The sequence below is a fragment of the Calonectris borealis genome, chromosome Z (assembly GCF_964195595.1).
Source record: "Calonectris borealis chromosome Z, bCalBor7.hap1.2, whole genome shotgun sequence".
In the NCBI taxonomy this organism is placed as follows: domain Eukaryota; kingdom Metazoa; phylum Chordata; class Aves; order Procellariiformes; family Procellariidae; genus Calonectris; species Calonectris borealis.
Window position 1 is genome coordinate 20,428,887 of NC_134352.1, and position 53,223 is coordinate 20,482,109.

Below are 53,223 nucleotides of genomic sequence, written 5' to 3' on the forward strand. Positions count from 1 at the left end.
TTGCTTCTTTTTGCAATAGCAGTTTTGAAAGTGTGTTAGTATTAGAAGTGTTGGATAACTGCTAAAATATTATAGGAACAGTTGTTACAGCTTCACCCCAAAAAACAATATACTGGAAAGATCAATAATGTACCTATCCATTTAAATAATCCCGATACAAAGCACAACAGTGCTGTCTTACTTTTAAAATAATCTGTCATTTTTTTTCATAATGCATTCCACTGCTTAAGTAAATAAGCACTTAGAGACAATTTTTCTGATAAAGAGTCTAACAATTAATAGGGGAAAAAAGGTCCATTTCTTTGGAACAGTTCTCAAAATCTTAGCAATGCTCCATATCAAGGTGTATAAACATATTACATCCAGATTTGCTGCCTTACTTTTAAACCGATACTAAATAATTTGAGGCAACTCTTTGGTAGTAAAGATCAGTAATAGCAAGTCCTCACCACTGTAAGAATAATTAGCACATACAGAGACAGCAGGGGATCCCCTGGCTGAAGATTATCACAAAAAAGAATAGTGTTTCTAAATGCTTTCATTTTTAGATGGGTTGATGCTTTTCCTTTAAAAGACTGGATTGGACAAATACAGGATATAATTGAGGTTTCCTTATCCAAAGCCAGCTGCAAGTTCTGGGCCTGAATCATAAGGCAGATGAAAGCTGGAATTGATCTGGCCACAGAACAGTCCCCACCACCACTCCCTGCCCCCATTTACTAATTTTTATGGGCATTTGAGTTCACAGAAACATATTGGTAAGAATACTTGTTTTGAAATAATTCCATCAACTTCCCTAGTGAAATCTGGGTGCACTAAAAATAATAGCAGGAGTTTGCCAGAATGCCAGGAGGGCCTAGCTGTTGCTTCTTTTCCCATCCTCTTTTCTAAGGTATACAGAACCAGGACTGAACCCGTAAACACGGGTTTCATTTCCAGCAGTCTTTTTATGCTGAGTAAATTAAAATAAGCTCGTTATCTCATGCATCTGTTTAAAATGGCATTTCTTTTGCTATGAAGAGAGATTAAGATAAAAAATTTAAAAGATTCTTGATTAAAAAAATGGTATTTGGTCTTTCCACTGAATAGCTATGAGCTTTAAAATGGTTTTGAGGCAATAAAAAGGCAAATGGAACCCAACAAAATTTTAAAAATAGTCATATTGAGCTCAGCTCATCTCTGCTATAGATATCTACTACAAATATAGATTTTTTTCCTAGAGTACTTCAGACTGAAGCACATAGACAAATTGTGCTGGAAAAAAAAGAAATTGAAACATTAAGCTTAAAGTATCATTCATTTTCTCATTCTAATACTATGAACACGAAGGGTAATGACTATATAACAAAACAAAAATGCTAAATAACCTTTTCAATAATCACAAAATTCATGCTTCTCACCTTCTAAGCAGTGATCTTTCAAATGACAAAATGGATCCAAATAGCTTTAATTACCAGGCTTATAAATGTTTTTTAAAAAGTGTTCTACCTTTTACTTTACTCAATACTTTGATTTACTAGAAAGAAAACTCACCCAAGTAGTGTCTTTTTAAACCCCACAGCAACATGACTGCCGTTTTCTTTACACACCATGGAAGAGACTCAATTAGAAATTAAAGTGAAATTAACGTTGAAAGTGAACTTGTCAATTTTATGGATTCAAGCACTAAAGACTGTCATATTACCAGAAACAGTAAACAAAAAATTTTTGTTCAAATACATAGTCAAAAAGTAAACACAAAATCCTTAATACTTAAAGTTTGAATTTTATTTAATACAGTAACACACCTGAAAAGTCACAGAATACCAGTTACGAAGATTTAGTCAACACAATCTTTGTGATCTTTAAGCCTAAGGCACCCTCCAGCGTTTGAAGAAGAGACTACACTTCTAGCAAGTGAGCAAGAAAAACGGCGTGAGTACGTCTTCGTGTCAAGATAGAAGCTCCCCGATTCATTTACAATAATAGCATATGATCATGCATCAGTGATATGACAAAGCCATGTAAAAAAATTGTAAAATTACATTTCATGGATTTGTATTGGATTTATGAAGGTGTTATTTGCTTTGCTGGTAGAGAGGGATCTCTTTAAGCACTCTAACTTGAAAAATACAGTAGAGCGTGTAAAGTGTTACAAAAGAATTTCTTACAAAGTCTGGTATTGCTAAGTGATAATTCCTCACAGAATATGATCTCTATGTTTATACAGCTTGTTTAAAACTTTTACAAGGAGCTTAAACTAAGAGTTTATTTAACAGGAGATAGGCCCATGGTAGGGAGAAGGAAAAACAATGCACCTAGAGGCAAAGCCAGATACAATATAAAAAATCCCCCACATTTTAAAATTGATACCACACAAAACCAGGAAGGCCACATGCATACAGCCATGTCCATGGAAGTTCACTGATTCTATGTAAAAAAAAAAAGGAATTTTTGCACTGGTATCTTTGTTCATTCTAAAAGTAACAAATCCTAAGACGTTTTCAGTACTTGCCATTCAAATAGAGAAACATTTGTGCCTACAGGACAGACAAAAATGTCTATTGAAAGGACAGTGTTGTAAATTAATGTTATTAGCTAGATCCACACAAATGATTTTAAAATTACTGAAATAGAATGAAGGCTGGAAAGCAAAACTTTTTCAACTATGATTATACACAAACTAACATTTCTTGTGGATTTCTGTTCTGGTGTTTAACACCTTGAGACTGCACCCTGTTCATACTTCCACAATCAAACAAAACCTTACATACAATTTAAGTGGTAATGAGATAATGCCTTGAAACAGATGTTAAGTAACTGCAAAGTGGTTAGGTCTTGATTAAGGAAAACATCTTAGAAAAGCTCTTGTTTTATGTATGTGTTCAGAATTTAAAGTGTATAAACTCACTGAATTAGTGCTTCAAGTATCCTTCCTCATTAGGGATGGATGTAAGAACACAGGTATATTTCTGAACCAGGTCTCTACTCTCCTGGGTTCACCCTTATAGGCCTACAGGCGAAACTGCTAGGGCAACAAAGGGATTTTCATCCTTTAAATCAGGCTAGTTACATGCTAATTGATTCAGTTTCAGTTTTGTAAGGTTTGAGTTTCCCCTCCCCCACACTCAAAACCTTGTCTCTTATTTACTACAGAGCTTAGTTATCTTAACTACAGTTGGAGAAGCAAAAATTGATTGCCTTGTGATTTAGTAAAAAAGTGACGTTTGATTTGTGCTGCACTTCAGTTGACAATTAAGAGTTCCGTCAGGAAAAACAGCTGATGTCACTTTTCCCTAGAATAGCTGAAGACGTCATCTTAAAAATTGAAAGAAATTATGACAATATGGACCAAAAATCTTAGAATGAATATTAAAAAATATTCCAAATAAACCTAGCCAGGGTGATGCGAAAAGAGGTAGAAAACATTTCAGAAGAAAGTACACAATATAAATATATTTACATATATATACCTATGAATATAAAAACATTAAAAAACAGCTATTGCCCCCATAAAACTTAAAACGGTGTTTAACTTCACATGTTCCAAATATTTACATTGACTTCAAAAAAGCTAACAGTAGGATGCAAAATTAAGCATAACCTTACATATTTTGCAGAGCAAGTAGTACAGGTTTATAAAAATCACTCACTGTTCAAATTTTGGCTCTTTTTAATAACTTTTTGTATGCTTTTATTTAGTGATGTTCCTTTTTGCAATAGCTTCTCTGATTTGACGATCAAGCTCACTTACAATATGATCCTCATGATTATATACTCCTGTTCTCAACAGGGTATCCCTCTCTTCTATCAGACGAGAGACACAATCATCCATGTTCTCATTTAATTTTCTAGAATGAAGACTATCCACTCTACCAGCAGAATTATCTCTAACATCTTGCAATTGTTTTCTCTCTTCTTCTTGTTGCTTTAGCCTGACGTTGATAAAATGGAAAGAATCAGAGGATGAGCCATATTAAAACCGGCTCTGATTATTTTCATATTAAGTCTTTAAGTTATTTATCTACTGAAGTAGTTAGTAAAGTAAAGAAAACTATAAAAGGTAACAAATTATCCTCTCTCCAGGGAAAAACAATTATAAGTAAAAGAAATGTTAATATAATACTTAAAATTCTAACAATACCTTTTCTATATGCATATGTAACTATAATATGTGCTACCAAGGCTCCTGTTTTGATAATGCAAACAGCACTCAAATTAAAACTGTTCAACATACAGAACTACTGCAGACAGTTTTTCGAGGACAACATTAGATAGATTTAAAATTTTAATGTATTCCAAATATTAATAGTACATGCCTCTTTCTTTTCTTAATGCAGCAGTTATCCTTAGAAGTGAAGGTTTAAAACAGAAAAAAAGCCTGGTGCTGTACAACTATGACCATAACATAAAAAAACAGGGTATGGTGGCCTTAAACATAGATTTTTCTATGCTGCAGTACTGTTGCATTTTATAAATATGCAATCTCTACCTAAGGGACACTAAATTGTGTTCTTTCACTGGACTGACAGCCAATTATAATCTTGATTTAACTGAACCTTCTCCTATTTTGAGGCAGACAGCAAGGAAAGAAAGGAGAGGGGAAAAAAGAAAAAAAAAGGAACCTTACAAATGCTGTTATACCTGTTAAGTTCATTTCTGATATCCTCCAGCTCTTGCCGGTCTGTTTTCCCCAGCTCTTTTTCTTCTGCTGCCAAATAGCGCAACCTCATGTGCTCCAGCTCTTGTTGCTGCTTTTTAAGGTGAGCCATTGCATTTTCTTGTTCACGCTAATGTGGGAAGGGGTGAAGACATAACTCAGTTGACTATATGATTACATGTAAAACTGCTAATTATAGTGACATGAGCAAAACTTCAGGAATGAAGTCATGACAATTAAGTCTCCAGCAGTATTAGAAATGCAGGGGTTATATAGAATATCTTAGCTCTTGATATCTATAATGCAGTAAGACCAGTTCACAATTGCAGTAAACTTGTCGAGGCTGGACCAGCTGAAGCCCAATCACAGATATCTTCGCACTAACAAAATAGTAAAATTGTTACAAACCCTTTTACAAACTCTGGCTTCAGCTGGTAAACGTAAAACTTACACTTGTGGAACTGCTCAAGAAACAGATTTATTCCTTTGCTACATGGTATTTTAACTTTTTTTGAGAAATAAAAACCAGAAAAATACTAAATAGCTGCAGGAAACTTCCATCATCAGCCCCTTAGTGCCTAGTGTCAAAGCTTCAAGAACTACTTTTTGAAATTGGGATTTGTGGTTAAAAAAAATAAGCCTTGAAAACAAAACTCTGGTGAGGTTGCCTTTCACATTTGTCTAGCTCTACGCGAAACCTTAGATAACTTATCTTGTGGATTAATCTATCCATTTTAAAAGTTGAGTTGGTTCTTTTTTTTTTTTAAGCTCTACAGACATTGTAACAAAACCAGGGTTTGATTCCACTACCACTTTGTGACATTAAACTGTCTTAATGAGAAGTGGGGTCCTTTCTCCACTTGTTTTCCTCCCAGTCATTTTCCATTTGACCTTGTATACTGACTCAATACAGTCAGTCTTACACTCTGAATGAGACAGAAGACCTGAGGTAAAATGACATTTCTTCCTGTAGTTAAAAATAAGGCAGGAGGTTACACAAACATCCTGGATCTAGACGTATTGTGAAGTGCAAGTTTACCTTTGTAATTTTGACATTGCTTTCATCTGAAATATTTGATTGTTAATACAATTTGTTTTATATTTATTATAGGGGTAAAAGATAATTTTATTTGATGTTTGAATGTATTCATTACACAGTCAACCTAACAATATTTCGAAGAGTCTAGTCAGGCAGTTTCCTCAATCTCAGTTCCCAGCATCTTAAGCACTCCCTGTTGATGATCAGTAAGTTAAAAGAAAATCTGAATTTCACAAGGAATTGGCATAAACAAAGACTCTAACTGTTAATGTGAACAGGCAATGCAATAGAGAAATACTTGACAAGAAATCATAGCATGTATGTAACCTCAAAATACTTCATTTTTATACTAAATCCAATACACCAGCCAGGCAAATTAAATGCTAGAACTGCAGAGAGACAGGCCAAAAAGCCTGAAGAACAACTTGTTAAAGGGATAATATTAATAAAACCAGAAGCAGGAATCCTGCCAAAGAGTCTACCGCTGATAGATGATTGAAGTATAAAAAAAGCACTCCGAAAAGGTAAGGCCATAGTCCTTCCTTCCCCAATAAGAGTTCATTGCAGAAGAACATTCTCATGTGAGAGGCACCCTTTTTTATGCGAGACAGGTTGGAAGAATGGTCTCAGACTGAAGTAGAATAGGTTTTAAAACAGTAATCTACAAACACATACAGCAAATATTAGCAAGTCACTACACCCAGTTGATATTTATTCAAGAGTTTAAGAGCTCTAGGGAAACTCAAACACAAAGTCGCAAGACTAACCAGAGGTGTAATCTGTCACTAAAATCGGTGTTGACAACACAGGAATAATTATTTCCCAATTTTTATTTATTCTTTCTTTAAACAGAGGCCTTAGGAATATCCAGGAACTACCAGCAGGACTTATTCCACAGTGGCCACATTGGTTGAAACCATAACAAAACTCAAAACTAACAGCATGTATGGGTACACCAGGAAGAATGAATACAGCTTTTGTGGAAAAGCTTAACCCACCCCCACCCCCCCCACCGAAACAACAAAACACTACACCAAAGAAACCACCTACAACCAAGCACAAAACTAAGCTGTCAGGGAGAAAGTCGTCTCAGATTACTCAGGGTTTAGAAGACCAGAGAAAGGATAGCAACTGATCATTTCCACCATAGCAAGAAAGTAACTGGACTCCACAAAAATCTACTCTGACTTCCTCATTCATGAATATATAATTCTGGAATAAACAGTTTGCTGCCGATACAAAATTATTCAGTGGGAAAAAAGTGGATGTGAAAGAGTAGTATATTATGGGGAGAAAAATATGAATTAGTTTGAAAAGGAAACAGATAAATAAAGAATACATTCACTGATGTTTGTTAAACACAACAGCCTGAGTGCAACCAGTGGCTCATGATGTACTTAACTAATTGACTGAGGGCAGCTGGAGGATATTCAAAGATGTTCAAGCTGGGTTTCTAGATCTTGTGCATCTACTGCTGGCCGCTGTATGGGCTAGATTGATATTTCCGATGGCCAGTTTGGTTTTTTCCACCCAATGAAAAGCACCAGCTGAAAGTCAAATTCCAACTAGAGATATGATTGAAGTTATTAAAACAGTGGAAATTAATCACTTACACAATATACCAAACATGTTAGGAACTGCTTAATCACAGAATGTTTTGAATTAAGATAGACATTTGTAGTTTAAAAATACTACAGATCAAGCACTATTGTTGAAGTATTTAACAAAGAAAAGACAGAGGGTGGCTTTTTTTATTTTAATAAAATCCCAGTGAATATTCTGTGGTTTCCAAGTATCTGTATAGGCAACAGCATCCAGACAGTAAAGCCAAATTTCAAGTATACAATGGGCTACAAGGAGGAATGGAATTATCTTAACTATTTTGATAGTTGGACTTAATCTTGAGTTGTTTACTTTGCTAAACAGAGGTTGTAAGATAAAATGCCGAGCGTGATCTAGTCACAAATAGATTGGTATAAAACCAGTACAACTTGAAGTACAAGTAAATAAATGGACAGCAAATCTGATTATCTCAATTACCCAAAATCTAGAAGTATGACGACAGGCTAATATTTACTTCTTTTCAAGACCATCACTATTATTGGTGCTCTCATTAAATCTCCTAAGTTAAATCCTTTTCAAAATGAAGCAAGTTAAAATATTGCTGTGTTTCAGGAAAAAGAAGTTGAGATGAATACCTTAAGGCAAATATGAGACCTAAAATTTCAAGTATGTTAAATTTCCTTTGTAAAGTTCTATTTAGCCTCAGGAGAGGAGTTGTTGCCTTGCACATGTAGAACAAGTCTAGAAATTTCTACTTGTCTGTCCCTACAGGTAAAGAATCCAGTAATTCAGTCTGGTGATCACCTACTTTTCCTGATTTTCCTGTCTACAGAAACTTGCTATAAATATCCATTAGTAGATACAGTACAGCCTGCATATCCCAGTTCTGTTTTTGGAATTGATTTGTCTAGTACAACCTGGTTTTCCTGTTGACATTATCTAACAGATAAGAGTCTGGGAGGTCACACAACAAATGATATAAGAACAAACTGCCTCATCTGTAGGAAAAACCCCCTAATTACTGTGGAGGATGAGGCTGACACCTTCCTCTTAGATGATGTCAAAAATCTAAGTCCTTTACAGAAGAGACGACTTCTAACTGCCATTATCATCTTTTCTAGCCTTTCTACCTATGCTGATTTGTAGATATGATTAGCTTCAGTCCAATGCATTGTTGCAGATGGTGAGGAAAGGATTAACTTGAGAAAAAAATCTCCTTGCTCTGCAGTTCAGTTTATTCATGCTCTAATTGTCCCATTTTAAAGTAGGACTACTGTCATGGGAAGCTGGAGTATTAATGTAAGTGTGTCAAATTTGTGTATCTCGGTAATTACATGAGGGAATTTTTTTTGAAAGTATGTTGGGCAAACATCACCTGAAAACTAAATACTGGAAAACTAATGCAAAACAGAGTAGCACTTATTACCAGGACAGCAAGACTTTAACATGCCAGCAGAAAACAACATCCCTGCCTACCAATGAAACAAGATTATAATCAGACACATAATACACACAAATCAAATAGCTGTGACTACACTGAATAGAAGCCATCTAATCCAGTCCTTCAGTTTGTGGAGTGTATTATCAGACCTATAAGTAAAGATTTTGAAAGTGTTCTTATAGTTGCAGCTTGAGAGGCAACACATAACTGTGTGCTGGCCGTAAGAAGCACGTGGGAGTGTAAGTTTCATGACAAGTTGATACATTACTATTTGAGGCAGGAAAGTTCAATGATCCACAGGTTTCTGCTGTTCAGCACATGCTCACAATGGCAAACTGATAGCAAAAAAGGCATTTTAAACAAACTCAGAGAAAAAGTATATATATAGAAGTACCACCAATACCAAAGGTTAATAGAACAAAGTCCAAAGCTCAGTCAGGCCAGGAAGAAGACAGAATATTCCTAATACTTTCCTATTGATCAGGAGGGATCTCATTTAATACCTTGGTCCCTTATGCCCTCACTGAACTAGTTAGTTTCAGAACCATAAGTTTTTTTGATTAAGAAACATCTTTACTGATATTTAATAACACCAATATATGGACAAAAGAGAGAATGATGCAAAAGCCAAGGAGACATGTAGGACAAGCAAGGCTTTCCTGAGGAATCCTTTGTTCAGTTCTTGTTCATGTTTTTCTCTGGGAAAAATGTCTATGAAAAAAAATTTTAAAAAATCTGTGTCATTAGTGAGCATGCTCTTTGCTCAAGATAATATTCCTAGATTTATAGGGAAGCAAGTTTGAATATAGAGAGTGCTAAATTCTCCTTTTCTCCATAGAGGAGAAAAACTCACCAGTACATTTTGTCTCTGAGTTAATGTTGGGTACGACTTCCTTTCAGATAAGTGTAATTAGAAATTTAATTTGATTACTAATACAATTGTGATGTAAACATGACAAATATTGTGCATTTCCTTGTTTGGGAAGGGTGAGGGAAAAGACAAGATTAATTTTAGTCCTGTAACAGTGAAAGTCAAAAATTTCTGTAGTGTGCTATGCTATGACCCTGAATAATGACATTTGAACACAGTAATATTAAATCATAAATAAAAATAAAATAATCATAAACAAAAATCAACATTTTCTGCGGCAAGATTTCCCTAGCATTCAGTTTAAGACAGTCCAACTTGGAAAAAAGACATGAAAGCAAGTGAGAAGGGATTCTGCAGATTCATTTATGATGGATCCTGTATGTAATTTGAGTTACACACTTTGTACTCTGTGGTTTTCAAATGTCTTTCCAAACATTAGTCTTTGACTCCTTTAAAAGTCTGTCATAACAATTTGTAGGGTGCATAACAGCAAACTTGCTCTATGTATACCATTCACAGCAGAGCAACAGAAACCCATTTCCTAATAATCCATCAATACAAGAAGATGGCAAAGAATTTACAACAGTTGTTTGATAAGTGAGGCATGCTGATTTCGAATTATATACAACTTTTTATGGTCCCTCAACATATAACAAAGACTGTCTTTTGTTACAATGAGAGAGAAGGAAGGATTTCTTCATCACAGTGATAAAACTGGTGCCCCTTTATCGGAGATATTCAGGTATTAAATCCACTTTTTCCATCACAGTTTAACAAGAACTTTTTTTTTTAAACCACAGAGGGAACCAAACTCTACTGCATAGTAGTACTTGAAATATAGCAGAATTTACTGTGAGATCTTCTAAGATGAAAAAGACAATATTAATAAAACAGTTCTGCACATTTACAGTACTAATAAAGTCCAGCATTTCTAAACCCACTTGTAACATCTTCATTGTATGCTGTGAATACTTAAAAACTAAATTATAATTGAATACAAAGTATTTTTTAAGTGTACCTCAGTGCACACAAGTTTATACATACATACGCACACATTTAAAATTCTCAGTCAAGACTTCGACATACTTCACATTTCTAGAGAGAATATGCTCCTATAACACATCCTGAAATAAGGAACATCTCACATTTATTCCCAACTGCTTATTGTAACCAGTCAGGCTGTTTTCAAGCCTCAGAAAGAACTTTTCAGTAAGAAATTTTAAACTCTTATAATTCTGCATTTTTAAATTTCAGGTAAGGGAACACTCTGGAATGATCAGCTGCTGGACTAAAGGCAGCTTTGTGGATAAAGATAAGACCCACTAGAAACTCAGAACACTTAGTAACTTTACTCTTGCACCACCACCTAATTACCATCAGCCACTATCCCATAGTGAGGCAGCCACAGATGACCCAAGAGTATCATGTGCAAATGACTCTGAAAATTATTTTCACACTATACTCTTAGGTGGCCTAGGTACCTTCTCCTCCACTACTTTTTCAGCACTGCTAGTCACGCTATTCCTTTTGCTCATTTTCTTTCCTTTCTCCCCTTGGTAAAACTTATCACTGATATTCCTTTCTCTTACTAATTTGGTATTTTGCCATCCTCCTCTTACATCCCCATAAACAAAACAAATCCAACCCAAACAAACCCACATACTAGTTATCAGATTATTTACTTCAATGTTTTACTACTATTAGTTTGCATTAGTTTGCATCTCTAATGTAGTGCTTAAGACATGGAATACTGTTTTAGGAGCTCGCATGGTGGGAACTTGAATCATGTTTTGAAACCTATGGTAATACAGGAATATCAGCATTAAATAAAAATTAACCAGTAATAAAAAACCCTCAAAATTTCAGTTATAATCAGATCATAAAAGAATCCCTGTATGCCGCCAGGTGCTCTAGTTAAGAGGCTCTTCAATCAAGGAAGCACAATCTTTATTTTGCCATAGCTGCCTATAAATCCAAAAGGGAGATGTAAACATACATACACTAGACTAAACAATGGCTAAATAGCAGCCACTATTCACTCTCCCACTCACACATACCATGCAAGTCTGTGGGAAAAACTTACGATTGAAGCTAAGGAACTCAAGTAAAGTTTTCTGAAAATAACCCAGAGCTGACAAGTCAGTAGGAGGGCCTGGATGGTTTCAAGACACAGTTTTTAACCAAGACTTGGACCTCCAACTGGGTTTTTTTTGTACTTTTTTTTTAAAAAAACAAAGATTTACATCCCATCCTTGGCTAAATTACTTATAACTTAATCAAATTAATTACTGACTGGATAAGCAAGACACTGGACAAGACAGAGTGAACATCAGCCAGCCAATACCATCTATGTTGTTTTAAACAGACACATCATTGCTGGTTTTAACAGCTCTGTGGGGCACAAACACATTAAAAGACTTAAAAATATTTCTCCCAGAACACTGAATAATGTATGCATGTACATTTTGAGATTTTGGTTTTCTAGATTATATCAGCTGCTGAAAATGACATTTCTGCCAGCTTGGATTTTTTTTTGATACATTGTTTCTTGCACTCAGACAGGTACTGAATTTAGCATCTAAGATCTCTGTAAGCACATATGCAAATTTGTGTAAATATTTGATAGCTCTCAGAAATAATGCTCACATACATAAAATCTATGGAAGTCTAATTTGTGCAGCATTGAGATTTCCCAGTCAGCAAACTTTGAAAGTCGATTTTTGAAACCTCTGGAAGATAAAACCTACCTGGGTACATAGATACATAGCTAAGTTGTTGACATTTTTGTGTTCCTAAAGCTGAACAGGAGTGTAAGAAATTAAGTACTAATACAGACTTGCACTGAGTAACAAAGAGGGAAGAAAAGTAAGCTAGGTGAAGTCTGTTTTCATTCAGTTTTACAAACTGTGTTTAAATTGAACTAACTCTGTATTTTGTTAAGCACAGGTAAGCATGATGTATATGTGTCCTCATGTACTTCAGTTTTTTTTTTGTTACCACTGGCACTGTGTTTAGCATTCAAAATCCTAGACATGTAGAAGTTTAGAGCATTTTCTATTAACAGTCCCATACTTTTCTAAGTTATGTAGTGCATACCTCATATTCTGCAAAATATAAAACCTTCACAGATGTGTGCTAAGAACTAGTTCCAAAGTAAAAAGAAACTTTTTAATTAAGGAAACATTGACGTTTGTGGTTGCAAATCAGAAGAGCATTATACTAAATGCTTAGCCTGTAGATTATGCTTCTTTAATTCACAAATTGACTGTACTAGGTCACCTTTGAGTAATGGAAATCTCTGTTTAAACATTTTTTTGGCAATGGGCACAAAGCATTAGATCTCATTTCCAAGACTTACCAGCTGGGTTTTGTCATTAACATTTATTAACAATCTAAGATATGGCTTTCAGTGTCTAATCCTCACTACACAAATGTTTTGTATAGTTCTCTAGAGAGCTTTGGTGTGACAAATTACTGGCACAGATTACAGCCCTGTGGCTATTCACCAGCGGCAATGCAAAATTAACATGGTACTAATCCAATTTAAACAAGAAATTGGTCAAACTATGCACAATTGCACAAATCATCTGAACTAAAGCAAATCTAGAATTCCTGAAGCAACAGTTTCCAAATTTATATTTAAAACACAGTAAATGGTTTTTGATCAGCTCTGCTTCAACTTTTATTTGGCTCTTTAAAGTCACTTAAATCCTTTATCAATAGACTAAGTATAAGATGAAGCACAGGAGTATAAAAACCACACAAAACTACTTTGGAAAAGTTTGTTCTGTAGTAGAAAAGTTTTAGGTATTCACTGCATATGCCAACTTGCTTTATGATGCAGACTTTCAGCAACAGGGTCAGCGGAAGCCATCTACATGTTACTAAATTCAGATCGTCAGGTTTAAGGGGATGAAATTTGTAATAAAAACCTGATATTGATATACACTAGTGTTAATCTGGCAAGCAACAATCTTCTCTTTTATTCTACCGGAATTTTTAAATATGGCAGTAAGAAAAAATAGCCTGGACATTTCATAGCTGCTGAAGAAATCTTAATCAGAGAGATAAGATTTATGTTCTTCCTTCTATCATCTTGTCAAGCATAGATGTGTCAGAAATGGGAGATGAGAATTCATGACTCATTTTATCTCTAGGCAAAAAAGGACCAATTTGAAAACGGCAAATACAGATGAGTTTTTAATTATTAATAGTGATTATACAGCACATTCACTTTGTTCAAAGAGAAATACAGATTTTAAATAATTATCAATTAGGAGAGGGTGGGCCTAGCTTCTTCCTCTCCAAAAACTGAACACTCTAGCAGTAGGAATGAAGTAGGAACTATAATCCTTAAAAAAATACTTTTCTTCAAGCAGAAAGAAGGTGTGAATACAGGTAATAAAAACCTTTTACTAAACTTGAATTCTGAATTTTTATGTCTATGTCAACAGGGATTAATGATTTACTAATTTGTTTGTCAAGGCCAATGGAAATGCTTGCTATTCTTAAGTGTACTGTTTAGCTAATGTTTACTGTAATTCATAAAAGACAGGCAATGACAAAAAACACAGAGGCATACAGATTCAGTGAGGATGAAGCTGCTACTTCTGCAAGTTTGAACAGAGTATTTTCAAGTCATATGTGTATGACTATATACATATACACACACACATACAAGTTCTGTTAAAACACAGCAGTGAAAAAGCATGTCACATTACTATAAGATTAGGATTTCCAAAAGCAGGAGAAAAAGGTTTCACTTCCAGTTTAACTTCTCTACAAGTTTACTTCATTTTACAGCATTCAGCAAACCTTAAACCATTGTTTCTAAAAGCTAAGATTTGTTTCTCATATTTGCTCTTCAATCATTTTACAATTAAAATACACAACAGTTAAGACTGTAACTGACCAAGATGGTTGGGATAGGAACGAAATATTTTCTCTGGAAGTGCTGACTGAGCATTATCGGGAATGAGATTAATGAAACTTTTCTTTTTTGAATCATGCCTCCTTTTATGCCAACCTTCTTTGCAGACTTGAGTCTTGGTCTTTTCCGAGTTCAATGTCAAACTCAAATCAGTTTTGCTCTTATTTGGTAAAAAGCGTAGCTCAGAGCTTTAATTTTGCAAAGACAAACACTAATAAAATGAAAACTGCCAGTAGTTAACAGTAATTATAAGTAGCTTCCAACACTACATTAACCTGGTTGTCTCATATGACAAAAGAAAACCCGCATACCTGTTTTAACCTTGCAAGTTCTTTCAAAGCCCTTGTCCATTGCTGTTTGTAGTGGAGCTTTGACTTGGTAGCTGACTCCAACTTTCTTTCAAGTTCAACCTAAAGGCAATTAAAATCATATCAGCTGAAGCAATAATAGCAGTAACAATCATTGAAAGATGTATATATACAAAGGGTCTGGTTTAAGAAAAGTGTTTATGTAGTGTAACATACAACATCGTCTAAAGCTGTTATATAATATAACATAAATATTATGGCACATGAACATTTTCTTGTTTAAAATATAGCCTTATTTTTATTAGATAGCCGTCTATACAAAAAGGAAAAGATTAGCTTTTAGCACTAAATCTGCTGATGTAACCTTTAAATTTAAGATTCCCAAATTAGCAACCCCCCCCTTTTTTTTTCCAAAGTAAGGTTATAAACACTAATTTAACAGAAACACTGATGGATAAATCCTGCCTTTAGAAGGTGTGTAGTTTTTTTTTTCTTTCCTGTAGCTGATGGAAGATACGTGCTACATCCTCTTCTCTGAAATAGACATCTGTTCAAACCATTCTTTAAAATCTGTGTATCTAGTGTGACTCTTTGATCTTACTATCTAAATCTTTAAAAAAAAGTTACACTAAAAAGAATTCATTGCAATCTATAAAAAAAAAATCTAGTATTAAAAGGCAAATGAAAACAGTTATGAAGCACACAGAACACAATAACCTGGAAAATGAAGCATTTTTAATTAACAGTGATATTTGCTTTTAATCATTATCAAAATTATTTATCATTAGAGTTGTGAAGATCTTAAAGCACCAATTTTTTTTTTTTTACATCATCTAGCAAAAATAGGAAATCTAACAAAATATTTAAGCTAAGAGTTTTAAAAGTCTCCTGTAGAGACAGGAATATTTTGAATAATTTGTTTGCATTATTATAAGTTATTCCAGCATACAGTAACATGCAGATTGGCCATATAGTTGTGAGTGTATTTTGTGCCAAGAAGCCTAGTCCAATTTGTTTCAGCATATTTGGTCAACAATTTGACTCAAACCTCACAATATCTGCATCTGTGGTTTTAATTAAGCAAAATATCCTCTACTGAAGGCACGTATGGTTTCTAAGAAATCAACTTATGACAGTGATTCCATTCCACTGATAAGTAACACAATCTCTTTTCAGAAATACTTAATTAAAACAACAATGCACATGGTGGAATACCAGTCTAAATCAATCCTCAGAAGAAAATCTTTATCTTTATTTAGTTCTATAAACAGAATACTCAGAGTCCCCAGCATAAATCATGATGGCAGCAATTTAAATATATAGGTTAGTTTTTTTCCCTGCCTTAACCTCTAACACTACTGTTTCCTTTAGAGAAATAAGGCCACTGTTGGCCTTATTTGTGTCTGAATATTTGAAGTCTGAAAAAGCTGCTGGAAAAAGTAAAACAAAATGGACAAATTAACTAGTTTATCATGCAAGACTATTCTACATCTCCCTTATCAGTGAATAGACCATTGTGACAGGTCTTAAAAACTAGGAAAATCCAAGATACCTTCTCTAAAGTAAGAAGATTTATTTCCGATTGTAGCTGGATTTCTGGTTTGCTACTTTGCTGTTCTTTGTATTGCTGGAACTCCTTCTCCAAAATTTTATGCTTATTTTCTGCTTCATAAAGCTACATGAAAGATATCAAGATATAAAGCAAATTAGCAGAAAAACCCATTCACAGACAAAGAATTAGGTTACAGAACTTAAGTTACTCCTTAGTCCCTGGAACAAACATCAATTATCTGATATAAAACAGACACTAAAGCTACACATTCATGTTTAATGATTTCTTGATGATGGCATACAGCAATGTTTTAATAGTAAGAATTTTAAAGAGGATCTTTGCTCAGCACTGGAAAGAAAAAACAAGTCTGTCCTTATATACAGAAGATCAAGATTTATAAACATTGCTGTTCACATTTCTAAAACAACTTGCAGAAGAAACAAAAAAAACTATTTAGATTTACACACGTCTTTTAAAGAAAGCCAACAGTGTTATCTACTATATGAAGTTTTATTACTTACTCAATTTCACCAGCATAACTTGTTTAGGAATGTCTGGAAGAGGAAGCAACTAATACTTTGTTCAGCCAAATAATGATTTGGAAGAAAGGCTGAAGTAGAAAGACTTCAGTGACTAATGACTTAATACTATGTACCTCTGCCCTCACTGTGTACTTGCACAGTTTCATGAAGATATTCTAAAAAGAGAGCTTTCCTTTTCATCTTAAAACAGGTAATTTGAAAAATGATGCCAATACACAACTACTTTGCTACAAAGAAACTAAGTCAAATGTTTAACAGCTTTTTTTCATTATATCATATTAAAAATATTAAGAATTTTTATAAGATGTTTTCTAAGAGTAGCTTACGTTCTTCTGTTAAATATTATTCAACTATAAATACTTTAATACACCTGATGGAACTGATGCATTCCATGACAGAATATGATCCCAAATGCTGCACTTGTATTTATGTCCAACTAGTTAATATAAGTATTTCCATGAATTGTTTTCAACAGTTTACAATACTGCATGAAAATGCTTTAGAGAATTCATTTCTGTTTCAAAGCGTACAACTTCTTCTATTAGTACATCAATATTTTAATTCTTTGGAACTCCTAATTGGGTCACCTCTATTTTTCTTCCAAAATTTTGCTTTTTGCAACTATTTTTTTTTTTACAGAATTGACCTAAGAAAGCAAAGATGCTTCTTAAAGAGCCATACAAAAACGTAGTTCACTGCAGTTACTTTTCACATATAATTCCAATAGCCAACTTTAACAAAAGATACTGTTGTTCATCACGTTTCCATTTTTATCGATTTCTTTTTAAAGCAGACATACAGATATGATGCCGATGACAAAGACAGTAACTAATTTCTTTAGCTATGAAAAATGCCAGCTCTCCCTAGAACTTCTACTATACTGTTTAATTCTTGTTTGGTTCTGAAAACACTTTCAAAAATTGAATTTCTCCTGAGATCTCAGGTTGTGGGCTGTTAGGAACTGCACAAATCATACAAATAAAGCATAACTTCCTTATTCAGGAAGTAGGAATGATGTTCTTCCAGGTGTATGCTTCAAGGATCTTCTCTTATGCATAGCGGGGCTTACCTGCAAACAAGTTAGACATTTAGAGAACTCTACAATTCAAGTGCGAAAATTGTATATTGACACATCTTAAAAGGTAAGGAATAAGTCAAAGCATATGGTTTAGAACTATGATAATTTACTCCAGAACATTCCGTGTTAAAAAAAACGAGACACACAAACAAAAACCCACACCCAAAAAGATGAAAAAAAGAGGCCCATCAGAACTGGTAGCAGCAGGAACTTTCTGCTTGTGTACATCACAAAGGAAACCATCCTACAGTGAGACTCCAAAACAAACAAACAAAAACCCCACCCCACCACCAGCAAAGCAAAACAAAAACACTTGTCTTATGCAGAATATGCGGTAACAACCGCCTCATATTGAAGCATGAGAGAGATTCAAAATAGTAGGAACAGCGGAGAAAGACAGCCAGGATGATCAGCTGGAAGGAATGGCCTTTGTACAAAGACAGACAAAACGGGGCTTGTGTTTGGAAGAGAGACAGTATGAGAGACACTTAAGCAATCAGGAATGGTATGTAGCACAGGCACTAAAGGATTCTTCACAATTAATAAGCAACAAGCTTAAAATGAACAAAAAGAAGTTTTAAAATATACCACACATAATTAAATTTTAGAACTCACTGCCACAGGATGTTGCAATGCTAAAAATAGAAATACTTTTTAAAAGGGATCAGATGAGTTCATGAAGAATACTTTCACTGATGGATAGTAAACACGAAATGCTGCCTCTGGCTGAGGGGACATGTAACTCTTGATGGTATTGCTGGATATACCAAAATTGTATTTTCTCATTGTCCCATTTCTTATATTCTTGCCCTCCAAATCCAACTATTGCTGCACCAGAATGCCGAGCTAACTGGATCTTTGTTTTGAATAGGAAAAATAGAGTGATCATGATGGTACTGCAACCTCACTAAAAAAAGTCAGTGGGAGTCAAAAGAACGAATTTGGAAGATGACTTCTAGGTGGTGGCATTTGGCCACTTGAGCCTCAAGAACTATTGGCTATCTTGTCTGGACTGATACAGCATTGGTAGCTGCCAACAACACATCTACGATGCAGAAGTGATCCACTTATCACTTTGAAACAGATTGCATTCTGCAGTTTGAAACTGCTCATCTCTGTTCAATGATTGTTCAGTAGAATAGCCAAGATTAGCATCTTCTAGATTAGCAGCATTTTTTGTATTAGCTATATTAAAAAGTTCACTGTACTGTGGTTAACATATGCTAACATGAAAAGAAGTAGGTTAATATCAGTGTTTAATATTAAACTAAAAAACACACAAAAACCCAGCACAACTCTTCCTAATACAAAAATATGCCTTTGGCTAATACAGTTCTTCAATTAGTCAAAGCTATTGTAGGATTATCACTATCATATATCAGAAATGAAAAGCACCAAAGCAAGTAATTCATCTACATAAACTACTTTGAAAAACACTTACGCACTACTGAGATTTAATCTACTTAACAACAAATTAAGTGTCTAATATTGTAACTGCTCAAAAAAGCTAGTACTAACTTTTAAAATTTTACAGTATACTTTAACAGTCAAGAAAACTAGCTAGACTAGCCTTGTCATTAAGTGCAAAAGCTAGCTTACAGGACAAAAGAACACGGTCTAAGTTTTCTCAGTTTAATGAAACTACTCCTTTCAGAAGAGAAGATCACAATATCAAGATAAACCCCAGCCCACCCTCACCCCAATAAGGATAATAGAAATACTCTTTTGCAATGGAATAATAAAACAAATTGCATAGTCAAGCTACCTAGATATTTTGCTGGATGTTAATTGCTAACAATTTGTTAAGTTACTGAAATGTATACTGCTGTTCAGGTCCTACATGTAATGTATGCTTGTAATTGCAGTTTGATTTCCAGTGTTGGAAAAAAAAAAATTATAACCACTGCATTAGAAACTGTCCCTACTACTGAGCAAGACTGACAGAGATGGATCCCAGCATGTAACTCACTGAACAATGGAGACAAAATGTTTATTACAAAGTTGCCAGAATGTGCTTGCCTCAAAATCGTTGCTCAACTTATTTAAAATAAGTAAATGGTTTAAATAAGTACACAGAAAATTTAAGTGTACTTACCTGCTGCTGTACGCGAAGCTTGTCTTCTTCCAGTTGTTTGATTTTTGACCTTTCTAGTTCAACCTGGTGAGCACACTCTTCTCTGGCTCGCCGCACAGAATCCTGTAGCTCCTGCAGATTTCGTTCATGCTCTGCTTGCAACTCCTTCTTCACTCTTTGAAGCTTAAAAGTGAGACATATTTATATTAATCCACAAGTGCAAGATCTTTATTTTAAGAGTCTTTCTTACAACTATTATTCATGGCAGAAAAAATTGTTATCCATTTTAGAAATTAAACAATAGAAATTTCATTGTTATCTATATGTTTGCTATATACTCTTTTATTGGCTTTCAGTTTAACTAATGACCTGCAAATTACTATATTTGGGCTACAAATATACTCTTGCTTGACTATTGTAAAAATGGAGCTATCTGTATCTCTACTGTACTTTCTACATGGAATTGCTAAAGGCAAATTTCATATGCACCTTTCTACTACAAACTAAAAAGCTAAATATACCCCTTCACTACAGAAACGGTGAAGTCACAGCTACAGCCAAGATGCCTTTAGATCAGTAAGATTGCAAGTAAGATTGCTCTTCAAACTGAGCATGTTGAGAGAATTTCTCATTAAGCTAAACAAGGAAACATTCCTTGACATGTCTGAACTTTCTAGAAAGATGTTACTGGCTCAGATAACTGCTAGCTGAATAGAAGCCTCTGCAAACGGCCCATTTCTCAAACTGTGTAATTGCTAAATGAACCCTACATCATTTTGTCTAGACACTTTTGGAATCCGCTGATTTTTATTATCTCTAAACCCTCAGGTCAGAATCTCACTAAATTTAGAGCAAGTTTTGAGACAAGCATGTATGAGATTCAAAATAAATACTCTTACTCAGACTGAAATGCATTCAGCCAAACCTAATCACCAGATTTTTTGCATAGATGTTAAAGGTAAAGTCAGACACTATTTACAGCACAAGCTTCATCTTGAGGGGTATAGAAAGGACACACGCTCAATCAGCCAGTTCCTGTGTTGGGAGCTTTCTTAACTTTGTCCACATGCACAGGAGGTATTGATATGATAAAAAGATTAATCTGAGCTACAGGAGGAAAGAGAGTTTGCTGGACTGCTATATCACCACAGCAGTTTACCTATATAATTGTGAGTTTGTTCTGAATTACAAAAATAGGCTGTTTATTTTCTTTCTTTCTCTTTTCATACGACTAGCTTCCCTGAGGACTCGTACCCCATTTCCTCATCTTCGAGGTATTCAGTGAGATCTATAAACAGTGGTAGCTAATGGTTTCTCCTGCATCTTCTTTGGCCCTGTCACTATAAAAAAAAAAAAAAAGAAATAGGAACCCTATCAAATTGCTGGATAACAAAACCTGGACAATTGCAGTTTCTCCCAGCTCTCATTGTCACCTTCTCCTATTTCAATGTTTAATCTAGCAATTAGTGTTTGAAGCAAGGCACTCTTATATGCATGTACAATGTCCACCTGACAGTACTAAACTTAAAATTGAGATATGCTAATGCTATATAAATGTCTCCACTAACGCTCTAATTCTGTTAATAATAAATAAGAAAATTTACAGTTCTATAGTTCTAGCAAACCATTTAAAAGTTCATCCCTTTCAGTAAAAAAGCGTAGTTGTAACAAAACTTGGCTTAAATTACTAGTGCTTCTCTATGTATCAGTATGAATGCAGGTATTTCAGTTCTTACACACAGGTCACAATTGCCTCTATATGACAACTCAACAAACCTTATAGAAATAGCTCATGCAATTGCATTGTTTAAAATGACCAAACACTTTTTACCTCTGATTCAGCACTAAAAAGCTGTCGTTCTCGCTTATCTAGATCTCTCAGGGTTTTCTGAAGTTGTTCTTCCAAAACAGTATATTCTGCTATCTAAAAGAACAAAAAAAGCCATTTTTTTTCTTGCAATAAAAATAATGGTTTAGGCAGGCAAAGAATTTACTCTTGCTATGATATAAAATATTGACAATTTTTGTTTGGAAATTTACATATAAAACAAATCTCCATCTCTTAATGACAAAAATCACAATGGAGAGCTTTTCTTTCTAATACAATAAAGGCTAACAGGTTACCATGCACAGCTGGGCTGCAGAAGTGCTTTTTGACCATGCAAAGGTAATTAAAGTTAAAAAGCCCCCCAAAACTAACCTGAAGGATTTTTAACAAGTATTCTATGATTAAGGGCTACTTTTAATTTTTTGCACTGTTGTAGACTAGATGCATGCATACCAGTAGCTGTGAAAACTAATCATAGACCCTTTGTTCTATGTTATAGTTATGAAATATCTTGTCAAATTTTATAGTGATACGAGATTTATGAGACTTTCAGAAAGTATAAGTTTCCTTACCTTTTTCTTCACCAATGCTTCTCTCTCTCTATCTCTTTTCTTCCATTCTTCTGCAAGTGCTTGCATATGGGCCATTTCCTTCTTTTTAAGCTTTTAAAAGCCAAAAAAGAAACAAAAAACTAAACCAGAGAACCAAATCAAAGTTGTTGAAGTGCAACTTCAAAGGACAGAGTACTAGCAGAACTAAAACTTGAAGCAAAAGAATTAAAAACTAAGTTTAGTACACCGACTTATATAACTCAAGGTATGATTCTTAGAGTGAAAAATATTTCTTACCCTTAAGTACAAAATGTAAAGTAAGCCCAAGTTTGAGAGAAATATCTTTATTTAAAAAGAAGCATGCAACCGTAAGAACACCTACAATGACTTCAAGAGTAGAAACACAGCAATGGATTTTGACTGAGAATAAAGAAATTTAACACCAATAATTTGAATCTTGAACATCTGCTGCACTTCATAAACAGTAAAGGGAAATTGTGAAGGGGGTATTCTATATTTCACTACTTAGCACCTACTTCAGTCACTTAACAAAAAAGAATTAACCTTCTTCCTTAAGAGTATGTAAGGTATTTGTCTGAAGTTTTAATATTCTATATGAGCAAAATGTAGTTCTTATTTGAAACAGTGGCGAAGAAAAATGCAGTTAATATTCCTCTTGCCAATTCTGCTAAAGCTTCTCTGGCAGTCATGCAGTTTAGGAAATAAACAGAAAGAGTAAAAACCTGATTTTCAAAAATGTCCTCTTGCATTTCCTTCCACATCTCTAACTCCAGTGCTGCTTTGTATTCAAGAGTTTCTCGAGGTTCTGGATGGTTTTCTGGGGTACAACGAGGCTGAGTGTGAGGGACATGCCGCTGTTGACCAGCACCTACACACTGATATAACAGTGGATTTTTAACTGGAAATCCAACTTTTCAAAGAAGTGTTCAAGGAAAAAGGGTAAGATTTATGTAAAATTTACTTGAGAAGAATCTGACACCAGAACTTCTTGCATTTTCACAAGCCCGTAGTCTTCCAAAGTGATAGCATACGAAAGCTCTGCTATTCTGTTGCCTGACCTATAAACAGCATTAGAATGTTATTTTAATTAAAACTGTCTTAAAAATACAGAAAGTGAATTGTAAGACAACACACAAAACAACAAAGTTGAAGTGCTAAAAGGTTCCGTGTAAGCTCAAAGACTGTAAAGAGTTGCCTACGTGAGAGCCCAAACATGCTCTCCCACGTATATTGTTTTAACTTAGGGACTGATTTGTAAATCTACAGTAAGCTTTCTGACTTTAACAGCTAACTTGTCATTGGGAACCTATTTAACTAACAGCTTACTATAATCAACACATCCCTGTGACAAGAGAATGATCCAAAATTGTACCTGCTGTGAAGTCTTAAATCGTTCTAACAAATATACCTGTTGAATACAGGTATTGCTGCTGACTTCGTTCTAAGATACTCAATGAATTCGTTAGTCTTGCTTTTTAAAATATTAACAGTAACTTCCTAGTTATCCACAGTATAAGTCGTCACTTAGCATATCATGTGTGGTAAGCCATCCTTAGATTACTAAAAAACACATTTCTGGAAGCTTCACCACAGAGAACTGACAACTTTAAATCCACCCACAGGTTAAATATCTACCTGATTTTGTACAGTGAAAAAATGTCTAGATAACAGATATTTTAATAAACTAATTTGAAATCATTTACAGTTTCTACTGAAGTAGAACAGTGTCTCTGGCTGTCTTATCTCTAATTATAGACAAAATGGAGTAAACAAAAGTCGTTTTCTGCATAGAAAGATATTAAGAGAAAGAATACACACAAATCATGTAACTGGAAGTTATCACTCGTCTAACATGAAATTACATTGCAGTGTAGAACTGTACTTGGTCAGAAACAAAACTATAGTTTAAGTTATAACTACTCAATGATGCAAAGGCAATTTCACAATCACTTGAAACCTGAAAGCTGCAGAATTAGATATCAAGCAATTTGCAATAAAAGGCTGCAGGAATTAACCATGGCTGCAGTTTTCACAGAAATTCTCTTCCAACAAATATAAAAGACAACATTAAAATATTTTTACAAAGGTGCAATTTTCTACACAGTTATTTGCAAGGGAAAAAAACACCAAATATTTATACTTCACATAAGTTAACCTAAATTAGTGCATTAAGTTCTTACAACTTTCTATCAGTCACTGATTAAAAAACAAAACAAAACAGAAATGTGACTAATTAAGTCAGTTTAACATATCAGTGTAAAAAGAATGTCACACCAACAAGAGCAAGGAATCAGCACAGCAAAAATGCAGAGACCTGATTACATTTTGAGAATGCCATCTAGTGGTTAAGTTTTGTGTAAAACCAGGTTTCACTTTAACAAATATTATTGGTGAAAGTGTGAACCTTAATGTACAGTGAGGTGATAAAGTAACTCTCCACAGAACCAGGCCATGCTGGCTTTCACACAAAAAAGTTTAAACGAAGTCAGAGATCAATTTCCTATTAATTTGGGAAGAGGGAGGATATCAGTCTTTGTAACCTGAAGTGTCCTGTGTGTCAAATATAGTGTGTTTTAATTATCTGTAGGATTAGAGGTTTAAAACTGACCTCAGTCTTAATAGCAATCACATTTATTTCTAAAGACATAATAAGTTCCATTATCACACAGAAAAAGATGAGGGTGCAGACACTGATGCTAGCACAGTTCAGATCTTCAACAAGGACATAGGACAGAAGTAACTATAAATTAAGTTGCTTCATATACATAAAAAAGAATGTCACTCCCATATGTAAATGAACATTTTTCTTCAAACAGAATATTAAATAACAACACTGCTCCTTCTGATGTACACAAGCTCAAACCCCTGCTACTATCACAGGGTATAATCCTGAAACAGGAAACCTCTCCACTCTATGGATTTAGCTGTCCTCCTAACTTCCACTGAAGTCAGTTGCATCTAAAGGCATACTATGAACAAACCGTCTTAACTATTTGCTGGAATATCAGCAGCTTTTTGTCATTATTAAGAAAGTTACTCAGGAAAGTGCCTCAATAACATTTTTTCCAATTATTTATTTCTTTAATCTGTCTGGGAAGCTTACCCAAGATTATGATTATATAAATGTTTATTATGACGACTCTGTTAGTGGTGTGGGGTTGCACAATATGCCTCTGGCAATTTAACTTTTAATCTCTTGGATGCCTATTCCCACCCCCATATTGCAGTACTCTGCAGCTTGTTTACCTATTCAAAAAGGTAAACAGGAAGACCTTGCCCTTTTTCAGGGAAATACTAAATAAACAATTCTTCAAAACTTGCTACAAAGTAATTTTTTTTAGATAGTTTTACCCTTGTGCTGCTGTGACACTGACTGTTTCATTGCAAGTCTGACGCCAGCATTGTTCACCATTACCACCCAAGAACCGGGTTTTTTCTGAGGCCAGAACATTTGAAAGCTGAAGTCTTGCCACTCCTAGAAGTAAGTCTTTAGCTGTTTTATCTTTGTGCCACAATTCAACCAGCAAAGGTAATCTGAAACAAAGAATGATTTTAGTGTCAGGCATCAACACAGAAGAGGAAGCTTTCCAAGAAGACATTGACATTGTCCCCCACAGCATTCTCCTAGAGAAGCTGGCAGCTCACGGCTTAGACAGGTGCACTCTTCGCTGGGTGAAAAACTGGCTGGACGGCCGAGCCCAGAGAGTTGTGGTGAATGGAGTTAAATCCAGTTGGCGGCCGGTCACGAGTGGTGATCCCCAGGGCTCAGTTTTGGGGCCGGTCTTAATCTGGATGAGGGGATCGAGTAAGTAAGTTCCCTCAGTAAGTTTGCAGATGATACCAAGTTGGGCGGGAGTGTTGATCTGCTCGAGGGTAGGAAGGCTCTGCAGAGGGACCTGGACAGGCTGGATCGATGGGCTGAGGACAACTGTATGAGGTTCAACAAGGCCAACTGCCGGGTCCTGCACTTTGGCCACAACAACCCCATGCAACGCTACAGGCTTGGGGAAGAGTGGCTGGAAAGCTGCCCAGAGGAAAAGGACCTGGGGGTGCTGATTGACAGCCGGCTGAACATGAGCCAGCAGTGTGCTCAGGTGGCCAAGAAGGCCAACGGCATCCTGGCCTGTATCAGAAACAGTGTGGCCAGCAGGAGCAGGGAGGTGATCGTGCCCCTGTACTCGGCACTGGTGAGGCCGCACCTCGAATCCTGTGTTCAGTTTTGGGCCCCTCACTACAAGAAGCACATGGAGGTGTTGGAGCGTGCCCAAAGAAGGGCAACGAAGCTGGTGAAGGGTCTGGAGCACAAGTCTTATGAGGAGTGGCTGAGGGAACTGGGACTGTTTAGTCTGGAGAAGAGGAGGCTGAGGGGAGACCTCATCGCGCTCTACAACTACCTGAAAGGAGGTTGTAGCGAGGTGGGTGTTGGTCTCTTCTACCAAGTAACTAGCGATAGGACAAGAGGAAATGGCCTCAAGTTGCACCAAGGGAGGTTTAGATTGGCCGTCAGGAAAAATTTCTTTACTGAAAGAGTGGTCAGGCCTTGGAACAGGCTGCCCTGGGAGGTGGTTGAGTCACCATCCCTGGAAGTATTTAAAAGAGGTGTAGACAAGGCGCTTAGGGACATGGTTTAGTGGGCATGGTGGTGTTGAGTTGATGGTTGGACTTGATCTTAGAGGTCTTCTCCAACCTTAATGATTCTACGATTCCTATTCATTTGGGAAAAGGACCTCGTGTTCTAAAAGTAACTTCCCAAATCAGTGATGGTCACACAATCGTCAAACAATGAGATGGGTTTACTGCCTCTCACTCACAGAGGAATGAGACTAACCGATTTGGTATCTTCTCCATCACTTACTCAGTTTGCTCAGATTACCATTCCTTTCTCCAATTATTAGAAAGAACAATGCTGCAGTGAAAGTGATTGACTGAATAATCTTAACAGATCTAGATCATCTTAATTTATAAATAACTATAAATAAATTTTAGTCACTGCCACCCATAGAATACACCTCCTCCACCTCTTCTTTCAAAATAGCACTATTTTGATGATTCTTTATTCGACATCTTAATCAGTTATGGAAAGCTGGTGGGACTACTGGGAAAATTGTGCTACAGCCCTCAACGCTGTACTCAGCTTCCTAGGTACTTGCTGTATTTTCTAAGATATCAGACAGTCATCGTGTATTAAAAAGAAAAATAAAAACTTTACCTATTCCATTTGAAGTAATGCTTTGTTAAAACTATGCTATCAACCTTAAATTTAACAACTTATCGCAACAGCACTTGTTTCTGTAAGCAATGATCCCTGCATAAGTAGTCAAAAGATAAAAGCAAGAATTTTAGAGGCCCTGTCTTTAAATATAAGTAATAGAGAAACTGGAACAGCAGTGTATTAAATATTCGTTGGCATTAGCATTTGGATTCTTTACTAAATTCTCAAACTGATGATCTTAAGTAAAAACTTGAACTTGTGGACTGCATTTACAATGAAAAACAGAAAAAGCATAATTAAGATAAAAAGAATGCAAGTTATCACCTGAAGAATGTATCTTGAAGCTGATGAGGTATAGTTGCAAAGTCAAATGCACAGTAGGACTGTGGAAGAAAGACTTCCATGTTCTTTCTGACTTCTACAGGTGGGCTTGTCATAATAGGTGCTGCACTGCCAAAAAATGGATACGAGTACCTAATAAAAACAAAACCAAAATAATCAAATAATAATTTAATAAATAAATACTTTTTTCTTACACCTTCTGCAACAAGAAAACCAGTTTAGACATCTTTTACTGAAGCATGACTTATATTAAAGGTAGCAAAATTTGCACAAATACACCCAACAACAGAATTTAGTTCTCTAATATTCATACATTTGCATTTACTTAAGCACTGATGCAGCTTCATTTATATCTGCTGTTATTTTGACAAAAAGCCTTTAGTAACCTGTATGTTCACAACCATATGAATTAATCTTTTATTAAAATTCTGCAATCATTACATAAAGTGAGCAGAGAAATAAAAGAAAGGAATACTATATTCAGATGTAGATCGCTACTAAAGAACATATATATTTACAGCAAAGACTGGTCTAACACACAGTAATTGATAACTAATTATACATACACGCAGTACCAGAACCACTTGAAAATTTCAGTCACATTTGAAGAATTTAGTTTTTAATTCCCTAAAAGGGAATTCACCAGTTTAATTTACTAAAAGGAAAGTCCAATCATTTTACCAATGATTTACAATGCGGCCTGAAACTACTCTACTAGCACAATTCAGTTTATGATAAACTACAACAAAGGGAAGGCCAAAAACCTCTTGAACTTTGCTTTGCTCAAATTGATAATGCCAGCTGTCAGCTAAGTTACTAATAAAATAAATGCTGCATCAAATGCTGCCACTTATAAAATTCTGTAATTCAACTGCTCATGCAAAATTGTTTAAAGAACTTGTTTAGACCTGAGTGAAATAATGCTCCCAATATAGAGTGAAAATGCAATTTTTTACCCTGCAACTTTTCTTAGCATGTATGTGTTTGGATGTTTCTCCTCTTCAGTTTCTTGCCATATTCATCACTGACTGTAAAAACTGAAGTGCATGAAACAGCAAAATCTATTTGTTGTCACTGTTTGGCAGCAAAGTCATTTTTGCAAAGTTATGTGAAAAAGCTTTTATGTGACAAAATTCTATCCATTGTACATTGTTTTTCACATACTATTTAATAATATAGCCTATAGAGAAAACCATTAATGATGCAATCTGTATTAGTTGTGTTTTAAAATATTCCACCCCCCCAACCCCACCTTTTCACCCTAATTCAAACAAAGCTTAAACTTCAAGAATCATTAACACGAATAGACTTCCCAGTGACCAGTTAAAACTGTATTGAACCAGTCAGAACAACAAATGCAAAGCAAATGCAGATGCACTTCCACAGCCAGAAATATCCAACCCTTTCAAACTGAATCACCATTTCAAGATACGCTTTATCATGTGCGCCAGAAGGTACCTAACGCAAACTAGAAGGCAAACTGTAAAAAATGCTATGAACCACAGAATTCATATATGCCATCAATAACTAATATTCCACAAGTAGAAATTTTTTTGTTTAAACAAAAAATCATTCCTGTATCTACAAACTCTTGGTGTAAACTCTAAGGAAAACCTAAAATAAAACAAACAAGTTGTTAAAGGAAAGTTTCTCTCTTCACTGGCAACGTTAAAAAAACAACCAAACCCCAAACTGCATACAGATACTGGTTTCAGTAGCCTTACTTTTAATCAGTCCTTCACCTTTTTAGTTCTTATTCCTCCAATTTAGCATTCACGTCCCAGCTAACATCTGCTTTTTCTCCAAAAGTGCTCCCATACTGATATCAACACACAAGAAAAATAATAATCTCTAAGCAATTGTTTCAAACTGGCACTGGTAGTTTTCTACTTTTGCTTCAGGCACAAAACTCGTATCCAAAAAGCTTGTCTTTTTTGTAACTCCACAAATTAATGTAATAAAAGATGCTAATTCTCCCTACTAAAGTTTGCTACCTGCAAGCAAAGACTATCAAAACCCCCTGATACTACCTCTCAGAATGACAATGTATTTACTACAATGTTTTTTCACTTTAAGACTGGAATGCGCTTCCTTTAGATTCACTGTCATGCACAAACCAGGTGATCTGTCTCTTACTAAAACACTACCAGGAGTTTTTGATGGAGACATGGAAAGCTACAGAAATCACTCCTTTGATCAGCTGGAAAGGCAGCCAGAAAGTAAGGAGACAAGTAATCCTTTTTTTCCTCTAAAGACTGAATGATGATCTGTATTGTCTGAGCTCAGATATTCAAGTGAGATTTAATACAAATTACAGTGCAGGTGAAGCATTACATACTATCTTTAACACTGTAACGCTCAGAAGTTTAGTGATGAGCCAGATGAACATTCTGAAGTATTTCACTACTGAAAATCAGCTATGTAAAGGTAAAAGGCATCGGGCAGTGTACTGCCAGCAATCATTCAGATTATGAAGGCTTTGTATTGAAAAGAAAGATATTGTTATCACCAAGAGTAAGATCAACAAAAATAAATCATACCTTAAAATGCAATTTATTGGAAAACCAACCTCCAGACCACGTATACTTCGCAAGTCTATTGAAAAGCAATAATGGTGAGAGGCTGCTGGAATGACGATCTTCTGTGCTGACACAGGCTCAGACGAACTGGATGCACCCACAGGGTTGGGTTGAGAAGCAGCTACTGGACCATCATCAGCTGAAAACACAGATGAGAATTTGTGCGCATTTCTAATAATTTGTTCTGCCCAAGATAGGTCTCACAGTTTAAATCCAAGTACAGATAGCTTGCTTCCCCAACAGATTTCAATTCCTTGTAACATAAGCTAATACTATGAAAAATAGCCACTGTATTTGTAAGTTACTGCTTCCAAAGAAAAAGACACCAAAACCCCAGTACACTTTAAATCTTAAAAAGATTCTGTAACATTTTTCCTTTTTTTATTAATCTTCAAAGCTGTGTAGGTTTATCTCACTGAAGAAAAATTTAGACTAAGATCCAAGATACTAAATTCTTCAGAGGGATGCTATAAGACTTCAGTTTCAACAGTTTACATAATTGTTCCTAGCCAACTTGAGGGTATGCAGAAGAGGTGAGCTTATGAAAAAATTATTTGTAGTAACCTAGTTTGCTTTGTATAACTAACCTCTTTAGTTTGGGACTGAAAAAGACAAAGCACCAGGTCAATTGCAGTGCTTATGGAATGCTTGAGGAATCATCAACTATTGGTCCCAAGCTGAGGTTTTACTATTGAAATAAACTAAAATGCTCTAGATAGGTCTGTAAAGCACATCTGCTTACGCCCTTGGATCAGAACCCACCTACTGTGACATCCATTTTATAATTTAGGAAGCAGAAGCTACAGTGAGTGCCTGTCCAATTGCATCCAGGCTTCTCAAGTCCTTACACTGGGACCCAATACTGCCTTCAAAGAGTAACAGGTCAAACTACAAGTTTTACAGACAGGGTCTCCAAAAGGTATCCTCCAAAAGTGTTTAAGATAGAGATAGTAAAGCAAAGGAAGAGGCAAAGAAACTGTCAGAGAAGAACTCAACTGCCTTTTGTAGGTGCTAGTTGTTCTGATCCTCTTCTTTCATAATTATCTGAAATGTTTCCATTTTTGTCATTTTTAAATAAATGCATCATTGCTAGCATTGACTTTATTTTCTTCTTGCTTGTTTTTGAGTGTTTTATTTGCATTAATAGTAACAATACAAAAAAGAAAAATTCAGTAATACTTCTACATCAGCTAGTCAGCACAACATAGGAATGAAATAATTTTCAGTCATTCAGGTAAAAACATCACTAGATTGCTCGGTGCAATGAAAAGGCTGAATAGAAGTTTAAGGCTGTCACAGATGAGAACAACAATTGCATGCAGCCTACTGTTAAAATTCATTTAAGCTACTACTATATTCAAATTTCATTCAACGTACTAAATTCTATAATTTTTGCTTTACCAGAATTTTGCAGATCTGACAGAGGTGACTTTGCTCTGCTCTCCAATTTGAAAATTGGAAGCTGTTTGTTAATCTCTTGGCAAGACTCCGCCACCAGCCCTGAAAGATAAATGTGAAATTACATGTTTTACATCTTACCAAAACAGAGTTATAAAATTATTATTGTTAATAAAAAAAAAATCACAATCCTGGATTTCTTAACTGCAGATTCCAACTAGTTGCTGGGTTCACAATACTTTTTCTTGATACATTCCATATAAAGGACTTAATCCTTGCTTAGATAAGATCAGTTAGGATTAAAATAAATTTGGCTGAATTAACAGACAAATCCTGAGAGCATGTTCTAGGACATAGATTTTCCTCTACAGAACTAGGTGGCTTTAGGACCAATCTCAAAAACAGTAATACAAGTATCATTAGAAAAATAATCATTCAGCTTTATTCATAAATCATCTCTTCGGAAGATGCATGTTCAGTACTGTTTGGCAAACTAACACTCTTTCTTCTGAGCTTTACTATATCATTATAGTATTTCTTCTTCTCTCATCTCTGTTCCTTTTTGACTTCTCCCCAACCCAGTCCTCAAACCAAAAACAAAACAAGAGAATTCTTAGAAGGCTATGTGGGCTACCAAGTCCCTACAAAAAGATAATGTAAAAACAAACAAACAAAAACCCCAGTTGCTTTGTTTTGTCCAGCAATCTGTACAGTACAAATGTTTGTTTTCACAATTCATTATCCACATAGTAAATTCCTTAGAAATCTTAAAAATTCCACATTTCTCCTGCCTTTCTATTTAATAAATGTCAACATTAGACCATTTCATCTCCTCATTGAGCAAGTAAGTTTCTTCATGGGTATTGTACTGAACCCTCCTTTTCTCAAATTCAGGGAATTACAAACATTTCTGGTATTATTTTTCAACTGATGACCATCCCTGTCACTTGTAATCTACACACCACCAAATCCCAAATCTGGCTCTTCCAAGCATTTGCAGCAACCACCATGTTCAAATTACAACATTTAATCTCCTCCTGTTATTTGTTTTATGTAAATAATTCTTACTTGCCTGAAATTTATCACCACAAATGAGTAGTACATGATCCAAGACCACACTTCACAACCGGGGAAAAAATTATATACCACATACCTTTTTTCTTTAGTTTCGTGCCTTTTTCAAGTTTAAGGCTTTCCACGTCACTTTCTGTTGCTTCATCTTCTGTGGAAGAAGAGTGGTCAGCTTGAGATGGGACATTCTGGGATCTCTGCTGCAGGCTCTCTGTTTTTCCGCTAATAGGTGAAAGAACTTTCTCCTGTGGCTCTTTAGGTTCAGTTGGAGCATTTAAAGGAATCAAAGGCTGAATGAAGTGATACAGTTTTCTTATTGATCATGGCTTGCACTGTCTACAACATTTTTATAGTTTGAGAATATTTTTCTGACATAGAAAAATGAGGCAATGAAAGAATTATTCATATAAAGCAACTTATTCTTTCAGGTTTTCTTTTACATACTTAACCATCAAATATGACTTAGAAATACTAATTTATTTTTAACGTGAAACTGTGCAACAGTATCTAAACCAACAATAAATGACTAAGCTATACCTGGGCACTCAAGCTCTCCCTTTGCAGAATTACAGATACCCCAACAGTAGGAGCCATATCCAAAGGCAACTGTGGCAGTTTCTGTTTAGCTCTATTTGGTGGAACAAGGACAAATGCTCCTTCTATTGCCACAGGGTGTTGATCAATCTCCACGTTTCCTTTCTTCAGTAGTCCAGTCAGGGGTATTTCAGTGCTTCCAAGAGACTGGTCCCCACAGCAAAGATGGATCTGTATACATACGAAAGTGCTAGAAAGTAACTGGCATGTGCATTTCCACTTGAACTGTCTGTTCAGCTTCTATTAAAGGTAGCATAAATACAATAAATTAAAATGATCATCCATAGCCTAGTCCCTGTATGCTGTGAACAAGTGTTTTGAGGACTACAAGATCAGCTATGAAATTTCAGTATTGAGCAGGTAGGATTTGCCCAGTGCTAGCACAGTAGCAGATCACTGCACTGCCCTTCTAAGGACCTGTCATATCATCCCTTCTGGAGGACAAATTCAATAGTCTGTGGCTTCTAAACACAGCACAGACTCTTGCCCTTAATGTATATGCATATAAAATCCATGACTGCAAGGTAAAGAAAAAAGTTATTTGAAAGCTCAGCCTTTGTGCATATATTTAGACACTACTTAAATAGCAAGGTTTTTTGGAATTAAGTAACTGTGTTCTTAATCCCTAGTAAGAATCATTGTTCCTTTTTCAAAACTTGACTCAACTTTTTCTTCCTTCCACACCTTAATATTTATACATCTAAGTAAGAGATGGATCTTAAAAAAACAACATACTCTGAGGTAATTTATTTTCCTCAGTGAAAGTTACTCTTTAAAACTTACATGCCAGCTTACTCTTTCCCAAATAAGAATCACTTCAGTTCTGTTTTAGCAGGTCAGAACACTATTCTGATCCTTAATATTTATTACACTTAATGGAGACTTTAATGCCAAAAGGTATCAACTGCCAATATGCATACCTAGGTGTCTATATACATATACACACACACATATATATACACACAAATACAACCACACACAACATACATATACATTCCTTAGTCTGGCAGCTAGCATCTTTCACAATTAAAGTCTTCATTTTCAGAAAAAAATATTTTAAATATTAAGGATCAGAATACAGTGCTCTGATACTACATTTTAAATTTTAAGAAGCTGAGTGAGAAGTCAGAGAAAGAAAACTGTAAATCAAGATGTCGATCTGACCTCATGACAACTCTTGCTCAAAAAGTCATTCCTCAACATGATGAAAACACACATAATTCTCTGTATGTGTACACATATATAATATACACTGTATTAAATACTTAGCTTCAAGACCATAGATTAAGATTAAACTCCAACCTCATCAGTGCATATGTTTCTCCAAAAACTGTCATTAGAAAAATATTTAAAGTTGAGACAAAAAACATCTGAAACAATGTAAGATTTAAACAGAAACTTTCTTAAACTAACCTGGATAACAAAACTAGAATGGTCTGTACAAGTTTAAAGAAAAATAACTTTAAAAGGATCCAGATCCAAGACTTACTTTGTATAACTAACACTGTCTTATTTACCAGCTATGTTATTAGAAATCCTAAATAGTCTCATTTTGTAAAGAGTTAAGTGTCAGCTAGACAGACTGCCATAAACACTTTCAATACTACATATATTTAGAATCATAGAATCATTTAGGTTAGAAAAGAGCCTTAAGATCATTGAGTCCAACCGTAAACCTAAAGAGCCTTCAGATCATTGAGTCCACCACTAAACCATATCCCCCATTTAATGGCATAGCTAAAGATAAGCAATATCCCTTGACAGCCCAAATATGGCTGTAGTGTATTTAAAAATAGTATTTGGCTAAGGACTGGGGAAAAAAGCCAGACCTCCCTTACTATTCACAAAGAGTGCTGAGGACAGTGATTTTAGACCTTAGGCAAGAGTGACCTGAGCAGCTGGTGTGGGTGAGATTATCACAGGCAGCACAAAGCAGGACTGTGGGTTGCAGATGGTCTGACTGCAGAGAAAGTCCCAGAGCTCAGAGCTCTTGAGAATGCCAGATTTGCTCTTTGGGAGTATCGTGTTTCAGCAGTACTTTTTATAATGACATGTAACCCTGCTTACTAGTGCGACCGTATTAAGAGACTGCACTCCATCTGAGCTGGGAAACTTGCTGCTAGGGTTTCCCTCATATCAGCAAGAGAATCAACATATATTTGAGCCAAAATACTGTAATACAATCTAGTTTTGCAAAGAGAAATGCTTTCCAATTTCAGCATGAGCCATATGTTATTTTTTATTTCCATTATTTATTTTCATTCACATTTGAGAAGAAACAGCTTACCTGCAATTTTGACTGTGCACAAAGATAAACTTGAAGGACATCAGCTGTACTACGTATTCGAACTGAAGCTCTCTCTGGCTCAAAGTTTGGATTAATTAAATCAGTGAAAGGTTCATTTGTGACATCATTTCCCAGTAATGAGTAGTAGAAAAAAAACTCAGGCTGTCGTTCAGGAAGCTTCATAGTACTAGGAACTAACTAGAAAAAGATGCAGAAAAGAAGACTGTATCTCTCATCAATGCACAGTTACAGTAATTCCTAAGCATCAGCTTGGAAACTAAAGAGCTTAAAGTGATCTCAAACTACCGAGCAGCTGACTTAAATCCTAGCTTGCACTACACACAAAATAAAAATAAAACTTTTATATTAATACTCAAACTGAATAAAAAATATCTTCCTTTACAAGCATACTAATAACTTACAAAATGACCCACTTTGAATTACCTTTAAGATTTATCAGCACCAAGGGCTGTAACTGATATCATACATTCAATAATGTCAAGCACTGCACAAATATTCAGAAATAAGTAATGCCTCCACAAAATATTTATAGTCTAAATAAACAATGCAGATTAGATACTGAGTTATATAATAACTTATGTGACTGAACAAAAGACTGGAACAGCCAAAACCAGCTACTTCATCTTGTAGCCACTGCAACTGTAAGGCACAAGCTACCCCAGAGTGATCACAGTAAATTTACTTCGCAAGGCCCTGTAATTATGACATGGAAAATTATTTTCTCTGAAAAAAGATGACAAGACACTTATAGATCGATTAAAATCACACTGGCTTGGAGTCATGACTTTCACAGTAACTTAGGTATACCTACATTTTTAAATCAGACAATGTATATCAGTGTGGTGCAGTACAGCACAAACACAGCAGCTGAGACCTAAAGCTGAAATTATCACATTAGCATGGCACTTCCTGCAAGCTTGTAAGTCCTTCCCTTAGGCAACATATAAACTCTGCTGTTTCATATATCTTGTGGATCTGAGAGGTATTTCATCATTTGAACTTCAGCACATGGGCACCCCATTGAAGACTGATATTACCCATACACATATTTTTTATACTATATTACAATACAAATGTATGAATTTAATAAAAGTGCATAATTTAAATGCAATTTTTAGTGGTCCAGAAGAATTCTGATCTTTCATCTCTAATTTGACATGTAAGCACTACATAAAGTTTTAAAATTCAAATTGATGTATATTAATTAAACATGGGACAAGGCTATTTATTTATTGCAAGAAACTTACAAGGCAATAAAAAAATTCTAACTAGAAATAAGGCATGGGAGGGCAAAAATACAAACATAGGATAGTACTTCTTAAAAACTATTCATAGCAAGGAAACAAACCTGTTCCAACTGTGTGGCAAAAGCAACGGTTACAGACAAGACAAAGTAGTCTTTGCAATACTCTGCTGGTCCAATTTGATGATAGCCCTCTTCTTCATTCAAGACTGGTACAATACTTTTAGGGTCTAGTCCAGAAAGAAGGGCAGGTGCTAAGAGAGAAGAAAAAAATTAAGTAACTTGTGACCTTATTAACTGCTGCAGGATTCACATATAGTTGTAATTTTATTTTTAATTATTGCACATGTGGAAAGAAAAATTACAAATAAAGATCTTGATGCTTCGTCCAAAGCATTTCAACACAAAAAAGTCCCTAAGAATACTTAGGTCTAGATACAAAAAATGCTGAATTTAATTTCTATTCAGTGGGCACAGATGTTAGTTTGAACACTATGCTAGACAGAAAGCTAGTGCATATTTTTATTTAATATTACAGTGAGTAATATTACAGTTACTGGCACTTTATTTCATTAAGTTACGGTCTACCACGCTGTTTCTTTATTTTAGTCATTAAAGGAAATGCAAGACAGTAACTGCATATGACAGCCTGTTGAACTGTTGAAAGAAGTATGATGTCTCATTCCACAGACCTTTGGAATGTTTCATTTGAAGATTTTTCATCCGAAAGTCTTCAGCGCATAAAACACTGTTTGTATTCTGGTTTACTGGTTTCTACTCAATAGTGCCAGTAATTCAATACATTTCAAAGCACCTCGTGTTACGCAGATAGTAATAATCACACAGCATTTTTAGTTGTGAACCAAAAGGCTCTGTTTCAAACACTGGAAACTTTAGACCACTTAGGTCAGTGAATCAAAAAAAAAAAAAGGGTATGAATCCTGAAAGGAAAACATCTCCTTAGCTATCTGACTAGACTAGAATTGGGTAGTCTAGCTTTGTCATATCCAATGCTTGGAACATTAACTTTAAACCTGTGAAAATCTACACATTTGTTTTCCTCCATTGCCTAAATATGGTATTGACTGATCTTGAGATGACAGAAGAAAGGCAAAGCTGGCAAACTTGCTTGTATCCATTATTCCACAGACAGCATGAAGTGGAAGACAGTGCTGGCTGAAGGCAAAAGTGATTTCTTGTATTTTCTGCCAGTGTCATGAGGGGTAGGAGAGCTTGCAGGCAGAAAGATCACAAGGGAAGTGCAGATTAACAAATAATTTACAGTAGTTCCTTGCCTCCTTTACAAACTTTAGAGTATGTAAATTTCCCTGTGCTTTGTTGTGAACCTGAAAGGATGGAATAAGCTAAGTGATTACATTGGAACTTCAATACTGCCTTAACCACTCTTGCAATGCAGCCAAGTCATTGAAGTCTGGGCCAGAAACCTTGTAAAACACCTACTGTCACTGACCATTTTGTTTTTACAAAACCACAGCCACAGATCATGATAAGCAGATGATGAATTGAGAATTAGAAAAAAGTTAGCCTCAGGGCAAGAACACAAAGTACTGTAAGGTAAGTAGGAAAAAATCCATTACTTGTAACAGAGGCTCAGTTTTTAGAAATGAAGTAGATAGGCTTTTGGGTGGGGGATGAGGGGGGAGGTAAATCTGATTTTGTTTGGGGGTCTTTTTTTTTTAATCGAGTTTAAGGGTTTGGTTTTGTTTTTTTAAACTATTAACTTGCATTAAAAAATCCCAGATAAAAAAATGATTGAAAAGCACAGCACATAAATAAAGACATCTACTAGTGTTAATATTTGAGTTCTAATAGATTTTTGACACATTTCATTAATTACTTTTGAGATGAATGTACAAGGGAATCCAGAATTGGTGTAAGTCCCAACAGTTAATTTAAAGTAGATGTTACTACAAAAACTTATCAATAGAACATGATTTAAGTACTGAATGATTTAGATGAAAAACCCATCAGAAAAGAGAAGCAGCCTACCCAACAAACAAAATATTGCACTACCTTATAATTCCAAGCCCAAACTACTGAAACTGCATTCTGTAAAGAAGCTCCTTTCTTATTTCTTTCATTACAGAACTTTCTAAAGCCCTGAAGAGTAAAATGTATAAAAAGGAGTAAACTATGAGTCCCTGATTCTGATTTTAAAGATCAGTTGGTTTGCAACTCTGTCCATCTTAAAGTCACACAATTACCATAGTAAAGCATCCTTGTAAAGTTATTACCTCAAGGTACATTAATCAGCTGTAAAGGATTTGCATTGGAAATGCTATGAAATTAAAATTCTCTTGAGTCTTAAAACATTTGCAAAAAGTGATATGTTCATCTGGCACAGGAACATTTTTAATTCAAACCGAGTGATATTCTTATTATGTTACTTACCCTTCCCTTCTCTAGGGGGTGCCTCCTTTGCTTTAAAACCATTGACCAGTGCTTTTGAATCAGTCTCCAATATAACACCTACTTGTATTTCAGATTTAAATTTAGTGTACTTGTTACTAAGCAGAGGATACCATTTTGGTGCCTACATAATTAAAAACAAAAATAAAACCCAAAAGCATTTAAAAAACCAGGAAAATAATATAATATTGCTACAGAAAAATTAGACTTACTTTAGCATTTCTACTTCATCATCTATAGAAATATACCTTAGTTTATTTCCAAAAATTCAGTCTATTTTGAGTACCCTATTATACTAAAAGATTCTATAGAATGATTCCTGGAAGACTAGCTGAATATGCTCTTTTCCACCAATTTGTACAGTAAGCAAGTTAGCAAGAAAAATATGCGGTAACTCTTCAATTAGAAGAGAAAATCTTCAAGTTCTCAACTGAAGGTGCACAGTAAGTTATACACAGTAAGATCACAAATCCTTAAGAAGTGAGATGTCAAAATGAGACACTAGGGTCCTATTATGACCCATATCAGAGTTCAGCACAACATAGAATTTTGATTAATTAAATTTGTATAAGCAATTATATTATGTTTACTCTATGCTGCGTTAAGGGGCAAGAACTTCTGATCCCCTAACACATCTTCCACAGAGGCCCATTAAAAAAACTTAAGACTTGATTTGATGATGGAGATTCAATTCAATTGCTCAATATCAATCGCTTTGATAAATTTTTCCAGGTGATTAAATCATGGAATTGCTTAGAAGCATTGCTTACAAGTGTTCCAATTCTCAAATTCAGAAGTGCAAGATTAGTACAGAAGTATTGTCATTTGCCCATGTTCTTATATACAGTCAAGATGTCTCTCCTCTAAAAAAAAAAAGTATGTGATCAACTAGGATTCATATTCCAAAACAAGACTCAAAAGTTATGCCTGTGCTTTAATTCAAATTCTACTATCTGTAACAGTACTGTTGTCAAAACATAAATTTTTAAAACTTCATGCCCCATACCATACCTGTTTCTTTTCCTGCGCAGCCCTTAAATCAAGTACAGTATAGCCTATATTCTCTTTAGCTGAAGATACAGGATCCAATGCAAAACACTGCAGTTTGATAGGTGTACGCTGCAGCCTGAAAGAACAACTCAGTTGAAATCCAAAATGTAAAAGTTATCTCTGCAATTAGTTCACAAGAATAATTCATAGGTTTCAAGCATACCAGTGATACAAAATTTGTTACATAACTAGTTTTAGTAGGTCAGAAACTGAGTTTATATTGAACGTCTAAAAATTCATCATTAAGTGAGAGAATGAACAAGGGGATTAATTTTGAGAGAGGAGTGTATTGGAGTCTCACAGAGCCTCAAGGGCTATTAAAAAGATGTTAATGACAAAAATTCAATCTCATCCACGTACAAGAAATAAGCACTGCACCCCACATGAAATTGGAATTTCACTTGTGAGAGTATCTCAAAAATAGGACTCATGCAAAAGATTTTTGTGCAAAGCACCTAATGAGGCATAGATAAGGTGGCTAGCATAAGGTACATTTAGGCATTTTTCTCTCGTCAAACATCAAAGATAATACGGCCTTTTTAACTTTCTTGAAAATACGGAGGTAATATTATAATCTGTCAGTCAAAACCAAATGACAGTTATGGAAACCTCATTCAATTTCTCAGCTCTTCTATTTGACATTTTCAAAAATATTTTACATAGGCTTTTCAGGCTTGAAGTTAAGTTGATTTTATGTCACAGTATGCATAAGAAAGCTTGAATCCAATGCCTGAACTATAGCATTATTAATGTGCTGTAAGCTCTTGCATTTTTTTCAGTAGTGTAAAAACATACCCTTTAGAATTGTTAAACATCACTTATCTTGCCACATACTACTTTTATTTGTTATGGCAACATCATGGTAGTTCAGTGTACAGCTAAAAGAAAATTTCTAAAAAAAAAAATTCAGATGACAGTAACACAAAAATTGTTTTTCAGTAACTGTAAAGACAAGAAAATTAAATTTTATCTCCAAAGTAGACTTAACTTTCTAATGTTACCTGTGCTGATGAAGTGCTTTCCTATCAAGTTCCCAAGCCAATTCTGTAGCAAATTCTGGCTGATCAGTATGCTCTACAGGATCAGTAGCCAACTGCTCACCATCAAACTTTGCTTCAACTATAAGCATGTGCTTGGGTCGTTTTGGAAAACAGCGCCCTGTAAAAGAGTGTAATTGCCACGCACCATCACTAAAAAAAAAATAAGTGAGAGCTCAGATTTATGCCATAAACCAATTACATAAAAATACATTTCCCGTATCTTCCCTGCGCTTACTCTAAAGCTATGTCCTTCATGTTAAAAAAAGTCTTCCCACTATGCAGAAGTGAGAAAGAACATAACACGAAACAAACTATTTGTAAAGCATCCAGAAATTGCAAGGCATTAAGTAACAAAGAACAAAGAAAGAAAGAAACTAGGCAACTAGTAAGATTTAATTTTGAGAAATCTATGATTGGAAATATATGAAGTGAACAGGTGAGAGACAGATTGAATGTTTTGCCACTACTGCAGATTTTACCACTGTCCCACATCAAAGCAGCAAACACGATCTAAGGGAAGCAGTGAAAGCTGTTTTTCCAACTACTTGTTGTTGGAAAAAAAACCCCACTACTAGGTAAGGAGAGTGCCTAAAGTTGTACAGGATTTGTCCTGGGTTCAGCATCATCCTGTACTCTGATTAATAATATAAATGACAAAATGAAGTGAACACTTAAAATTTACATGTATCACAGTGTGGGGAGGGCCTACATGCATGTCGTAGGACAGGATCTTATTTTAAAGCTACCTTGGCAAACTATGTAAATGGACAGAAAGATAATAGGATTTATTTGACAAAGAAAAAGCATTTAGCCAAAAAAATCCCAAACAACCCAAAACAGAAAAAAACACCCAAACAGACAAAAACTCCATGCTCACATACTAATTACACCTCAGTAAATATAACCTGTAGAAATACAAGATGAAGAATGATTAGCTAGGTATTCGACTCAAAACTAAAAAAAAGCTTACAGTAGATTGCTAATAGGGGATACAAACACCAGAATACTACTTTAAAAAAAAAAAAAAAAAGGAGGGGCAGACACAAGAAACGATCCTGATCGTGGCAAGACATCGCCTGCACTCCAATGTTTGATCCAAAGCGTTCCTGAAGTGTGACCCAGCTGGAAAGTCTCCAGAGCCAGTCAGCGAGAACTGACCCTCCGCAGCCCTCCAGGGCGGGCTAGCGACGCTGCTGCCTGTAGCTAGAGAAAGAGGGGACTAACACGACGCAGGACTGTCGTTGCCTACGTACAGGCTTGATTCTGCGAGAACGGTGGCAAGCGATTCTCTGCACCCACTGGGGACGGCAGCGAAACAGGGTTTAGAGGACAACGCAGGCCCGGCCAGTTTCGCAATGCAAAAAGACAGAATTTTTTTCAGGAAAGGAAGGATGCTTCCATCATTCATTTTAAACAATATTTTTGGTAAATACGTCCAAAAACAAACTGGGGGTAGTCTACCCTGTCTTTAAGACACGTACGTCCATAGCTTTAGTAACATAACCAGTTTATTAAATACAGCTTGGCTTATCCCGCTCACTCCACAGAGAAAACACATCCGCAGGCAGCGACCACCCCCCGTTTTCCGTCCAGGATGGAGACGACGACCAGCAGCCAGGAGGCCGCGACTCCTCCCGCCCCCCCGTTTACCTTCCAGGACGGAGACGACGACCAGCAGCCGATCGACGGCTCTAGAGACCATGTCCCCGCTCCGCCCGGGGCTGCCGGGCCGGGGGCCGGAAAGCACAGCCGCTCGCGAGGCGGAGCGGAGCGGAGCGGAGCGGAGCGGAGCGGAGCACGGAAGGGAAGCCGCACCGGCCCTCCCGTCCTGCCGCCACTCGCCGCCCTTTTACCGCCTCGGAGCCTTTAAACGCCAACGGCCGCCCGCCGCCGCACTTCCCCCTCGCAAGGGCGGCCCCGCCTGCCGCACAGCGCGCCACTTCCGGCGCGGGGTGCCGCGGCACGGCCCCCGCCCCGCCCCGCCGCACTGGCCCCGCCCCGCCGCACTGGCCCCGCCCCGCTGGGCGCCGGGCGCTGTCACCTGCCGCCGGTGCAGCTGGTTGAGGTGCGCGGCTGCCAGCAAGTCTGCGTCTGGCTGCATTGCGTCATCTGTCTGTTCCCTGGGTTGGAAATGGGGAGCTTCAGGAAAGGCCGGAGGTGCCGCCGAGCAGCTGCGGTGTTTGCTCTCGCTCTTCCCGTAACTCGTGCGCGGGGTCCGGTGACTTGGCATCGGCAGTGCCGTGGCACGGGCGGTGTGAAACGCGCGTTGTGCGCGGTGTCGACTCAAGGAAAAGCAGTCGAAAACCTCGTATACATAAATAAAAGTGTAAATACGGCATTGCAGTTTTCACAAGCACTTCGCATTGCCAGTTGACAAATACTCGCTACTTTGAAGCCATCCTGTCTATTAAAAGAGCGACGTTTCATTATTTTTTTCCCACTGTGATGAGTGGCAGGGCAGGACAATCGGAATCCAGCTCTAGCAGAATGCAGCTTTGTCATGCTTAGATAATTTTTTCAGATATTCTATCTTCCATATGAAGTAGTAATCAGTTAAGCAGTAACACCAGAATTAGTGTCCCCCAGCATCCCAAAATACATGTATGCCTTGACTGTGAGGCAAAAGAAACCAGTTTTACATTTACAATCTTTTGTTTATTATAGTCTAGCAAAAACTTTGTGCTGAGGTAAAAACCCTTGTGTTTCAGTAACACGCATATTCTGGAAAGATACTGAGTCGCAACTTGCAAACATCAGGAGAGGGAGAACCCCTTTCCTTTTGCACGAGTTTATTCTGGTTCTGAAACACTGTTTCACTGTGTTTCACTGCATTTTCTTATTTCTGAGTTGAATCTGCCTGAGTTCAGTTCTGGCTGGTGCTTTTTGTTGTGGCATCTTCTATCGCATAGCTCTGCATTTGGCATGACAACTCTCTACATTTACAGTTCGAGTTCTTAAATTTCTATCACTGCCAGCTTCTGCAAACCAGGTCCTAAAGTAGGTGCTTTTTAAAGAAGACCTGGAGGCAGACCTCTGAAAAGTGAGTAATTTTGGCTAGGGCGGGAACCTGATCACAGAAGATGAAAAAAATGTAAAATTTACCTGGCAGCTTTTTTTATTTGAAAATTGATTTCTCTTGGCGTGATTCCTGGAAACAATGTCTTCTTTCTTCTAAACTTCCATGAGTTTATTCCATATCAGAGTGCTGCAGTTTGTAACCAGAATAAACTACTATATCAGTAAATAAAAATTAAAAAAAAAAAAATTGTTTATTCTAGAAATTAAAGTCAGTAGTGCTTTCTGGCTGAAAAAAATAATTAAAAATTATCGCTCAGTGGGCCTCTCCTTTTCCTCGCAACAGTTAGCTATATTTCATCACTTTTTGTTCCCTTGTAATTTTGGCCTTTCTTCACTTCATATTTTCCCCTATTTTGTCTCTCTAACCTTCCTAATCCCGTGAAAGATTTTCCCACTTTCATTCTTACCTTCTCTGCAGATGAATGCCCGAGGAACCCTGGTATCTTCCTCTAGGGACAGTCTTCATAGTCAGCTTCTTTCCTTTTTAATTCCTTTTGCTTTATTATGTACTGCTTACTCGAATAAAGACTGTTGTCATTTTTCTTATCAGTCTTTTTTGGAATAAATAATCTCAAGTCCCAGAGTTCTCTCTGTTAGTCATGTTTTCTGTGATTTTATTAATTTCTGTTGCCCTTCTCTGAACTCTTAATTAACCCTCACCCTTCCTTATTGACAGCATCTGTAGGTGGATAGACTACATCAGGGAAAGCTGTATTAGGATTCTGTACACAGAATTACTGTGTGTTTTCCTGCATGTTCTCCACTTTCTTCTTGTGAACTACTGATGGAAAAACAATCGCTTCTTCTTGTAACTGTTCCTGGATTTGCTTTTTGCCCATTTAGCAAGCTGGACTGGTTCAGCACAGGGCCAGACAAATGCCAGAACAGGAGAATGGGAGCGTGTAGCTAACAATGCTGGTTTATGGATGTTTGTGTCTGCACATGGCAAAGCATGTGGGATCTCCCCTTTTGGCAATAGCAAGCCATTAAATCAGGTCACCTACCTCATGAAACTTTATCCTTAGACATTCTCTCCCTGCCCTAGCCTGACTTTTGTATTTATGTTACAGGTATTAACTGTGCCAAGAGCCTCATCACCATCAACCTTTTCCAGGAAAGACTTCAACAAAAAAAGGGCGGGGGGGGGGGGGGGGGGGGAGGGCAGGGAGAGAGAAAAAAGACTTTAAGAAGACATTAGGACCTTCTTGGTCTTCTCAGCTTCATTTGTTTTGCAGTATACCAAGTTTTTCTTTAATCTTGCTATCACCACCGAAGACTGTTTTCTTACTACACTTTCATAGTCTTGCCTAGTTGTATCTCATCTTGTGCATTTGCCTGCCCAGGTGCCAGATGCAGCTGTGCCCTCCGCTTGTGCCAGTACCGGAGGGCAACAGTGAGCACGCCTGTGGGACGTGCGCCCAGGTAGAGGAACTCCTCAGCTTAGTGACAGAGATCCGGGAGGAGGCGAGGAGGTTGAGGAATATCAGGGAGTCTATGAGAAAGATAGACCACTGGAGAGAGGTAGACTACTGGAACCGCACCCTACCTTCCCTGGGACAGCCCTGTCAGGCAGACAGGATGCATGATACGGAGGATTGCCTATCCTCTCTTCACCCAGCAGAATGTGGTACTTAAGAGATAGGGGGAAATGGCAACAAGTTCCTGCCCGGCACAGCAGATGTGTCTCCTCTATGACTACCCCACCTTCCCAGGTGCCCTTGCATAATAGGTACGAAGCCCTGCACGTGGAACTGAACAATGACAAGGACAATGTTTCATCTAGGTCGGAGGTGTCGCCGAGGTTAAGTCGGCCTACACCCTGCGTCAAAACCGCTTCCATAAAGAAAAAAAAAGATGGGTCATTGTCATAGGAGATTCTCTTCTGAGGCGAACAGAAGGTCCGATATGCAGACCGGACCCATTTCTTAAAGAAGTCTACTGGCTCCCTGGAGTCCGGGTTAAAGATGTGAAGAGAAAGCTTCCTACCCTGATGCGGCCCTTGGATTATTATCCATTATTGCTTTTTCATGTAGGCAGCGATGAAGTTGCAATAAGAAGCCCAAAGGCAATTAAAAGAGACTTCAGTGCCTTGAGATAACTGGTTAAGGGATCAGGAGCACAAGTAGTGTTCTCCTCTACCCTTCCAGTTGCAGGGAATGATGAAGGAAGAAACAGGAAAGCCCAGCAGATCAATACCTGGTTCCGAGCCTGGTGTCACTGGCAGAATTTTGGGGTTTTGGATCATGGATCAGTCTACACGACACCAGGCCTGCTGGTGACAGATGGGGTACACCTGTCTCAGAGGGGAAAAAGAATCTTCGTGCAGGAATAAGCAGGGCTCACTGAAAGAGTTTTAAATTGGATTTGAAGGGGGAAAGGGATAAAACCAGGCTCGCTAGAGATAAGCCTGGGAGTGGCACGCCAATGTTTGAGGGACAGTGTGCTAGCAAGTCCTTTGGTCTGCTCCACGATGTGCTGAGTACACTGTGGCACATCTGAAACGTCCCTGTACGAATGCGTGCAGCACCCTAGCCATCTTAGTGGAGGTAGGGGATGGAGATCCACGCAGTAGCAAAGATGCAAGCATTGTTGAAGTGTTAGAAATGCTGGAAGTGCCTGAAAACAGTCATATAGGAATTAGGGCTTCCACCCAAAAAACGTGGCAGGATCAATAGCCCAAATTAGGTGCACCTACGCCAATGCATGCAGCATGGGCAACAAACAGGAGGAGTTGGAAGCCATTGAGCAGCTGGAAAACTGTGATGTAATTGCAATAATGGAAATGTGGTGGTATGACTCACACAACTGGAATGCTGCAATGGATGGCTATAAACTCTTCAGAAGGGATAGGCAAGGAAGGAGAGGTGGTGAGGTAGCTCTGTATGTTAGGGAGTGTTTTGACTGTCTAGAGCTTGACAATGGTGATGAAAGGGTTGAGTGTTCATGGGTAAGAGTCAGGGGAAAGGCCAACAGGGCAGATACCATAGTGGGAGTCTGTTACAGACCACCCAACCAGGATGAACACGCAGATGAAATATTTTATCAGCAGCTAGAAGTCTCGTGATTGCTAGCCTTTGTTCTCATGGAGGACTTCAACTTGCCAGGTGTCTGCTGGAAATACAATACAGCGGAGAGGAAACAGTCTAGGAGGTTCCTGGAGTGTGTGGAAGATCACTTCCTGACACAGCTGGTGAGTGATCCAACTAGGGAAGGTGCCCTGCTGGACCTGCTGTTTGTGTACAGAGGAGGACTTGTGGGTGATGTGGTGGTTGGAGGCTGCGTCGGGCATAGTGATCATAAAATGATAGAGTTTTTGATTCTCGGAGAAATAAGGAGGGGGGTCAGCAGAACTGCTACCTCGGACTTCTGGAGGGCAGACTTTGGCCTGTTTAGGAGCCTGGTTGACAGAGTCCCTTGGGATGCATTCCTGAAGGGCAAAAGAGTCCAGGAAGGCTGGAGATTCTTCAGGAAGGAAATCTTAAAGGCACGGAAGCCGCACACGTCCCCCTGTGCCAAAAGATGAGCCGGTGGGGAAGAAGACCGGCCTGGCTGAACAGAGAGCTTTGGCTGGAACTCAGGAAAAAAAGGAGAGTTTATGACCTTTGGAAGAAGGGACAGGCAACTCAAGAGGAGTACAAAGGTGTTATGAGGCTATGCAAGGAGAAAAATAGAAGGTCCAAAACCCAACTAGAACTTAATCTGTGTACTGTGGTGAAAGACAATTAAAAATATTTCTATAAAAATATTAAGAACAAAAGGAGGGCTACAGAGAATCTCCGTGCTTTTTCGGATGTGATGGGAGACAGTGACAAAGGCTGAGGAAAAGGCTGAGGTACTTAATGCCTTCTTTGCCTCAGTCTTTAATAGTCAGGCCAATTGTTCTCGGGGTACCAAGCCCCCTGAACTGGAAGACAGGGTCAGGGAGCAGAATGAAGCCCACATAATCCAAGGGGAAACGGTTAGCAACCTGCTACGCCACTTAGACACACACAGGTCTATGGGGCCAGATGGGACCCACCCAAGTGTACTGAGGGAGCTGGCGGAAGTGCTCACCAAGCCACTTTCAATCATTTATCAGCAGTCCTGGCTAACCGGGGCGGTCCCAGTTGACTGGAAGTTAGCAAATGTGACTCCCATCTACAAGAAGGGCTGGAAGGAGGATCTGGGGAACTGCAGGCTTGTCAGTCTGACCTCGGTGCAGGGAAGGTTATGGAGCAGATCATCTTGAGTGCCACCACGTGGCTCGTACAGGACAACCAGGTGATCAGGCCCAGTCAGCATGGGTTTATGAAAGGCAGGTCCTGCTTGACCAACCTGATCTCTTTCCATGACAAGGTGACCCGCTTAGTGGATGAGGAAAAGGCTGTGGATGTTGTTTACCTGGACTTTAATAAAGCCTTTGACATCATTTCCCACAGCATTCTCCTAGAGAAACTGTCTGCCCATGGCTTGGACAGGCGTACTCTTCGCTGGGTAAAAAACTGGCTGGATGGCCGGGCCCAGAGAGTTGTGGTGAACGGAGTTAAATCCAGCTGGTGGCCGGTCACGAGCGGTGTTCCCCAGGGCTCAGTACTGGGGCCAGTTCTGTTCAATATCTTTATCAATGATCTGGATGAGGGGATCGAGTGCTCCCTCAGTAAGTTTGCAGACAACACCAAGCTGGGCGGGAGTGTTGATCTGCTCGAGGGTAGGAAGGCTCTGCAGAGGGACCTGGACAGGCTGGATCGATGGGCCGAGGCCAACTGTATGAGGTTCAACAAGGCCAAGTGCCGGGTCCTGCACTTGGGTCACAACAACTCCATGCAACGCTATCGAGTGGCTGGAAAGCTGCCTGGTGGAAAAGGACCTGGGGGTGCTGGTTGACAGCTGGCTCAATATGATCCGGCAGTGTGCCCAGGTGGCCAAGAAGGCCAACGGCATCCTGGCCTGTATCAGAAATAGTGTGGCCAGCAGGAGCAGGGAGGTGATCGTGCCCCTGTACTCGGCACTGGTGAGGCCGCACCTCGAATCCTGTGTTCAGTTTTGGGCCCCTGACTACAAGAAGGACATTGAGATGCTGGAGCATGTCCAGAGAAGAGCAGCGAAGCTGCTGAAGGGCTTGGAGCACAAGTCTTACAAGGACCAGCTGAGGGAACTGGGGTTGTTTAGCCTGGAGAAGAGGAGGTTGAGGGGAGACTTTATTGCTCTCTACAACTGCCTGACAGAATATTGCAGTGAGGTGGGTGTCGGTGTCTTCTCCCAAGTAACAGGCGATAGGACGAGAGGAAAAAATCTCAAGTTGCACTAGGGGAGGTTTAGACTGGATATCAGGAAAAATTTCTTCACCGAAAGGGTTGTCAAGCCCTGGAACCGGCTGCCCAGGGAAGTGGATGAGTCACCATCCCTGAAGGTATTTAAAAGACACATAGATGTGACGCTTAGGGACGTGGTTTAGTGATGGAGTTGGCAGTGTTAGGTTAACGGTTGGACTCTATGATCTTAAGGGTCTTTTCCAACATAAATGAGTCTATGATTCTATGATTCTAATACTGTCTTCTATTTTTGCCTGCTTCTCATACTCCTCCTTAGTAATTAGCCTAAATCATTGAAGAGCTAATTTAGCTAGAACTATTCTTCCCACTCCTTGCACTGGAATACTTTGCATGTACATTCTTAAAGAGTTTCTTCAAGAAGCTACGACCTTTCCTAAACCACTTTTCTAATAAACATGTTTCCCAATGAAATCTTATCCATTTATCCTTTCAGTTCAGTAAAATCTGCTTTCTTGAAATTTGTTATGCCTTTTTCTAAAGGTATCTTTTGACCCCAAACTGGGACAACCTAATGGCTTTCAGACTTCAATAAATACGTTAGAGCTGGAAGGGCATCTAAACAGAACAATATGAAGACACTGATTGTATTAATAAGATTTTAAATGTTATTGCCATGCAGCACATTCCTTTTTAATAATTTGTGAGATGGTTTTTAATCTATCTGAAAAATATACATTTTAAAAAACCAGTATATAACAGTCAAAAAATTATCACTAAGAGCAATGAAAGTGTTTTATTCATAAAACTGTGATTCAACTGCAGTCAGTTTCTATAACATTGTATGAAACATTATACGAAGTCAATGTGGTTTTCCATTTTCTGAGTTAATTGTTTAAAGCACATTAGGCAAATTAACATCATTATGCTTCTCTTTTAGCAATAGAATTAGAACTGTAGCACTTTCAAGATTCATTTGTCAATTTATAATCCAATTTCCATGAAGAAGATAGAGATTGTCCAGTATCTCGTGCTTCATTACCGTCTTCACTTATCCCACATCTCTAAGGGAACAATATAATTAAAATTATGTAAATACAAATGATAAGGTAACTCATAAAAGCAAATCAAGTAGTGAATATTAGGTACTATATTTAAGCTAGCATCGGTTACGAAATTTTCTTCATACAGCCAATGGTTGAAGTAATTATTGAATTAATAAATCGTGACTACCATTATTAAATGCTTTAGTAAAAATTAGTTGGTTTTGCCTCCTTGTGTTAGAGGCTATTAAGATATAATAGTTCTTCATAATTATTAACTAATTTTCCTTGGCACGGCTGTTTTTTTAATCCCAGCTTCTCTTCCCATTGATATCATATGTTAATTTTGCCCCCATATATTAAGTTATCCCTCACTTTACAAGGCTACTTACTCTGCCTTCTTTACTTCATTCTCTTAAACAAATATTTTAAAATTTATTTCTATTAACATAAAAAGATTTGTACTTGTTGCATTTGTGACTAAATTTACAACTAAGAAGATTGAGTTATTCCTGCTAAAATTACATCTTTGATCATTCTGTTTATCTACATGTTAGGTATCTGTTCCTACATGGCTTTCATCATTCTACTAGCCAAGCCAAATTAAGGCATTGAATATTACAACTAGTATATCTTAGACATTTGGCCCTCTCCTTAATAAGAATATATACAGACAATGTTTGCTTTGGAATTATTTTTAATAACATATGCTTATATTAAAAATGCCAGGGGGATGAGCTTTCAAATAAGGTGAGAGAGTGATGAGACTGGTAAGTATTCTACATCACTGTCAGGTTCACCCCACACTGAAGGCAATCAGTCCTCCCTCATCAATTATGTCTTTATTAGTTTGCTCAAATTGGGAACATTGTATTTCCCATTACAAATCAGATGAGCAGTCAATCAGCTGTAGTATGGCATTACCGAGGTTTCACAGCATGTTGTGATAGCTTCACAGATTCCCCCTTGCCACCTCTAACAGGCTAGAATAGCATCATCATGTGCATAGCTGAGGACAGGTCATATACAATTCAAACAGGGATGCATTGTCCTCTCCGTTCAGGCATCTTGTTTCATGGTAGCTTAGTCCTAGAAGATCCTTAGAAGATCTTTCTGCTTGGAAACTAGTATTGTTTCATTCATCATTTGTGTCGGAAGGGGTTCTATAAATACCATCCCAATTTAAAAAATGGCTGGTGAACAACTTCATGTTGTTTCCAGCGTTTTCAGCTTAAAATGCATCATATTTGTTCCTGAATTAATTAATGAATAACCTTAGGGTAGCGATTAATTGACTTAGGATCATTTATTTAGTTTTTATTTAACCTGTCTTGCATCTCTTTTAAAATTTGCAGATTGTTTGTGCACAGAGTGTGGTAAACAACTGTATCCCTTTGTAGTAGGGATTTAAATTGCACATAAGTGTAATGTGTGTTCTAAAAGGGTAACTTGAATTACTTTTCTTGTGGTCGTTTGGAATGCTTTGGAATTATTCTTAAATGTTTTGTTTGTTTTACCATAAAACAGAATTTCAGTAAGAGCATACTTTATATGGAGGCTGAATATGAGAAAAGGATATAAAATACTGTCTCTAAGGCAAAGTTTAGAATTGGAATCACTGATCCACAGTGCATGACCTGGTACGTTCAGGAAGAGCAAAAACATCATTTAAACAGAGGAAATTTAAATTTAAGAAGAGGGGCAGCTGGAGGTTCTTTTTAAAGATTGAATTAAAAGAGCAATAACCTTTATTATTTTGGAAAAGGGAGAACTGAATGGTGAAACATATTCTTCAGAATAAGTAGGAAAAGATTATTTCTTCTCCATTGACAGCTGTAGTACATGTAACCAAATGGTGTAGATGTCACTGGGAAGTTTATTGTAATGCTTAGTTCACATAAATGGTATTCGTGAATAGTGCTATCGGTGAAAACTGGAAAACCGTTAGAAAAATTGGATCTGAAAAGGAAATGGACAGTTACACATATGAGAAAATGAATGCAAAGTATCCAGTGCATATTCCCAAATTAGGCACAAAAGCAATGGCTTTGTTCCTCTCTCAAGTCTAGGACTGTCTAGAACTCTATGATAAAAAAATAGAGCATCCTGAAGAATATCAGTATATATTCCAGATCTCCCTTAGGTGCAC

General features: G+C 37.1%; 1 protein-coding gene across 7 annotated transcripts; it reads right to left on the bottom strand.

The window, feature by feature from the left end:
* Positions 1 to 1,749: 1,749 nt before the first annotated feature.
* CEP120 (centrosomal protein 120) lies at positions 1,750 to 43,634 on the bottom strand. Of its 7 annotated transcripts, none has more exons than XM_075137723.1 (21): positions 43,355 to 43,623; positions 41,666 to 41,854; positions 40,626 to 40,740; positions 39,597 to 39,738; positions 37,290 to 37,438; positions 35,921 to 36,118; positions 33,577 to 33,804; positions 33,122 to 33,329; positions 31,972 to 32,070; positions 30,532 to 30,709; positions 27,974 to 28,123; positions 25,789 to 25,971; positions 23,399 to 23,495; positions 23,160 to 23,312; positions 22,438 to 22,527; positions 21,869 to 21,961; positions 20,059 to 20,220; positions 16,344 to 16,466; positions 14,795 to 14,893; positions 4,624 to 4,769; positions 1,750 to 3,914 (listed from the first exon to the last, which is right to left on the bottom strand). In XM_075137723.1, the coding sequence occupies exons 2-21, from the start codon at positions 41,791 to 41,793 to the stop codon at positions 3,674 to 3,676; spliced, it is 2,982 nt and encodes a 993-aa protein (XP_074993824.1). In that variant the 5' UTR covers positions 41,794 to 41,854; positions 43,355 to 43,623; the 3' UTR covers positions 1,750 to 3,673. The 7 variants fall into 7 exon arrangements, with proteins under 7 accessions (XP_074993824.1, XP_074993821.1, XP_074993820.1 ...); XM_075137720.1 differs by having other exon boundaries at positions 3,358 to 3,914; positions 41,666 to 41,822; positions 43,355 to 43,634; XM_075137719.1 differs by having other exon boundaries at positions 3,358 to 3,914; positions 33,577 to 33,873; positions 41,666 to 41,822; positions 43,355 to 43,609.
* Positions 43,635 to 53,223: the final 9,589 nt, after the last annotated feature.

Bases quoted from the DNA above. Each gene is read 5' to 3' on its own strand.
- CEP120 (XM_075137719.1), bottom strand. From the start codon at position 43,406: ATGGTCTCTAGAGCCGTCGATCGGCTGCTGGTCGTCGTCTCCGTCCTG. The intron at 33,874-35,920 runs GTAAGCTGTTTC...TACCTTTAATAG, and splicing joins GTGCACAGTCAAAATTGCAG to AAGCTGAACAGACAGTTCAA. The intron at 30,710-31,971 runs GTAAAGCAAAAA...CTGTGTTTTCAG, and splicing joins GTCAGATCTGCAAAATTCTG to CTGATGATGGTCCAGTAGCT.